At 48.3% G+C, this 70,850-nt stretch overlaps 4 protein-coding genes across 7 annotated transcripts; 3 read left to right on the top strand and 1 right to left on the bottom strand.

Moving 5' to 3' along the window:
- Positions 1 to 12,281: 12,281 nt before the first annotated feature.
- Positions 12,282 to 13,004, bottom strand: LOC147979925 (uncharacterized). The gene has a single exon (XM_087515399.1). It carries the CDS (start codon positions 13,002 to 13,004, stop codon positions 12,282 to 12,284), a length of 723 nt encoding a protein of 240 aa, XP_087371525.1.
- Positions 13,005 to 14,497: 1,493 nt separating this feature from the next.
- Positions 14,498 to 22,328, top strand: LOC125544161 (S-type anion channel SLAH2). 4 transcript variants are annotated; one of them, XM_048707748.2, is made up of 4 exons: positions 14,498 to 14,753; positions 19,969 to 20,660; positions 20,756 to 21,523; positions 21,647 to 22,328. In XM_048707748.2, exons 2-4 carry the CDS (start codon positions 19,983 to 19,985, stop codon positions 22,058 to 22,060), a joined length of 1,860 nt encoding a protein of 619 aa, XP_048563705.2. In that variant the 5' UTR covers positions 14,498 to 14,753; positions 19,969 to 19,982; the 3' UTR covers positions 22,061 to 22,328. The 4 variants fall into 4 exon arrangements, with proteins under 4 accessions (XP_048563705.2, XP_048563706.2, XP_048563704.2 ...); XM_048707749.2 differs by lacking the exon at positions 14,498 to 14,753 and adding an exon at positions 17,402 to 17,535; XM_048707747.2 differs by lacking the exon at positions 14,498 to 14,753 and adding an exon at positions 19,611 to 19,766.
- A 26,573-nt stretch (positions 22,329 to 48,901) lies between these two features.
- Positions 48,902 to 51,917, top strand: LOC125544160 (putative protein ABIL1). Its single transcript, XM_048707744.2, has 9 exons — positions 48,902 to 49,295; positions 49,436 to 49,518; positions 50,236 to 50,386; positions 50,465 to 50,564; positions 50,651 to 50,734; positions 50,819 to 50,891; positions 50,966 to 51,021; positions 51,173 to 51,261; positions 51,412 to 51,917. The coding sequence occupies exons 1-9, from the start codon at positions 49,170 to 49,172 to the stop codon at positions 51,565 to 51,567; spliced, it is 918 nt and encodes a 305-aa protein (XP_048563701.1). The 5' UTR covers positions 48,902 to 49,169; the 3' UTR covers positions 51,568 to 51,917.
- Positions 51,918 to 53,490: 1,573 nt separating this feature from the next.
- LOC125544159 (uncharacterized) lies at positions 53,491 to 56,789 on the top strand. Its single transcript, XM_048707743.2, has 6 exons — positions 53,491 to 53,806; positions 53,883 to 54,294; positions 54,376 to 55,096; positions 55,254 to 55,338; positions 55,498 to 55,764; positions 55,857 to 56,789. Exons 3-6 carry the CDS (start codon positions 54,416 to 54,418, stop codon positions 56,639 to 56,641), a joined length of 1,818 nt encoding a protein of 605 aa, XP_048563700.2. The 5' UTR covers positions 53,491 to 53,806; positions 53,883 to 54,294; positions 54,376 to 54,415; the 3' UTR covers positions 56,642 to 56,789.
- Positions 56,790 to 70,850: the final 14,061 nt, after the last annotated feature.

Below are 70,850 nucleotides of genomic sequence, written 5' to 3'. Positions count from 1 at the left end.
CTGCAGGGAAGTTAATCTATTCGAATAGCCGTGATCTTCGGTAACAGGACGACTTGGAGTTGTACCTTGACCTTATGACAACTAGAACCGGATACTTAATAAAATACACCCTTCCAAGTGCCAGATACAACCGGTGATCGCTCTCTCACAGGGCGACGAGGGGAGGATCATTGGTTAGGATTATGCTATGCGATGTTACTTGGTGAACTTACCATCTACTCTCTTCTTCTGCTGCAAGATGGAGGTTACCAGAAGCGTAGTCTTCGATAGGACTAGCTATCCCCCTCTTATTCCGGCATTCTGCAGTTCAGTCCACATATGTTACCCCTTTTCCATTTGATACCAATGCATACATATGTAGTGTAGCTCCTTGCTTGTGAGTACTTTGGATGAGTACTCACAGTTGCTTTGCTCCCCCTTTTCCCCCTTTCCTATACCCGATTGCTGCGACCAGACGATGGAGCCCAGGAGCCAGACGCCACCGTTGACGACGACTCCTACTACTCTGGAGGTGCCTACTACTACGTGCAGGCCACTGACGACGACCAGGAGTAGTTTAGGAGGATCCCAGGCAGGAGGCATGCGCCTCTTTCTATTTGTATCCCAGTTTGTGCTAGCCTTCTTAAGGCAAACTTGTTTAACTTATGTCTGTACTCAGATATTGTTGCTTCCGCTGACTTGTCTATGATCGAGCTCTTGTATTCGAGCCCTCGAGGCCCTTGGCTTGTAATATGATGCTTGTATGACTTATTTTATTTGTAGAGTTGTGTTGTGATATCTTCCTGTGAGTCCCTGATCTTGGTCGTACACGTTTGCGTGTATGATTAGTGTACGGTCAAATCGGGGGCGTCACAACGTTACTATTGGTTCCAATCCGCCCCATGACCTCGGAGAAGTGGTCGTGGATGATCGTTTCCTTCTGCCCATGCTCAGTCACCCAACCGTGAGACTGTTTGATGCGGTGAATATGGTTTTTTCTTCTCCTGTCACTGACACGGCGATGGAAAAAAATTTGTGTTCGCATCCCCTTCTTTGAGGTTGGCCACCCTCGCACACTGGCTCTTCCTAGCTCTCTGAAGGACCGCCAGGCTAATGACTCGCCGTTTAAGTCTAGCCCGAAGGTCGGACTCGGCGGGGGAGAGGAGACGCGTCTCTTGAGCAATGTCCAACCGAAGGATGACCAACAGAGCCGCATGGAGTTGGATGTTGGCCTTCGAGAACATTTTTCTACTCCATTCTGAAAGGCGGAGGGCGATTTTTCTGAGCTTATGATGAAGGACTTGATAGGGCTCCGAGTGGGGCACATGCTCGTTTCAGGCCGTTTGGATCACCTGAACGAACCTAGGCAAGGAGACCCAAATGTTTTCAAATTTGAAGGAGCGGGGACGTCTGGGTCCTTTGTCATCTGCCAGGAGCAGCGGGTAGTAGTCCGACAAGGAGGATGAAAGCGCGTGGAGAACGTGGGTGTTGTATGTGGTGTCCCACTCTACATTGCAGAAGAAAGAGTCTAGCTTGCACAGGGTTGGATTGGATCGCTCGTTACTCCAGGTGAAGCGCTTGTTCTGAAGATGGATTTCCTTAAGCTCACAAGACTGCAGCATCGCACGGAAGCGGTTGATCCTACTTGTGTTCACGTTTCTCTTATTTTTGTCCCTAGCACGATAAATTTGATTGAATTCACCTGAGGCCAACCAGGCGACTCCCGGCAGCGGCTTGTGGCTGAGGAGCTCTGCAAAAAAGGCATCCTTGCACGCTGAGTCGGCGGGACCATACACCGAAGTGGTTTTGAATGTAGCTCCAGTATCCCGGATGCGTACTGTGGCCGACAGACAATAAGAAGATGTGGCAATGTCAGAGACCTCCAGGAGGCCTTGATCCCAAAGCAGGAGGATGCCACCACGGGTCCCCTCAGCCGGCCATTGTGCGAAGCCACGAAGCCTATTTCTGCCGATGGAAGCCGCAATGAACATGTTGACGGAGTTGAGCTTTGTTTCTTGGAGGCAGACAAGGTGACATGAGGTGCCCTTGATTATTGCCTTAGCAGTAGCCCTGCGGTCTGGGCAATTTAGTCCTCTCACGTTCCAACTCACAGTGTTGATAGGTTGCTCATGCATGGGAAACATAGAGATTCTCAGGATACAATCTGATAGCAGAATACAACTTGGGGTCGAAGAAACTAAGGCAAGGCATAAAGCCAGTACTGCTAACAAGTAGCAAGTCCCATGCCACACACGGCAAGGACCCCTTACAGGAAATGCAATCTAAAGCACTAACATGGGAAAAGTAGACGACCCTACAGAGGCAGTACAAGCAGTTTTCTTCAAATTGTAGCCTCTTGCTCGCCGTACCAGCAGCGGTAGGTTCCATTGTCGACTCTCCTCCATGCCCAATGAGGGCGTCTTCCACTGCGTTGACAGCGCCATTGTCCAGCTGGAAGAAATCAAGCATGGCCACAATTATCTCTGGGGTCAGTTGCTCTTTGAATTTCAGTGAGAAAGCAGCAAGGGTGGCTTCAGTAAAATCTTCTCCATCTCTGGTGATGCCCAGACTCCGGCATACCAGCCGTTCGGCCATTTTAGCCGCTGGTACAGCCTCGGGACGGATGGACGGGCACCGCACACACTGAAGCGAGATGCCCCAGAGCTGTTGCAAATCTTCAGCCCAGCTATCGTCTTCCGGCGAGTTTGCAGGTTCCTAGGAGGAGATACAGCGGGTGGAGGCTGCGGGCTGCACAGCGAGGAGACCCGCTCCAGCAGCACCAGCTCGCACACAGCAAACAACTATGAAGGCAGCACAACAGCAGCATCCTGGATAGGGGCGACCAAAGCAGCAAGCCCAGTCGGTAGTGTTGGGGAACGTAGTAATTTCAAAAAAATCCTACGCACACGCAAGATCATGGTGATGCACAGCAACGAGAGGGGAGAGTGTTGTCTACGTACCCTCCTAGACCAGAAGGGGAAGCGTTATAACAACGCGGTTGATGTAGTCGTACGTCTTCACGGCCCGACCGATCAAGCACCGAAACTACGACACCTCCGAGTTTTTGCACATGTTCAGCTCGATGACGATCCCCGGACTCCGATCCAGCAAAGTGTCGGGGATGAGTTCCGTCAGCACGACGGCGTGGTGACGATCTTGATGTTCTACTGTTGTAGGGCTTCGCCTAAGCACCGCTACAATATTATCGAGGATTATGGTGGAGGGGGCACCGCACACGGCTAAGAGATCAATAATCAATTGTTGTGTCTCTGGGGTGCCCCCCTACCCCCGTATATAAAGGAGTGGAGGAGGGGGCCGGCCAAGGAGGGTGGCGCGCCCAAGGGGGGGAGTCCAACTCCCACCGGGAGTAGGACTCCCCTTTTTCCTATTAGGAGTAGGAGAGGGAAGGAAGAGGAAGGAGGGAGGAAGGAAAGGGGGGTCGGCCCCCTCCCAATTCGGATTGGGCTTGGGGGGGTGCCCCCTCCCTTGCTCCTTTCCCCTCCTTTCCACTAAGGCCCAATAAGGCCCGTATACCTCCCGGGGGGTTCCGATAACCTCCCGGTGATCCAGTGTTGTCCCAATCTTACCCGGAACCTTTCCGGTGTCCAAATATAGTCGTCCAATATATCGATCTTTATGTCTCGACCATTTCGAGACTCCTCGTCAAGTCCGTGATCACATCCGGGATTCCGAACAACCTTTGGTACATCAAAATATATAAACTCATAATGAAACTGTCATCGTAACATTAAGCGTGCGGACCCTACGGGTTTGAGAACAATGTAGACATGACCGAGACACGTCTCCGGTCAATAACCAATAGCGGAACCTGGATGCTCATATTGGCTCCTACATATTCTACGAAGATCTTTATCGGTCAGAACACATAACAAATACGTTGTTCCCTTTGTCATCGGTATGTTACTTGCCCGAGATTCGATCGTCGGTATCTCAATACCTAGTTCAATCTCGTTACCGGCAAGTCTCTTTACTCGTTCCGTAATACATCATCTTGCAACTAACTTATTAGTTGCATTGCTTGCAAGGCTTAAGTGATGTGTATTACCAAGAGGGCCCAGAGAAACCTCTCCGACAATCGGAGCGACAAATCCTAATCTCGAAATACGCTAACCCAACATGTACCTTTGGAGACACCTGTAGAGCACCTTTATAATCACCCAGTTACATTGTGACGTTTGGTAGCACACAAAGTGTTCCTCCGGTAAACGGGAGTTGCATAATCTCATAGTCATAGCAACATGTATAAGTCATGAAGAAAGCAATAGCAACATACTAAACGATCGGGTGCTAAGCTAATGGAATGGGTCATGTCAATCACATCATTCTCCTAATGATGTGATCCCGTTAATCAAATGACAACTCATGTCTATGGTTAGGAAACATAACCATCTTCGATTAACGAGCTAGTCAAGTAGAGGCATACTAGTGACACTTTGTTTGTCTATGTATTCACACAAGTATTACGTTTCCGGTTAATACAATTCTAGCATGAATAATAAACATTTATCATGATATAAGGAAATAAATAATAACTTTATTATTGCCTCTAGGGCATATTTCCTTCAGTCTCCCACTTGCACTAGAGTCAATAATCTAGATTACACAGTAATGATTCTAACACCCATGGAGCCTTGGTGTTGATCATGTTTTGCTCGTGGAAGAGGCTTAGTCAATGGGTCTGCTACATTCAGATCCGTATGTATCTTGCAAATCTCTATGTCTCCCACCTGGACTAGATCCCGGATGGAATTGAAGCGTATCTTGATGTGCTTGGTTCTCTTGTGAAATCTGGATTCCTTTGCCAAGGCAATTTGCACCAGTATTGTCGCAAAAGATTTTCATTGGACCCGATGCACTAGGTATGACACCTAGATCGGATATGAACTCCTTCATCTAGACTCCTTCCTTTGCTGCTTCCGAAGCAGCTATGTACTCCGCTTCACATGTAGATCCTGCCACGACGCTTTGTTTAGAACTGCATCAACTGACAGCTCCACCGTTTAATGTAAATATGTATCCGGTTTGCGATTTAGAATCGTCCGGATCAGTGTCAAAGCTTGCATCAACGTAACCATTTACGATGAGCTCTTTGTCACCTCCATATACGAGAAACATATCCTTAGTCCTTTTCAGGTATTTCAGGATGTTCTTGACCGCTGTCCAGTGATCCACTCCTGGATTACTTCGGTACCTCCCTGCTAGACTTATAGCAAGGCACACATCAGGTCTGGTACACAGCATTGCATACATGATAGAGCCTATGGCTGAAGCATAGGGAACATCTTTCATTTTCTCTCTATCTTCTGCAGTGGTCGGGCATTGAGTCTTACTCAACTTCACACCTTGTAACACATGCAAGAATCCTTTCTTTGCTTGATCCATTTTGAACTTCTTCAAAACTTTGTCAAGGTATGTGCTTTGTGAAAGTCCAATTAAGCGTCTTGATCTATCTCTATAGATCTTAATGCCCAATATGTAAGCAGCTTCACCGAGGCCTTTCATTGAAGAAGTCTTATTCAAGTATCCCTTTATGCTATCTAGAAATTCTATATCATTTCCGATTAGCAATATGTCATCCACATATAATATCAGAAATGCTACAGAGCTCCCACTCACTTTCTTGTAAATACAGGCTTCTCCAAAAGTCTGTACAAAACCAAATGCTTTGATCACACTATCAAAGTGTTTATTCCAACTCCGAGATGCTTGCACTAGTCCATAAATGGATCGCTAGAGCTTGCACACTTTGTTAGCTCCTTTTGTATCGACAAAACCTTCCGGCTGCATCATATACAACTCTTCTTCTAGAAATCCATTCAGGAATGCAGTTTTGACATCCATCTGCCAAATTTCATAATCATAAAATGCGGCAATTGCTAACATGATTCAGACAGACTTAAGCATCGCTACGGGTGAGAAGGTCTCATCGTAGTCAATTCCTTGAACTTGTCGAAAACCTTTTGCGATAAGTCGAGCTTTGTAGACAGTAACATTACCGTCAGCGTCAGTCTTATTCTTGAAGATCCATTTATTTTCAATTTCTTGTCGATCATTGGGCAAGTCAACCAAAGTCCACACTTTGTTCTCATACATGGATCCCATCTCAGATTTCATGGCTTCAAGCCATTTTGCGGAATCTGGGCTTACCATTGCTTCTTCATAGTTCGTAGGTTTATCATGATCTAGTAGCATGACTTCTAGAACAGGATTACCGTACCACTCTGGTGTGGATCTTACTCTGGTTGATCTACGAGGTTCAGTAGTAACTTGTTCTAAAGTTTCATGACCATCATCATTAGCTTCCTCACTAATTGGTGTAGGTGTCACAGAAACCGGTTTCTGTGATGTACTACTTTCCAATAAGGGAGAAGGTACAGTTACCTCATCAAGTTCTACTTTCCTCCCACTCACTTATTTCGAGAGAAACTCCTTCTCTAGAAAGGATCCATTCTTAGCAACAAATGTCTTGCCTTCGGATCTGTGATAGAAGGTGTACCCAACAGTCTCCTTGGGTATCCTATGAAGACACATTTCTCCGATTTGGATTCGAGCTTATCAGGTTGAAGCTTTTTCACATAATCATCGCAGCCCCAAACTTTCAGAAACAACAACTTTGGTTTCTTGCCAAACCATAGTTCATAAGGCGTCGTCTCAACGGATTTTGATGGTGCCCTATTTAACGTGAATGCGGCTGTCTCTAAAGCATAACGCCAAAACGATAGCGGTAAATCTGTAAGAGACATCATAGATCGCACCATATCAAGTAAAGTACGATTACGACGTTCGGACACACCATTACAATGTGGTGTTCCGGGTGGCATGAGTTGCGAAACTATTCCGCATTGTTTCAAATGTAAACCAAACTCGTAACTCAAATATTCTCCTCTACGATCAGATCGTAGAAACTTTATTTTCTTGTTACGATGATTTTCAACTTCACTCTGAAATTCTTTGAACTTTTCAAATGTTTCAGACTTATGTTTCATTAAGTAGATATACCCATGTCTGCTTAAATCATCTGTGAAGGTGACAAAATAACGATATCCGCCACGAGCTTCAACATTCATTGGACCACATACATCTGTATGTATGATTTCCAACAAATCTGTTGCTCTCTCCATAGTACCGGAGAACGGCGTTTTAGTCATCTTGCCCATGAGGCACGGTTCACAAGTACCAAGTGATTCATAATCAAGTGGTTCCAAAAGTCCATCAGTATGGAGTTTCTTCATGCATTTTACACCGATATGACCTAAACGGCAGTGCCACAAATAAGTTGCACTATCATTATCAACTCTGCATCTTTTGGCTTCAACATTATGAATATGTGTATCACTACTATCGAGATTCATCAAAAATAGACCACTCGTCAAGGGTGCATGACCATAAAAGATATTACTCATATAAATAGAACAACCATTATTCTCTGATTTAAATGAATAACCGTCTCGCATCAAACAAGATCCAGATATAATGTTCATGCTCAACGCTGGCACCAAATAACAATTATTTAGGTCTAATACTAATCCCGATGGTAGATGTAGAGGTAGCGTGCCGACTGCGATCACATCGACTTTGGAACCATTTCCCACGCGCATCGTCACACCTCGTCCTTCGCCAGTGTTCGCTTAATCCGTAGTCCCTGCTTCGAGTTGCAAATATTAGCAACAGAACCAATATCAAATACCCAGGTGCTACTGCGAGCTCTAGTAAGGTACACATCAATAACATGTATATCACATATACCTTTGTTCGCCTTGCCATCCTTCTTATCCGCCAAATACTTGGAGCAGTTCCGCTTCCAGTGACCAGTCTTCTTGTAGTAGAAGCACTCAGTTTCAGGCTTAGGTCCAGACTTGGGTTTCTTCTCCTGAGCAGCAACTTGCTTGCTGTTCTTCTTGAAGTTCCCCTTCTTCTTCCCCTTGCCCTTTTTCTTGAAACTAGTGGTCTTGTTGACCATCAACACTTGATGCTCCTTCTTGATTTCTACCTCCGCAACTTTTAGCATTGCGAAGAGCTCGGGAATTGTCTTATCCATCCCTTGCATATTATAGTTCATCACGAAGCTCTTGTAGCTAGGTGGAAGTGATTGGAGAATTCTGTCAATGACGCAATCATCTGGAAGATTAACTCCCAGTTGAATCAAGTTGCATCAGCAGACATCTTGAGTGTATGCTCACTGACAGAACTGTTCTCCTCCATCTTGCAGCTATAGAACTTATTGGAGACTTCATATCTCTCAATCCGGGCATTTGCTTGAAATATTAGCTTCAACTCCTGGAACATCTCATATGCTCCATGACGTTCAAAACATCGTTGAAGACCCGGTTCTAAGCCGTAAAGCATGGCACATTGAACTATCGAGTAGTCATCAGCTTTGCTCTGCCAGACGTTCTTAACGTTGTCAGTTGCATCAGCAGCAGGCCTGGCACCTAGCGGTGCTTCCAGGACGTAATTCTTCTGTGCAGCAATGAGGATAATCCTCAAGTTACGGACCCAGTCCGTATAATTGCTACCATCATCTTTCAACTTTGCTTTCTCAAGGAACGCATTAAAATTCAACGGAACAACAGCACGGGCCATCTATCTACAATCAAACATAAACAAGCAAGATACTATCAGGTACTAAGTTCATGATAAATTTCAGTTCAATTAATCATATTACTTAAGAACTCTCACTTAGAAAGACATCCCTCTAATCTTCTAAGTGATGACGTGATCCAAATCAACTAAACCATAACCGATCATCACGTGAAATGGAGTAGTTTTCAATGGTGAACATCACTATGTTGATCATATCTACTATATGATTCACGCTCGACCTTTCGGTCTCAGTGTTCCGAGGCCATATCTGCATATGCTAGGCTCGTCAAGTTTAACCTGAGTATTCTGCGTGTGCAAAACTGGCTTGCACCCGTTGTAGATGGACGTAGAGCTTATCACACCCGATCATCACGTGGTGTCTGGGCACGATGAACTTTGGCAATGGTGCATACTCAGGGAGAACACTTTTATCTTGAAATTTAGTGAGAGATCATCTTATAATGCTACCGTCAATCAAAGCAAGATAAGATGCATAAAAGATAAACATCACATGCAATCAATATAAGTGATATGATATGGCCATCATCTTGTGCTTGTGATCTCCATCTCCGAAGCATCGTCATGATCACCATCGTCACCGGCGCGACACCTTGATCTCCATCGTAGCATCATTGTCGTCTCGCCAATCTTATGCTTCTACAACTATCGCTACCGCTTAGTGATAAAGTAAAGCATTACAGGGCGATTGCATTGCATACAATAAAGCGACAACCATATGGCTCCTGCCAGTTGCCGATAACTTGGTTACAAAACATGATCATCTCATACAATAAAATTTAGCATCATGCCTTGACCATATCACATCACAACATGCCCTGCAAAAACAAGTTAGACGTCCTCTACTTTGTTTGTTGTAAGTTTTACGTGGCTGCTACGGGCTTAGCAAGAACCAATCTTACCTACGCATCAAAAACCACAACGATAGTTTATCAAGTTGGTGTTGTTTTAACCTTCGCAAGGACCGGGCGTAGCCACACTCGGTTCAACTAAAGTTGGAGAAACTGACACCCGCCAGCCACCTGTGTGCAAAGCACGTCGGTAGAACCAGTCTCACGTAAGCGTACGCGTAATGTCGGTCCGGGCCGCTTCATCCAACAATACCGCCGAACCAAAGTATGACATGCTGGTAAGCAGTATGACTTATATCGCCCACAACTCACTTGTGTTCTACTCATGCATATAACATCAACACATAAAACCTAGGCTCTGATGCCACTGTTGGGGAACGTAGTAATTTCAAAAAAATTCCTACGCACATGCAAGATCATGGTGATGCACAGCAACGAGAGGGGAGAGTGTTGTCTACATACCCTCGTAGACCGGAAGCGGAAGCGTTATAACAACGCGGTTGATGTAGTCGTACGTCTTCACGGCCCGACCGATCAAGCACCGAAACTACGGACCTCCGAGTTTTTGCACACGTTCAGCTCGATGACGATCCCCGGACTCTGATCCAGCAAAGTGTCGCGGATGATTTCCGTCAGCATGACGGCGTGGTGACGATCTTGATGTTCTACCATTGCAGGGCTTCGCCTAAGCACCGCTACAATATTATCAAGGATTATGGTGGAGGGGGGCACCGCACACGGCTAAGAGATCAATGATCAATTGTTGTGTCTCTGGGGTGCCCCCCTGCCCCCGTATATAAAGGAGTGGAGGAGGGGGCCAGCCAAGGAGGGTGGCGCGCCCAAGGGGGGGAGTCCAAATCCCACCGGGAGTAGGACTCCCCTTTTTCCTATTAGGAGTAGGAGAGGGAAGGAAGAGGAAGGAGGGAGGAAGGAAAGGGGGGCCGGCCCCTCTCCCAATTCGGATTGGGCTTGGGGGCGCGTGCCCCCTCCCTTGCTCCTTTCCCCTCCTTTCCACTAAGGCCCAATAAGGCCCATATACCTCCCGGGGGGTCCGATAACCTCCCGGTGATCCGGTGTTGTCCCAATCTTACCCGGAACCTTTTCGGTGTCCAAACATAGTCGTCCAATATATCAATCTTTATGTCTCGACCATTTCGAGACTCCTCGTCAAGTCTGTGATCACATCCAGGATTCCGAACAACCTTCGGTACATCAAAATATATAAACTCATAATGAAACTGTCATCGTAACGTTAAGCGTGTGGACCCTACGGGTTCAAGAACAATGTAGACATGACCGAGACACGTCTCTGGTCAATAACCAATAGCGGAACCTGGATGCTCATATTGGCTCCTACATATTCTACGAAGATCTTTATCGGTCAGACCGCATAACAAATACGTTGTTCCCTTTGTCATCGGTATGTTACTTGCCCGAGATTCGATCGTCGGTATCTCAATACCTAGTTCAATCTCGTTACCGGCAATTCTCTTTACTCGTTCCGTAATACATCATCTTGCAACTAACTTATTAGTTGCATTGCTTGCAAGGCTTAAGTGATGTGTATTACCGAGAGGGCCCAGAGATACCTCTCCGACAATCGGAGCGACAAATCCTAATCTCGAAATACGCCAACCCAACATGTACCTTTGGAGACACCTATAGAGCACCTTTATAATCACCCAGTTACGTTGTGACATTTGGTAGCACACAAAGTGTTCCTCTGGTAAACGGGAGTTGCATAATCTCATAGTCATATGAACATGTATAAGTCATGAAGAAAGCAATAGCAACATACTAAACGATCGGGTGCTAAGCTAATGGAATGGGTCATGTCAATCACATCATTCTCCTAATGATGTGATCCCATTAATCAAATGACAACTCATGTCTATGGTTAGGAAACATAACCATCTTCGATTAACGAGCTAGTCAAGTAGAGGCATACTAGTGACACTTTGTTTGTCTATGTATTCACACAAGTATTATGTTTCCGGTTAATACAATTCTAGCATGAATAATAAACATTTATCATGATATAAGGAAATAAATAATAACTTTATTATTGCCTCTAGGGCATATTTCCTTCAGGTAGAGTATCATCAGCATGCCCAAAACGGGCTCTTGGCGGAGTAGGCGTGCGCTGGAGCTCTCCAATGCCAGGAAGAGGCGAAGTCGGGGAGCGTTCAAACCCCGGAGGCCGCGTCGGCGAGATGGAGATCAACGGGCACATCATGGTCGTCGGCGAGCACAGCTCGATGAGGGCGGGGCTTCGCTCCTGAAGGGCCATCCTCGCAGCTCGGGCCGAGTCCTGCTTGGAAGTAGGGGAGGGCCAGAGGACCGACGTCGGGGAGCGAGGCGGGGAAGTGGGCGGAGTGCGTGCCTCCTGGGAGAGGCGCCTGGTCGCAGCTGGCCGCCTTTGCCTAGAGGGGCTCCGACCGCGCCCATCATCTTCAGGGGCCAGAGTTGCTTGGACAATTGGCAGCAGCTCCATGGCGATGGCCTCCGGGGCACTAGCAGAGCCAGAACCCAGCAGCAGGGCAGCATCATCGGCCGGATCGGCGAGGGCAGCATGACGGTGCCCGTCCCGGCCAGACCTGCCACGGCGATCCTCTCAGACATCTCTGCCAGACCCGCGCTGCCCATCACGAGGAGCACGAGAGAGGCTACGTCTAAGTCGAGCACCCAAGCTTTGGCCGCTCCTGGGAGCGTCCCGCCCGCTTCGTCCGCGGCGATCATCGCGGTCGTCATCACGGTCCCGACCATCACCATCATCTCTGTCCCTGCTGTCATGCTGCACGGCGCGAGAAATTCTCTCGCGCCTGTCCCTCATGTGCTTCTCGCCATTGACGATGTTGTACAGCCAAGGGTTTGGCTTGGAGACGATGTTGCCAGAGGAGGGTCCTCGTGGATGTCGAGATGCACCAGAATGCGGTGCTCCAAGCCTTTGCGGCCATACACCGGCGCACCTCCGTTGCGGGCGGGAAGAGTGATCCAGCTCACCCTCAGCACCTTGCTTGGGCACGGCGTCCATGCCCAGAGCCCCAGGACCTTCGTTTGGGTCTTCAACTGGGAAGCAGGCTCGATGTAGTCAATGGAGCACCCGGAGCCGATGGCCTTGGCGACGGCTTGCTCCTCCCAAGCGTAGAGGGGAAGGCCTTCGAGGCAGAGCCGGACATGGTGCCGCATGTCCACATGCTCGGCGTGCGCCTCGAGCCGCCAGGCGCGGAGCTGGAGCTTGGTGTCGTCGAACGCCAGCTCGCGGCGGGAGACGGCAAGCTCGGCGTGGTGCCGGTGGATGAAACGCACGGGAAACTTCTCAGGGTGATGCAGCACCACGACGACGTCCAGCTGGAGAGCTCCAATCTTGTCGGCGATGAAGGCCGCCATCTCGGTGGTGGACGCATGGCAGTCGCGGTCGAACCAGGCGACAACGGCGTTGGATTCCAGCAGGGCGATTTCCAACAGCATGGACGGCGTGTTGTGCACCACAACGAAGACCTCCGGGCGGGTGGAGTGGTCACCCGACCAAGAGCCAGCAGAGGAGCCCATCGCAGCTTGGGGACGGGACGACTGGGCCGTCGGCAGCGACACACGCGGCGGTGGGGGGAGCGCAGCTTGGGGAGGACGAGGCGAGGTCGCCGGCAGCGGCGAGGACGACGTCGGGGGAGGCGCCTTGTGCAGCTTGGCAGCACCCGGACGCAGATGAGGCCGAGGAGTGTGGGTGTAGAAGCGCGCTTTGTGGCCCGAGCGAAATCACCGTTTGCAGACCACAGGGTTTCGACAGTCAATGGCGCGATGTCGAGGGCAAAGGCAGTTGAAGCAGAGGCCTCTTAACCACTCGGGCGGAGGGGGGCGTGCAGTGAATGCGGCGTGCTTGGCCGGCGGGCGTGGCCGACGGGATGTGACCTCCACCCAGGGCATGGCCGTCGCCTTGGCCTCGAGCCCTGCAGCCGCCGCGCCGTGCGGGAATGAATGCCCGTCGCACGCCCTAACGCCGAGCCTTGGAAGCAAGTCTTATGTTTAGTTACGGAAAGTGATCTGTGACCGCGTGCCTGTTGAAGAATGAGTCGGCGACTCATAGGCAGTGGCTTGGTTAAGGGAATGGAACCCATCAGAGTCGTAGCGAAAGCGAGTCTTAATAGTGTCATTGCTTGTGGATCCGAACCTAGTTGATCTATCCATGACCAGGATGAAGCTTGAAAGAAACTGAGCAGAGGTCCGAGTCAATTGATGTTGAAGAATTAGCGGGTGAGTTGTGGTTAGGAATGAAATGTCAGTCTAACCTAGAGCTAGATGGTTCTCGCCGAAATGCGTTGAGGCGCAGCAGCTGTCTGGATATAATTTTGGCGTGGGCTGCACGAGCCGCAGGTAGTAGTATGAAATAAAGCTAAGCCATGATCAAAACGCATTTGTCCGGCAGGGGAGTTCAGGGGCATCTCTGTTTTGTTTGTAGGTGCATGACAGATCGGATCCTCGTCGCGTGAACGGGTTCCATCAGACGAATAATCTTGCTGGGAGGCATCCGTTGGTCCATCTCATGGTTGATACCCCTGGCGACGAACCCAATGCCCCCACTCGCGACAGTGCAAGTGCAAGTGAACAAACTTTTAGTGCCACGACCCGCAACGTCGGACTTATACGACGCAGAATCGACCATCAAATCTGGATGCAGTGACTTTTCAGCCCTCTGCTGGGAAATTCTGCTGTGGTGTAACCAACCTGCCCGAGTAGAACCCACCCACGGATGGATCCTAGTTGGCAATTGGCACCCACGAAGTCGCCCACTGGGCTGTGTGACGGCGGGACGGGAGGGATGAGTGGTGGCCACTGACGTCGTACTACAACATGTGCCATGTCGCACAGCACAAACCATGGTATCGTGCACGACCTAAAAAATCCTCGGCTGATTAGGCCCCTCCCGGCTGCAGGTTATGTTTTCACAATCATGCGCATTAATTCCCTTCCCTCATCGTCGCTGCTAGTATAATCTTTATCGCCTCCCTATAAAAGCACGGCTTCTCTTGTCTGGGGGCGAAGAGTGCGAGAACCACTAGTGCCACCAGCTCTCTCCATAGCCGAGCAGAGAAAGCCTGCGGCACATTGTTCCTCGGTCACATCAAAACCTTATCGTCGTCGCTGCTTTCGCATCTCGCGGCTTCATCGGACGCGATAGCATTCCGCACGCGTTGGGCTCGGAAGATCGCCGCCGCCGTCGGCACCGCAGGCGCAGGCGCAGCAGTCAAACAAGTTGCACGGCAGGGAGCTTTGGAGAGTAGCGGCCCGGCACTACTTAGCCAGGTACGTAGTGGTACCACGGTACGACCTGCCCGGGTAATTTCATGGTGATGCCGGCCGCCGCTTTTTTTATGGGGTTACGGGATGTGAACGATGGACGGGGACGTGAACGACCCACGGTGAAAGGATCGGGTGCTTTGCTTGTCGCTTACGCGCTCATCTTGGCCTCTGCTGCCTGCCTGCTGCGATCCGGAGGATTTGTTCCATCTACTTACTACCTGCGCCGCCGTCCTCTCTCTTGTCCGCTTGCTCCATCAACATCGTCGAGGCTAGTACTCCCTCCGTCCAAAAATACTTGTCATCAAAATAAATAAAAGGGAATGTATTTGGACGTATTTTAGTTTTAGATACATCCCTTTTTATCTATTTTGATGACAAGTATTTTCAAACAAAGGGAGGGAGTAGTAGTTAAGTGCTACCGTACGGCATGCATGTACTCTTCACCCACTAGACTACTGTGTAATTAGCTGTCCGCAACTAGCGCTCACGGTCTGTATCGGCTTGTGCGTAATACTGTACACGGAGTATATAATTAGCTAGGGAATAGTACTAGTTTTACTTACACTGCCCCTCCGTTCCATGATAATGTTGTGTGTAGATTTTCTGAAAGTCAAACCTCATGAAATTTGATCAACTTTACGGACAAAATATTTATGTCTAGAATGTCAAACATATTTATTAGATTCATCAGAAGACGTAATTTCATATTTTATATGTTTGATATTGTAAATATAAATAGTTTTCCCTATAAACTGTCTCATGTTTTATTAACTTACCAAAATGAAAACATAACTTATTTGATAAGTCATTAAATTCTCATCAAATAAGTGCTTATCTCTATATATATATATACTCCTTCTGTTCGGAATTACTTGTCTTGAATATAAATGTATCTAAAACTAAAATGCATCTAGATACATCCATTTCTGCGACAAGTAATTCCGAACGGAGGGAGTACTACTTAAAAAGAACGCAAGTTCCCATTTCACCTCTCTTTCGTCCAACCTTCCCTTATATACGTCTCACTCTTTTCTTTTCCTCTTTGATTTTTACCTCCCATCTCTAATTATTCCTCCCATCCATTCTTTCTAAAATGGAATCAATTGTCTCATGTTTTATCAACTTACCCAAATAAAAACATACTTTTTTGGCAAGTCATTAAATTCTTATCAAATAAGTGCTTAACAATAAAATGACAGGTAAATCATGGCGGTCGCGTACGAAAACTTGCTAAGATATTAACGCATCAATATAGTGATAGACGTGCAGTCACGGGCTAATCAAATACAATGTTTATACTCCCGTTACAACGCATGGGCAATTGTCTAGTACAAATAAAATTTTAGAGGACCTGCTAGCTGAGTGACGGTAATTTGACTAGAAAATTATGGAAATGGGATAGGGAGAAGAATTTGGAGTTTTGGGATAGGGTATCAGGTATCTGTTAGAGACGCCCTAATTAAGACTGCCTCTAAGGTATAGATGCCGCCTCCGTACGTTGTGCAAAACTGCCACCAAAGATAGAAGAAGAAAAAATGCTTAGTCACCTCTAAGCTTAGAGCTTGCCTTCTATGAATAGAATATCGATATCTTAACATATGAGCACATACAAGTGGAAAGTTTTGCAGGCAAAATGGTCAGATTAAAGCGGCCCCGTTTGATAACTCAGTATTTTTTATGTATTTTAACAATACTACAGTTTTTGAGAATACCATGGTTTTAATTACAGCGAGCTGTTTGACAGCCACAAAAAACTGCAATATTAATACTACAGTTTGCCCAAAACCTTGGTATTTTCTCTGTAAATAAAAAAGAACCTCCAACCTCTTTTTTTAAAACTGAGAACACGAAAAGAACGAGCGTGACTCGCTCCCAACCAGCCTCCGCCGATTTGAAGTCATCTCCCTAATCTCCTACATTACCAGATCCTCATCTAGTGAATGTGTGTTGGGATTTTATTTCGTTTTGCTATGTACGCTAGAGTTGCCAGGTTGTGATGGACTGGTCAGGTCCTTATTGCACGTGTTGGCATGTACTTCGGCGACCTACTCCATTTTATCAGTGTAACATTGAGCTAATGTATAGTGCATTCAGATTGGTTGTTCAGCTAGTGCATGGTTGTACTAGTTTGTGCATGGTCGTTCATCAGCTCGCAAGGTCTAGCTAGCTAGCAATGAGCGTGTTTGCAAGCTTTAACCAAACAGATCCGTAGTTTTCCCAATACTTCAAAATTCTTTGTAATGTTAAAACCGTGGTATCTTGTACCTACAAGTTAAATTATTGCAGTTTTCTAATAATTAAAACCATGGTATTATCAAAAACTGTAGTATTGTTAATATACATAGAAAATACTGAGTTATCGAACGGGGGTATAAATAAAACGACAATTTTCCTGGTAAAGGGGAGGGCCTGGATCTGGGCCCGAGGAGCAGGCAGACACGGCTACCGGGCAACCGCGCGCCTTGAGCGCCTTTGACTCACCACCTTTCTGCTTCCACTCTGTCTTCCAACAATAGGTAGTACGAGCACCTTTTTTTTTCCTTCCACCAATTCATATCCCGCTTTCGACTATACAATACACTCACCATCTACCTAGGCCTACCTCTATATATACAGCCAGTGCGCCCCTTGTAGCCACCACACCTCCATCGACCCTCCATTGTTTGGTTGCTATCTACTCCTATCGCCACTAGTCTCACCCTTCACAAAACACATCTCCTTTTTTGGCTTTTGCTGGGGTTTTCACAGCACGTCTCATCCCTGAACAAATTCTCAAGACCAACAGGTAAATCCATAAACGATGGTGAACTAGCAATTGCATGCATGCATGGACATGGATGCATCCAGCAATCCATGGATGGTGCCCATGCTACTTTGCTGCCATCTGTTTGCTGGTTCTTTTAGCTGGAGTTCGTGGTTTCTGGAGAAAGTGATGAGGTTTTTTCGCGTACCTTTAGCCGTGTCACTCTGTCGGTTTCGCTTGCTCGGTGTTGCATGGCGCTCATGCTATGCGGCCAAGAAAGAGTACGTGTACGCTAACGCTATGAATCGCTAGCCTAGGCTGCCTCTCATCCAGGCAAGTATAGATGCAGCTAGCAAGGTGTTGTCAGTCAGCTGGGAAGGGATTCCCGGTGACATCTAGGGAGGGTACGCCCGATCCGGTAATGCACGGAAGCACCGGTTTACTATAGTCGACCGACTGTGACTGCCGACTAGCGTGCCTCTCTACTTACCTAAAATCTTAAAAGTGCACGCGCGCTCGTTGAAGAGAGCAAACGGCCGTTCTGTCACTCGCATGCATATATGCATGTATTGTCTGCTAGTGCATGTGACTATTAGCATTAAATGCGGTCAGACTTGTCACATATGACGAAAAACAGATCCACGTCTATTTATTTCGGGTTTTTTTAATTTTTAAAAAATCTTATCTTTCAAACCATGCGTCGGAATTTAGATCTATCTTCACTGTTGGATTTCTTGTGACAAGATCTTTCAAACTAGATCCCACGTGGGTATGTTTCGACGAAATTTGTTCGATGCCAACTTTCGTGCTATATGGTGCAACTAGTCTACTGTCCCGACCAACTACCTAGTAGTTGTTGTGCAACCCTCCTCCCTACTCGTGGATGCATAGTTTTTCACTGTTGGCACACCCTACTCCCACCTCCCCTGCAAGGGATATGTGCAACTTAGTCTATTGTTCAAGCCAACTGCTTATTAGTCAATGTGCAACTCCCTACGCTCTCTATTTGTGGACTTGTATTTTTAATTGGCGGGACCAACAAACAGAGTTGCACATAGTCTGCTAGGTAGTTGGCCACGGGCAATATACAAAGTTGCACATCAGTTGAATGATAAAAAGTTGCATATAAACAGAGTGCTAAAGTTGCAAAACTCACTAGGGGGTGGTTTGGGCCGTGTGCTAGCAGGAAAACTACACATCCATGGGGTACAAGAGAAAGTTGCAAATCACAGTTAGACAGTTGGCTGTGGTAGTATACGAAGTTGCACATCCATTGTTAGGTTGTTGGCCGATGCAGCAAATAGTGAAGCACATCCACGGACAGGAAAAAAGTTGCAGATCAACTACTATGCAGTTGGCCTGGGTAACAGATGAAGTTGCACATCTCATTGGAAGGAGTTAGTTTTGCACCATCATTGAAATCCGCATGTTTACAGTATAGGAGAAAAGTTGCACATCCCTGTCAGGTAGTTGCACACCAACAATTAGGCAGTTGCACAAAATAGGAAGAAAATTATCGTCGCAAGTCAAAAACCTTATCGTATCCATGTGATACATGTTGCATCGTGTCCGACTGGACGGCCCGACCGTAGCTGGCCATGAGTAAACGTTCAGTTTCCACACGGGTCTCATGGCCACGACCAGACCACTTCTCCGGATTCTAAGGGCCACCTTTTTGAAGCAGCACTCCTGGCTTGGACTCTGGTGCGTATCATATTCATACGTAGTACACATGCGTACCTTCCTCTCGCTGTCGCCGGCAAGCAAAAAGGTACGCATTCCACTGTCTTGATGCATGCCGTCGTGCTGTAGTACTACCATAGAACAAGATCGCAAAGATCTTCTCGATCGGGCCGCATGGATTGCGGAGGAGGAGGCAGTGTCAAAGTTTGACAAGGAGAAACAGGCAAGTTTCTCCTCGGCTGACGGCGACGGGCGTTGGCGGTACACCGTACCGAACCTTCGCGATGTCTGGCAACCGCGGCCAGCGCCGAGCCGTCGCGGTCGGCGGCCGGCGGCGTGCTCTGCCGCTCCACTGGCAGGCACCACCAGCTCCAGCTCCCGCGCGCGTGCAGAAAGGGAGTCGCTAGCTTTGGAGCTTTCCCACCCGGGCCAAGCTAAGCTAGCTCTATAAATCCAGCACCTCTCGCACCGAGCCGAGCTGCAACACTTCGAGGGCGCACGGAAATATCAAACGATCCGCTTATCCTGTTGATTAGGGAGACCAGAACCGTTCACGACTCGCACCAACACATAGTACTAGCCCAGTCCAGGTAAGAACATACTAGCACTAGGATTTAGGATCGATATGGCAAGCGTGGCCATACGGGAATGCCCAGCCGTGCTCCGGCCGAATTGGTGTATCTGGTATTGCGATACTTGATTATGTCCTTCTGCTTCACTATTACTCCTATGTTCCAGCAGCGCTGCATGTTTTGCTAACTGGAGTGCTACTGTGTGTGTATGATTCTGCAGGTTTCTCGATCGGTATGGAGTTGAGCAACAAAGACGTCCAAATCCAAATGGCCAGCCAGCTGAGCGAGCAGTCGTCCAGAGAAGACCTCCCGTCGCTGCTCATCCAGGTTCCGTCTAGGACTATCGCCGGCTTCGACTGCGTCGGCCGGGACGCCGTCACCCCCGCCGCCCTGAACGAGCAGAACAGCAAGGACGCTGTCATTAGCATCCAGGCGCCGGCGACCCCACCAGCAGTTGCCCCTGTGCGCGCGTACGACGACACGCAGATACCCTACTCCCTTTCCCTCAGCATGCCGGCGTCGCCGTCGGGGCTCCACTTCTCGCAGTTCAGGGCGGCGTCCGTGAGCCGCAACGAGGCGCGCGCGGCGGCGGCGCCCTCCGACACCAAGCAGGGGGAGGTGCAGTCACCGCGGCTGCTGCAGCAGACGCGGTTCCACTCGCAGCCGATCCTCCATGCGTCCCAGATCAACGACGGGGCGCGCAGGGCCGAAGGCATGCGCGACAAGAGGTTCGATCCGTTCAAGACCTTCTCCGGCCGGCTTGAGCGGCAGCTCTCCAACCTGCGCGGCCGGCCGCTGGACCCCATGGACCTCGGCTCCCACCATTCCAAGATCTCCGAGGAGACCGACCAGGTTCCGGGCACCGACCGCTACTTCGACGCCCTGGAAGGCCCCGAGCTCGACACCCTCAGGGTAAGTAGTTAGCAACGGTCTGACATGACCATGAACTGTCAGTGACTAGTCGACCTTCACCTAAGGCTAACGGTTGGGTCTTCCTTTTTCTTCAGGCCACGGAGGTGGCGGTGCTGCCGAACGACGAGCAGTGGCCGTTCCTGCTGCGGTTCCCGATCAGCGCCTTCGGGATGGTCCTGGGCGTGAGCAGCCAGGCGATCCTGTGGAAGACGCTGGCGACGGCGCCGCCGACGGTGTTCCTGCACGTGAGCCTCGCGGTGGCCCACGCGCTGTGGTACATCTCGCTGGCGCTGATGGGCCTGGTGTCCTGCATCTACCTGCTCAAGATCGTCTTCTACTTCGAGGCGGTCCGGCGCGAGTTCCACCACCCTATACGCGCCAACTTCTTCTTCGCGCCATGGATCGCCTGCCTCTTCCTGGTGCAGGGCGCCCCGCGGGAGCTGGCCCAGGTGCACCACGGCGTCTGGTACATGCTCATGGCGCCCATCTTCTGCCTGGAGCTCAAGATCTATGGCCAGTGGATGTCCGGGGGCCAGCGCCGGCTCTCCAAGGTGGCCAACCCGTCCAACCACCTCTCCATCGTCGGCAACTTTGTCGGCGCGCTGCTGGGGGCCAAAATGGGCATCCGCGAGGGCCCCATCTTCTTCTTCGCCGTCGGGCTCGCGCACTACATTGTCCTGTTCGTCACGCTCTACCAGCGGCTCCCCACCAACGTCACGCTCCCCAAGGAGCTCCACCCGGTCTTCTTCCTCTTCGTCGCCGCCCCCAGCGTCGCCTCCATGGCCTGGGCCAAGATCAACGGCGAGTTCGACAACGGCGCCCGGATTGCCTACTTCATTGCGCTCTTCCTCTACATGTCACTGGTACGTAACCAACAGACTCCACTTGTTCCCACATGTGCCCACGTAATAAACCTCATGGCGTCGTTCCTCTGTATTTAGTATATGGTATCTGTAGCGATTCTGATTTGTGTCTGTGATGAGCAGGCGGTGCGGATCAACTTCTTCAGAGGGTTCCGGTTCTCGCTGGCGTGGTGGGCGTACACGTTCCCGATGACCGGCGCGTCGATCGCGACCATAACGTACGCGACGGAGGTGACCAACGTGCTTACGCGGACGCTGTCCATCGGCCTCTCGGGCATTGCCACCGTCACGGTCGCCGGCCTGCTGGTGACCACCATGTTCCACGCCTTCGTGCTCAGGGACCTCTTCCCCAACGACGTCTCCATCGCCATCACCCGGAGGAAGCCCAAGTTCAGCAAGATCCTCGCGCACTTCCGCTCCTCCAGCTCCGACATGAAGGAGCTCGTGCTCTCCGTCTCCAAGTCGCCCAACGCCGACTCCGATTCCTCGGTCACGGAGACCGATCCGTCCGTCTCCAAAGGCAAAGCCGAGCCGTAGAGCGACACCCCGCTCGTGCTCTCGCGCATACCTAGCTGTACATAATTCTTTTCAGTCTCTTTGACAAGACGAGCTTAAGAGCAGAATGGAAGCATGCAGCTGGTCGGCGTGAGTGCACATACTGCCGTGGAAAGCATGGATATATCCTTGGAGCAATTTTTGTGGTGATGAGGGTATAATGTGAGGCACGGAGGTCGATCCATCTGTGTATACGTCTACGGATATGTAACAGAAATAAACCAACAAACATTGTGTGGACCTTGCAGAATTGGTTGAACGACTCAGAGGGTGTTTGTTTCCGGGGACTTATTGATTTAGGGACTTAAAATAGTCTCTGTAAGTCTCTCTTTTTTTTGCGGGGAAAAGTCTCTGTAAGTCTCGTCTAAACCAAACAGGAGGGATTTATAGAGACTTAAAGTGGGCATTTGAGACTTATGAAATAAGACTCTCACGGAAGGATTTATAGGGACGTATAGTTGTAATATGATCTTTTAATTATATTAAGTCTTAGAAACCAAATAGATAGGGACTTTTTAGATACTTGAGATTTATAAGTTGGGATTAAAAAAAGTCCTAAGACTTATAAACCAAACAGGCCTCAGTATACAATATTATCTTTTTTTTTTGCTGGAGCAGGACTAATCTATAGGTCGCTAGGTAGCGAAACAAAGTATCCAACCGCGCATATTGTTCATGTAATATAAGCCTGAGCCTTGGATCAGTAACAACACCCTGCTTCTCGGTTTCTGGTTCAGAAATTAGAGAAGGTGAAGCAGTCGTCAGCGGGACAGGATGCCATTTTTGACATCAGTATGTATTCTCTGGGGAATCGTTGCCGATATCAATGGTCTTTTTTTTCTGATCTGTAAATGACAATGCTATGAAGAGCACGCATTCTTTCTTTCTTGTTGAAATGAAGGCACAAGCTTTGTCTTACCCATTAATTAAGAAGGAGAATAGAGCTTGTCACAGAACGCTCATATTGCTGCACACATTCTTCTTTTACCTCAAGACCACATGCTCTAAAAGAAACGTTTTGTGATCTTGGGCCTGGAAAAACTAGGTGGCTTACTTGAGATGCGGCAATTCGGCTCCCGGGCTCAGATGAGTCTGGGCATGAATAGTAAAATCACTAAAACTAGTACATTTTAAAAAAAAATTAAGCGAGATGCTCAATTGCATGATCTCCATACAAGAATTTGATGAAGTTTGGATATTCGAGGAGCTCGTGGAAAAGAAGACAAAATTCGGGTGCCTGGGAAACTTTTGAAAATCAAACTGTTCACGCATGGTTTTTTTTTTTGCCACGAGCTCCTCGGATGTTTAAACTTTACAAAATTTTGCATGAAGTTCATGCACACGAGCATCTCACACAAAAAAAACATGGATTTTTTTTCTTTCTATTTTTTTGATTTTACTGTTTATTGGGTGCATCTTAATGGAAGATACTTTATATAATGCACTGCATGCACCAGTCGGTTCAATCAAAGTCCTAACTGACAGAGAAATATATGTTTGCTTGTGATACCATATGAAATACTACGTACGAATCATTAAAAAATATATAGACTATGTACTAGTTTTTTTCTTCCGAAAAGTCTAAGAACATGTATTAAGTATTACATCTCCTTACAAATACATTCCTATGGAAAAAATACATTGAAATCCTTAGAATGTTGAAGCCTTCTTCCTCCTCCATCCATCGGCTACGCGCTGTGAACAAAGCTCGTTGCCGCCTTTGAGTCTTTGTCTTGACAGAGCAAACTTGTTTAAACACAAGAGCTTGTAAAAATAGTGCTCGGAACTTAATTTGTTGATGTAGACCACAAGTTGACGACGACCATGCAAAAGAAAATGCTGGAAAAGGGCCCGCAAATACACAAAAGACCATGAGCGCCGTCCAAATCTAGATAGATCCACCAAAGATCAAAATCAACCAAATCTAGTATGATCAATCGAAGCCAAATCTCCACACGCACACCGTCAACACTAAGCACACTGATGAAGTGGGGATAGGACGAAAAGGACATTATCCTACATAGGGACAACACTGCCCAAAGCAAAAAATCTATCCTCCCGTGCCTGCATCGGCCACTCGTTGATGCATCATGATCCGAGCGCTAATGACGTTTTTTTTTTGCATTGTTTATTGAATACTACACTGGAAAATGTCAATACAGTACAATACAAAGCGTGTGATATGTCAGATTGTCCTGTAGCAGTTGTCCTTGCATGCGACTTGTGTCAGCCTTTTACATAATGGTGAGAGAGAGTGGATAGATAGTACTGCCTCTGTTTCGAAATATAAGTTTTTTTAGACATTTTAAATGAATTACAACATACGGATGTACGTAGATATATTTTAGAGTGTAGATTCACTCATTTTGCTCCTTATGTAGTCACCTATTGGAATATCTAGAAAGACTTATATTTTGGAACGGAGGGAGTATGTTGCATGCATGGCTGTTTGTTCTATCTCTCTCCCACTAAAAACTTGCATTTTATTTTTCATGCGAAATGTTAAATGGCTCATAACTTTTGAATCAAGTATTTGTTTTTGAATTTTTTTAATATATTTGAACTCCTGGCGCCAAAATCTTTAAAAGAAGCCCAATCTTTGATACATTTCAAACACGTTTAAATTTGAACATTTTATATTTCATATGTGAAACAAACTTATTTCACTAGAAAAATGCATAAAAATTTATTTTAAAAGAGTGAAATATGTCTGGAAACATTAATTGAAATGGATGCGGTACTGAAACTCGTCTGGAAACTAAAATGGATGCGGTCTGGAAATTGCAATTTCAATTTCATATTTCACTCTCCCACTATTATATATTGTTGCATTTCAATTTCATATTTCATTCTCACATTTATTGAAATGGATGCGGTACCGAAACTGATATGCAAATAGAAATGGACGTGGTGTGGAAATTTCATATTTCATATTTCAGTGTCACATTATATATACTAGTTGCATTCCAATTTCATATTTCAGTATCACATTAATTGTTATGGATGTGGTACTGAATCTGCTCTGGAAATTGAAAGGGATGATGTCTGGAAATTTCATAACTCGGTCTCACATTATGTATACCAGTTGCATTTCAATATATAACTATAGCCAATACATAACTGCATGGTCATGAATCTCCAACAAATCAAGGGCTCCTACATGCACGGGACCTCCCGCACGGGAGAATCCCTTTTCTCCAACACCGCCACTTCATCATCCCAATCAGAGCATGCATTTGGTTGAAGGGGTCGTCCAGGATGGGTTGGGACCGTACCAAAAAAGAAGTTGTTTGGTTAAAAAGCACATGAATGGTTCCATCCACTGAATCATTCCACCCCAGAAAATCGATCGAATCGTGCGATTCAATCCCTTTTTGACTACTCACATAATTGTTTTATATGTATAATATCTTTATGTCTTTGATTATTTTATGCGAGGATCACATTCAAACCACCTTTATCTATTCAACCAAAAAGAAAATGGGTTCATCCCACTCATCTTAACCAAACATCAAAATTAAACGAGTAAAGTGCATTATAGGTCCTTGGACTATTTCAGGGGTGTTATGTAGGTCCTCAAACTATGAAAATAGAATTCAGATCCTCAAAGTGCAGTAAGTGTATCATTCAGGTCTAAAATCAGGCTGACCCCTCCTGACCTGCCAGCTGGCGCCGTTGACACGTGACATGTCGGACCAGGGCCCCGCAAGGTAACATCGGTGTCAGAACTATGCAAATATATTCAAATTCATGAACTTTTAAAAAATGTTTTTGCAGTTTGTGAATATGAAAAAATTCTTTGAATTTACACACTTTCACGACTTCCAAAAAATGTTCACGAATATGGAAAAAATGTTCACGTCGTTCGCGAATATGGAAAAAATGGTCACAAACATTCATATATTATCATGACTTCAAAATAATGTTTGCGAATATGGAAAACGTGTTCACGACTTTAAGAAAATGTTCATGTTGTTCGCGAATATGGAAAGAATGTTCACGAACATTCTTATACTTACATGATTATAAAAAATATTTGCAAATATGGAAAAAAATTCACGCCATTTAATAAATGTTCGCGTCGTTCGCGAATATGGAAACAAAATTCGCGAACATCATATACTCTCACGACTTTGAAATAATTTCCATGAATATGCAAAAAAAATGTTCACAACTTTAAAAAATATGTTCGCGCTGTTCGCAAATATGGAAAATGTTCGCGAACAATCATATACTTTCACGAATTTATAAAAATGTTTATGAATTTTTTTAAAGTCGTGAACATTTTATGAAACCATGAACATTTAGGTTAATGAAAATTTGGTAAATTCGTAAGTATATTTTCAAATAATGAACATTTTTCAAATTTGTGAACATTTTTTAATTTACAAACTTTTTAAAAGCACTAACATTTTTTAAAATTCGTGAACATTTATTAAATGTGTGCAAACTTTTTTGAAATTCATTATTTTTTTGTGTTCGTGAAAAAAATGGCCGACAAAAAAATACTGAAAAGCTACCGATTTTTCTTGAGCGGTACAATAGTGCGCTACAGGAGTTTTTGAGTTCATGATTTTTTAAAAAGTTTGTGAACTTGACAATAGTTGATGACTTTAAATTTATTTGCATATTTCCATCACCGGCCGTTACCTTGCAGGCCCCCTGTCCGACGTGTCACGGTTTAACGGCTCCAGCTAGCCGGTCAGGCAGATTTTGAAACTAAAAGACATACTTACTGCACTTTGAAGACCTAGATGCTGATTTTTATAGTTTTAGGACCTACAAGACACCTCTGAAATAGTTCAATATCCTACAATGCACTTCGCTCAAATTAAACCATCTCATTCATAAAATCTGGAGGGTTCCACTCATATCTACGCCTTCAACCAAACACATAAGCAAAGCTAAAACAATCCATCCCCGATGTTGCACGTGAAATACGGGCCAGAGGACCTCCGTGCAGCCGCCACCGCACTCTGGCAGCGGCAAACCAAAGTGGTCGCTTCAACTTATCGATCGTCACTATGTACTGTACTAGTTAGTTCAACCAAAAGTCCAATTAATTGAATAAGAAGACACTATATTTTAACATTATGTTAATTCAACAATCTCCTAATTCATGCTTAATCAGTTATCAACTCATATGTTCAGAGTGAAGGAGTTTAGGACATAGTAAACAATCTCTTTCCTCCTTCACAAGAAAAACTCTTCTCCCCCCGTCGGCGTCGGCGTCGGTCTGCCCCATCTCCAATGGCCTCTAAGCCATGGAGGTGCAGAGGATCTCGAGCCCCCGCTGGCGGGAGGCACTCCGTTCTGTTTCTTGTTAGATTCAGCGTCTTGATTCGGGCTGTGTGGCGATGGCGATGTCCCTTAGTAGGAATAATGTCTCCCACGCTCTATCCTCGTCACGGTGGTGCGTTAGCATCGTCGAAGGGCACGTGGAGTCCCATTGGTGGATCTGTTTGGATCCGGTCTTCGTTTGTCTTTGTTCGGGTGTTTACAGGTTTGATTCTTCTGATTTACGACTTTCTTCATCGTCGACAGTTACTACTTGATGCGCTGGTCCTATGGGGTGTTAGCACGACGATTTTCCGACTGTCTACTACTACAAGGTTTGCCTGACTCCGGTGGGGAAGGGGCAATGACGATAGCGTGCCTTCGGTTCGCTCCAGTGCTTGTGGTCGTCGCTAGGTGGTCCACGGACATGGTTGTAATTTTTATTACCTCTACTAGGAAACATGCATGTGTGTTGCTATGGGTTAATTTAATTCATTTATATCAACCATGGAGAATTTAGTCAAAGTCCAATCTTCATTTTGGTTCAGTTAGCCCATTTAGAATTTCCGTTGTCCAAACCATGGGGCAAAGATGTGAAGAACGATACTCATTTCTTCTGGCGGTGCCTCCTTCAACTCCTCAGTACCCTAGGGTCGAAGATGAGTTATGCATGTGAGATGCAAATGATGGAAGGGGTTGTAGTTGGAGAGGAAGGGGCACATGGAGGACTTCGGTTGGATGCCTATTTTTTGACTTTGAAGCATATTCTTCGAAAGTTTAATTACTAATTCAAAGGATTTTCATATATTATTTAAAGTAAGAGCATTGCCGTATACATGTTGTTTTTTGTCTGACTTAAGTACGACGGTGTAGATTGGATCGTCGATGCCTATTGACAAATCATATCATACCGGGACATTAACCATCACTCACAATAAAAATGTTGTACACCTAGGACTTGTATTGAATTACTTACATCAGACAATAAAAATGTTGTATACTTTGTTGGGTGTCCATGCATATATGCTCATGTTGTGTGCTCTTCTGTTGCGATATAAGTAGGCCACGCCGTGTCCCGTTTAGTATAGCCCACATCATATATGTTGGGGAACGTAATAATTTCAAAAAAAATCGTACGCACACGCAAGATCATGGTGATGCATAGCAACGAGAGGGAGAGTGTCGTCCACGTACCTTCGTAGACCGTTAAGTGGAAGCTTTATAACAACGCGGTTGATGTAGTCGTACGTCTTCACGATCGACCGATCCTCAACACCGAACGTACGGCACCTCCGCGTTTAGCACACATTCAGCTCGGTGACGTCCCGCGAACTCACGATCCAGTAGAGCTCGAGGAAGAGTATCGTCAGCACGACGACGTGGTGACGATGTTGATGAAGCTACCGTCGTAGGGCTTCGCCTAAGCACTGCTACGATATAACCGAGGTGGATTATGGTGGAGGGGGGTAACGCACACGGCTAAGAGATCAACAGATCAATTGTTGTATCTATGGGGTGCCCCCTGCCCCCGTATATAAAGGAGCTAGGGGGAGGCGGCCGGCCAAGGAGGAAGGCGCGCCAAGGGGGGAGTCCTACTTCCATCGAGAGTAGGACTCCCTCTTTTCCTAGTTGGAGTAGGAGAGGAGAAGGAAGGGAGAGAGGAAGAGAAGGAAAGGAGGGCGCTGCCCCCCTCCTTATCCAATTCGTACTAGAGAGGGAGGGGGCGCGGCTGCCCTTGGCCGCCCCTCCTCTTCTCCCACTAAGGCCCATTAGGCCCAATATACTCCCCGGGGGGTTCCGGTAACCCCCCGGTACTCCGGTAAATGTCTGAAACCTCCTGAAACACTTCCGATGTCTGAACATAGTCATCCAATATATCAATCTTTATGTCTCGATCATTTCGAGACTCCTCGTCATGTCTGTGATCATATATGGGACTCTGAACTACCTTCGGTACATCAAAACACAAAAAACTCATAATACCGATCATCACAGAACTTTAAGCGTGCGGACTCTACGGGTTCGAGAACTATGTAGACATGACCGAGACATGTCTCCGGTCAATAACCAGTAGCGGAACCCGGATGCTCATATTGGTTCCTACATATTCTACGAAGATCTTTATTGGTCAAACCGCATAACAACATACGTTATTCCCTTTGTCATCGGTATATTACTTGCCCGAGATTCGATCGTCGGTATCTCAATACCTAGTTCAATCTTGTTACCGACAAGTCTATTTACTCGTTCCATAATGCAACATCCCGCAACTAACTCATTAGTCACATTGCTTGCAAGGCTTATAGTGATGTGCATTACCGAGAGGGCCCAGAGATACCTCTCCGACAATCGGAGTGAAAATCCTAATCTTGATCTATGCCAACTCAACAAGTACCATCGGACACACCTATAGAGCACCTTTATAATCACCCACTTACGTTGTGACGTTTGGTAGCACACAAAGTGTTCCTCCAGTAATTGGGAGTTTCATAATCTCATAGTCATAGGAACGTGTATAAGTCATGAAGAAAGCAATGGCAGTAAACTAAAACGATCAAGTGCTAAGCTAATGGAATGGGTCAAGTCAATCACATCATTCTTCTAATGATGTGATCCCGTTTATCAAATGACAACTCATGTCTATGGTTAGGAAACATAACCATCTTTGATCAACGAGCTAGTCAAGTAGAGGCATACTAGTGACAGTATGTTTGTCTATGTATTCACACATGTATTATGTTTCCGGTTAATACAATTCTAGCATGAATAATAAACATTTATCATGATATGAGGAAATAAATAATAACTTTATTATTGCCTCTAGGGCATATTTCCTTTAGTCTCCCACTTGCACTAGAGTCAATAATCTAGATTACACAGTAATGATTCTAACACCCATGGAGCCTTGGTGCTGATCATGTTTTGCTCGTGAGAGAGGCTTAGTCAACGTGTCTGCAACATTCAGATCCGTATGTATCGTGCAAATCTCTATGTCTCCCACCTGGACTTGATCCCGAATGGAATTGAAGCGTCTCTTGATGTGCTTGGTTCTCTTGTGAAATCTGGATTCCTTTGCCAAGGCAATTGCACCAGTGTTGTCACAAAAGGTTTTCATTGGACCCGATGCACTAGGTATGACACCTAGATCGGATATGAACTCCTTCATCCATACTCCTTCATTTGCTGCTTCCGAAGAAGTTATGTACTCCGCTTCACACGTATATCCCGCCGTGACGCTTTGTTTAGAACTGCTCCAACTGACAGCGCCACCGTTCAATATAAACACGTATCCGGTTTGCGATTTAGAATCGTCCGGATCAGTGTCAAAGCTTGCATCGACGTAACCATTTACGATGAGCTCTTTGTCACCTCCATAAACGAGAAACATATCCCTAGTCCTTTTCAGGTTTCTCGGGATGTTCTTGACCGCTGTCCAGTGATCCACTCCTGGATTACTTTGGTACCTCCCTGCTAAACTAATAGCAAGGCACACATCAGGTCTAGTACACATCATTGCATACATGATAGAGCCTATGGCTGAAGCATAGGGAATACTTTTCATTTTCTCTCTATCTTCTGTAGTGGTCGGGCATTGAGTCTTACTCAACTTCACACCTTTTAACACATGCAAGAACCCTTTATTTGCTTGATCTATTTTGAACTTCTTCAAAACTTTGTCAAGGTATGTGCTTTGTGAAAGTCCAATTAAGCGTCTTTATCTATCTCTATAGATCTTGATGCCCAATATATAAGCAGCTTCACCGAGGTCTTTCATTGAAAAAGTCTTATTCAAGTATCCCTTTATGCTATCCAGAAATTCTATATCATTTCCAATCAGCAATATGTCATCCACATATAATATCAGAAATTCCACAGAGCTCCCACTCACTTTCTTGTAAATACAGGCTTCCCCAAAAGTCTGTACAAAACCAAATGCTTTGATCACACTATCAAAGCATTTATTCCAACTCTGAGAGGCTTGCACCAGTCCATAAATGATTGCTGGAGCTTGCACACTTTGTTAGCTCCCTTTGGATCGACAAAACCTTCCGGTTGCATCATATACAACTCTTCTTCTAGAAATCCATTCAGGAATGCAGTTTTTACAACCATTTGCCAAATTTCATAATCATAAAATGCGGCAATTGCTAACATGATTCGGACAGACTTAAGCATCGCTACGGGTGAGAAGGTCTCATCGTAGTCAATCCCTTGAACTTGTCGAAAACCTTTCGCAACAAGTCGAGCTTTATAGACAGTAATATTACCGTCATCGTCAGTCTTCTTCTTGAAGATCCATTTATTCTCGATGGCTTGCCGATCATCGGGCAAGTCAACCAAAGTCCACACTTTGTTCTCATACATGGATCCCATCTCAGATTTCATGGCTTCAAGCCATTTTGTAGAATCTGGGCTCATCATCGCATCCTCATAGTTCGTAGGCTCATCATGGTCAAGTAACATGACCTCCAGAACAGGATTACCGTACCACTCTGGTGCGGATCTTACTCTGGTTGACCTACGAGGTCCGGTAGTAACTTGATCTGAAGTTTCATGATCAACATCATTATCTTCCTCACTAATTGGTGTAGGTGTCACAGGAACCAGTTTCTGTGATGAACTACTTTTCAATAAGGGAGTAGGTACAGTTACCTCATCAAGTTCTACTTTCCTCCCACTCACTTTTTTCGAGAGAAACTCCTTCTCTAGAAAGGATCCATTCTTAGCAACGAATGTCTTGCCTTCGGATCTGTGATAGAAGGTGTACCCAACATTTTGTTTGGGTATCCTATGGAGACACATTTCTCCGATTTGGGTTCGAGCTTATCAGGTTGAAACTTTTTCACATAACCATCGCAGCCCCAAACTTTAAGAAACAACAACTTTGGTTTCTTGCCAAACCACAGTTCATAAGGCGTCGTCTCAACGGATTTCGATGGTGCCCTATTTAACGTGATTGCAGTTGTCTCTAAAGCATAACCCCAAAATGATAGCGGTAATCAGTAAGAGACATCATAGATCGCACCATATCTAGTAAAGTACGATTACGATGTTCGGACACACCATTACGCTGTGGTGTTCCGGGTGGCGTGAGTTGTGAAATTATTCCACACTTTTTCAAATGTAGACCAAACTCGTAACTCAAATATTCTCCTCCACGATCAAATGGCAGAAACTTTATTTTCCTGTTACGATGATTTTCCACTTCACTCTGAAATTCTTTGAACTTTTCAAATGTTTCAGACTGATGTTTCATTAAGTAGATATATCCATATCTACTCAAATCATCTGTGAAGGTGAGAAAATAATGATACCCGCCGCGAGCCTTAATACTCATTGGACCACATACATCAGTATGTATGATTTCCAACAAATCCGTTGCTCGCTCCATTGTTCCGGAGAACGGCGTTTTAGTCATCTTGCCCATGAGGCATGGTTCGCAAGTACCAAATGATTCATAATCAAGTGATTCCATAAGTCCATCAGTATGGAGTTTCTTCATGCGCTTTACACCAATATGACCCAAACGACAGTGCCACAAATAAGTTGCACTATCATTATCAACTCTACATCTTTTGGCTTCAATATTATGAATATGTGTATCACTACTATCGAGATTCAATACAAATAGACCACTCTTCAAGGGTGCATGATCATAAAAGATATTACTCATATAAATAGAACAATCATTATTCTCATATTCAAATGAATAACCATCTCGCATCAAACAAGATCCAGATATAATGTTCATGCTTAATGCTGGCATCAAATAACAATTATTTAGGTCTAAAACTAATCCCAAAGATAGATGTAGCGGCAGCGTGCCGACGGCGATCACATCGACTTTGGAACCATTTCCCACGCGCATCGTCACCTCGTCCTTAGCCCGTCTTCGCTTAATCCGTAGTCCCTGTTTCGAGTTGCAAATATTAGCAACAGAACCAGTATCAAATACCCAGGTGCTACTGCGAGGTCTAGTAAGGTACACACCAATGACATGTATATCACATATACCATTTGTTCACCTTGTCATCCATCTTATCCACCAAATACTTGGGGCAGTTCCGCTTCCAGTGACCAGTCCCTTTGCAGTAGAAGCACTCGGTCTCAGGCTTAGGTCCAGACTTGGGTTTCTTCTCTTGAGCAGCAACTTGTTTGCCATTCTTCTTGAAGTACCCTTTCTTCTTCCCTTTACCCTTTTTCTTAAAACTGGTGGTCTTGTTGACCATCAACAGTTGATGCTCCTTCTTGATTTCTATCTCCGCAGCCTTTAGCATTGCGAAGAGCTCGGGAATCGTCTTATCCATCCCTTGCATATTATAGTTCATCACGAAGCTCTTGTAGCTTGGTGGCAGTGATTGAAGAACTCTGTCAATGACACTATCAACCGGAAGATTAACTCCCAGCCGAGTCAAGTGGTTATGGTACCCAGACATTCTGAGTATATGTTCACTGACAGAACTATTCTCCTCCATTTGGCAGCTGTAGAACTTATTGGAGACTTCATATCTCTCAATCCGGGCATTTGCTTGAAATATTAACTTCAACTCCTAGAACATCGCATATGCTCCATGACGTTCAAAACGTCGTTGAAGTCCCGGTTCTAAGCCGTAAAGCATGGCACACTGAACTATTGAGTACTCATCAGCTTTGCTCTGCCAAACGTTCATAACATCTGGCGTTGCTCCTGCAGCGGGTTTGGCACCTAGCGATGCTTTCAGGACATAATTCTTCTATGCAGCAATGAGGATAATCCTCAAGATATGGACCCGGTCCGTGTAATTGCTACCATCATCTTTCAACTTTGCTTTCTCAAGGAATGCATTAAAATTTAACGGAACAACAACACGGGACATCTATCTACAATGACATAGACAAGCAAAATACTATCAGGTACTAAGTTAATGATAAATTTAAGTTCAATTAATCATATTACTTAAGAACTCCCACTTAGATAAACATCCCTCTAATCATCTAAGTGATCACGTGATCCATATCAACTAAACCATAACCGATCATCACGTGAAATGGAGTAGTTTTCAATGGTGAACATCACTATGTTGATCATATCTACTATATGATTCACGCTCGACCTTTCAGTCTCAGTGTTCCGAGGCCATATGTGCATATGCTAGGCTCGTCAAGTTTAATCCGAGTATTCTGCGTGTGTAAAACTGTCTTACACCCGTTGTAGATGAACGCTGAGCTTATCACACCCGATCATCACGTGGTGTCTCGGCACGATGAACTTTGGCAACGGTGCATACTCAGGGAGAACACTTTTACCTTGAAATTTAGTGAGAGATCATCTTATAATGCTACCGTCAAACAAAGCAGAATAAGATGCATAAAGGATAAACATCACATGCAATCAATATAAGTGATATGATATGGCCATCATCATCTTGTGCCTATGATCTCCATCTCCAAAGCACCGTCATGATCACCATCGTCACCGGCGCGGCACCTTGATCTCCATCGTAGTATCGTTGTCGTCTCGCCAACTATTGCTTCTACGACTATTGCTACCGCTTAGTGATAAAGTAAAGCAATTGCAGGGCGATTGCATTGCATACAATAAAGCGACAACCATATAGTTCCTGGCAGTTGCCAATAACTCCGTTACAAAACATGATCATCTCATATAATAAATATAGCATCATGTCTTGACCATATCACATCACAACATGCCCTGCAAAAACAAGTTAGACGTCCTCTACTTTGTTGTTGCAAGTTTTACGTGGCTGCTACGGGCTGAGCAAGAACCGTTCTTACCTACGCATCAAAACCACAATGATAGTTCATCAAGTTAGTGCTGTTTTAACCTTCTCAAGGACCGGGCATAGCCACACTCGGTTTAACTAAAGTTGGAGAAACTGACACCCGCCAGCCACCTGTGTGCAAAGCACGTCAGTAGAACCAGTCTCGCGTAAGCGTACGCGTAATGTCGGTCCAGGCCGCTTCATCCAACAATATCACCGAACCAAAGTATGACATGCTGGTAAGCAGTATGACTTGTATCGCCCACAACTCACTTGTGTTCTACTCGTGCATATAACATCTACGCATACGCACACGCAAGATCATGGTGATGTATAGCAACGAGAGGGGAGAGTGTTGTCCACATACCCTCGTAGACCATTAAGCGGAAGCGTTATAACAACGCGGTTGATGTAGCCATACGTCCTCACGATCGACCGATCCTCAACACCGAACGTACGGCACCTCCGCGTTCAGCACACATTCAGCTCCGTGACGTCCCGCGAACTCACGATCCAGTAGAGCTCAACGAAGAGTTTCGTCAGCACGATGGCGTGGTGACGATGTTGATGAAGCTATTGTCGCAGGGCTTTGCCTAAGCACTGCTACAATATAACCGAGATGGATTATGGTGGAGGGGGCACCGCACACGGCTAAGAGATCAACAGATCAATTGTTGTGTCTATGGGGTGCCTCCTGCCCCCGTATAGAAAGGAGCTAGGGGGAGGCGGCCGACCAAGGAGGAGGGCGCGCCAAAGGGGGGAGTCCTACTCCCACCGGGAGTAGGACTCCCTCTTTTCCTAGTTGGAGTAGGAGAGGAGAAGAAAGGGATGTTGGAAATATGCCCTAGAGGCAATAATAAAAGCATTATTATTATATTTCCTTGTTCATGATAATTGTCTTTATTCATGCTATAATTGTGTTATCCGGAAATCGTAATACATGTGTGAATAACAGACACCAACATGTCCCTAGTAAGCCTCTAGTTGACTAGCTCGTTGATCAACAGATAGTCATGGTTTCCTGACTATGGACATTGGATGTCATTGATAACGAGATCACATCATTAGGAGAATGATGTGATGGACAAGACCCAATCCTAAACATAGCATAAGATCGTATAGTTCGTTTGCTAGAGTTTTCCAATGTCAAGTATCCTTTCCTTAGACCATGAGATCGTGTAACTCCCGGATACCGTAGGAATGCTTTGGGTGTACCAAACGTCACAACGTAACTGGGTGACTATAAAGGTAGACTACGGGTATCTCCGAAAGTGTCTGTTGGGTTGACACGGATCAAGATTGGGATTTGTCACTCCGTATGACGGAGAGGTATCACTGGGCCCACTCGGTAATGCATCATCATTATGAGCTCAAAGTGACCAAGTGTTTGGTCATGGGATCATGCATTACGGTACGAGTAAAGTGACTTGCCGGTAACGAGATTGAACGAGGTATGGGGATACCGACGATCGAATCTCGGGCAAGTAACATATCGATTGACAAAGGGAATTGCATACAGGGTTGCTTGAATCCTCGACATCGTGGTTCATCCGATGAGATCATCGTGGAGCATGTGGGAGCCAACATGGGTATCCAGATCCCGCTGTTGGTTATTGACCGGAGAGTCGTCTCGGTCATGTCTGCATGTCTCCCGAACCCGTAGGGTCTACACACTTAAGGTTCGGTGACGCTAGGGTTGTAGGGATATGTATATGCAGTAACCCGAATGTTGTTCGGAGTCCCGTATGAGATCCCGGACGTCACGAGGAGTTCCGGAATGGTCCGGAGGTAAAGAATTATATATAGGAAGTGCTATTTCGGCCATCGGGACAAGTTTCGGGGTTATCGGTATTGTACCGGGACCACTGGAAGGGTCCCGGGGGGTCCACCGGGTGGGGCCACCTGCCCCGGGGGCCACATGGGCTGTAGGGGGTGTGCCTTGGCCTACATGGGCCAAGGGCACCAGCCCCAAGAGGCCCATGCGCCTAGGGTTCACAAAAGGGAAGAGTCCCACTAGTGGAAGGCACCTCCTAGGTGCCTTGGGGGGGAGGGAAACCTCCCTTGGCCGCACCCCCCTAGGAGATTAGATCTCCTAGGGCCGGCGCCCCCCCCCTTGGCCCTCCTATATATAGTGGGGAGATGGAGGACTTCTGACCTGGGCCTTTGGTTGCCTCCTTCTCCCTCTCCAACACCTCCTCCTCCTCCTCCATAGTGCTTGGCGAAGCCCTGACGGAGTACTGTAGCTCCATCACCACCACGCCGTCGTGCTGCTGCTGGAGCCATCTTCCTCAACCTCTCCTTCCCTCTTGCTGGATCAAGAAGAAGGAGACGTTACGCTGACTGTATGTGTGTTGAACGCGGAGGTGCCGTCCGTTCGGTGCTAGGATCTCCGGTGATTTGGATCACGTCGTGTTCGACTACCTCATCCCCGTTCTTTGAACGCTTCCGCTCGCGATCTACAAAGGTATGTAGATGCATCCGATCACTCGTTGCTAGATGAACTCATAGATGGATCTTGGTGAAACCGTAGGAAATTTTTTGTTTTCTGCAACGTTCCCCAACAGTGGTATCAGAGCTAGGTCTATGCGTAGTTCTCTTGCCCGAGTAGAACACAATTTATTGTCGGCGTAGATGTTGTCAACTTTCTTGCCGTTACTAGTCTTATCTTGCTTCAACGGTATTGTGGGATGAAGCGGCCCGGACCAACCTTACACGTACGCTTACGTGAGACCGGTTCCACCGACTAACATGCACTAGTTGCATAAGGTGGCTGGCGGGTGTCTGTCTCTCCTACTTTAGTTGGAGCGGATTCAATGAAAAGGGTCCTTATGAAGGGTAAATAGAAGTTGACAAATCACGTTGTGGCTTTCACGTAGTTAAGAAAACGTTCTTGCTAGAACCCTACTTCAGCCACGTAAAACTTGCAACAACAATTAGAGGACGTCTAACTTGTTTTTGCAGCAAGTGCTTTGTGATATGATATGGCCAAAGTTCTGATGAATGATGAATGATATATATGTGATGTATGAGTTGTTCATGCTATTGTAATAGGAATCACGACTTGCATGTCGATGAGTATGACAACCGGCATGAGCCATAGGAGTTGTCTTTAATTTTTGTATGACCTGCGTGTCATTGAGAAACGCCATGTAAATTACTTTACTTTATTGCCAAACGCGTTAGCCATAGTAGTATAAGTAATAGTTGGCGAGCAACTTCATGGAGACACAATGATGGAGATCATGATGATGGAGATCATGGTGTCATGCCGGTGACAAGATGATCATGGAGCCCCAAGATGGAGATCAAAGGAGCTATGTGATATTGGCCATATCATGTCATTATTATTATTTGATTGCATGTGATGTTTATCATGTTTTGCATCTTGTTTACTTAGAACGACGGTAGTAAATAAGATGATCCCTCATAATAATTTCAAGAAAGTGTTCCCCCTAACTGTGCACCGCTGTGACAGTTCGTTGTTTCAATGCACCACGTGATGATCGGGTGTTTGATTCAAACGTTCACATACAACGGGTGTAAGACAGATTTACACATGCAAACACTTAGGTTGACTTGACGAGCCTAGCATGTGTATAGACATGGCCTCGGAACACAGAATACCGAAAGGTCGAGCATGAGTCGTATAGAAGATACGATCAACATGGAGATGTTCACCGACGTTGACTAGTCCGTCTCACGTGATGATCGGACACGGCCTAGTTGACTCGGATCATGTTATACTTAGATTACTAGCAGAGGGATGTCTATCTAAGTGGGAGTTCATTAGATGAACTTTATTATCATGAACTTAGTCTAAAAATCTTTGCAATATGTCTTGTAGATCAAATGGCCAACGTAGTCCTCAACTTCAACACGTTCCTAGAGAAAACCAAGCTGAAAGACGATGGCAGCAACTATACGGACTGGGTCCGGAACCTTAGGATCATCCTCATAGCTGCCAAGAAATGTTATGTCCTACAAGCACCGCTAGGTGATCCACCCGTCCCACAGAACCAAGACGTTATGAACGCTTGGCAGACACGTGCTGATGACTACTCCCTCGTTCAGTGCGGCATGCTTTACAGCTTAGAGCCGGGGCTCCAAAAGCGTTTTGAGAGACATGGAGCATATGAGATGTTCGAAGAGCTGAAAATGGTTTTTCAAGCTCATGCCCGAATCGAGAGATATGAGGTCTCCGACAAGTTCTTCAGCTGTAAGATGGAGGAAAATAGTTCTGTCAGTGAGCACATACTCACTATGTCTGGGTTACATAACCGCTTGACTCAGCTGGGAGCTAATCTCCTGGATGACGCGGTCATTGATAGAATCCTCCAGTTGCTTCCACCAAGCTACAAGAGCTTTGTGATGAACTTCAATATGCAGGGGATGGAAAAGACCATTCCTGAGGTATTTGCAATGCTGAAATCAGCAGAGGTAGAAGTCAAAAAGGAACATCAAGTGTTGATGGTGAATAAAACCACTAAGTTCAAGAAGGGCAAGGGTAAGAAAGCCTTCAAGAAGGACGGATAGGGAGTTGCCGCGCCCGGCAAGCAAGCTGCCGGGAAGAAGCCAAAGAATGGACCCAAGCCCGAGACTGAGTGCTTTTATTGCAACGGAAGTGGCCACTGGAAGCGGAACTGCCCCAAATACTTAGCGGACAAGAAGGCCAGCAAAACAAAAGGTATATATGATATACATGTAATTGATGTGTACCTTACTAGTACCCGTAGTAGCTCCTGGGTATTTGATACCGGTGTAGTTGCTCACATTTGTAACTCAAAGCAGGGGTTGCGGAATAAGCGGAGACTGGCAAAGGATGAGGTGACGATGCGCGTCGGGAATGGTTCCAAGGTCAATGTGATCGCCGTCGGCACGCTACCTCTACATTTACCTTCGGGATTAGTTTTAAACCTTAATAATTGTTATTTATTGCCAGCTTTGAGCATGAACATTGTATCGGGATCTCGTTTAATTCGAGATGGCTACTCATTTAAATCCGAGAATAATGGTTGTTCTATTTATATGAGAGATATGTTTTATGGTCATGCTCCTATGGTGAATGGTTTATTCTTAATGAATCTCGAGCGTAATGCTACACATATTCATAGTGTGAGTATCAAAAGATGTAAGGTTGATAATGTTAGTCCCACATACTTGTGGCACTGCCGCCTTGGTCACATAGGTGTCAGACGCATGAAGAAGCTCCATGCAGATGGACTTTTAGAGTCTCTTGATTACGAATCATTTGACACGTGTGAACCATGCCTCATGGGTAAGATGACCAAGACTCCGTTCTCAGGAACAATGGAGCGAGCAACCAACTTATTGGAAATCATACATACTGATGTGTGCGGTCCAATGAGTGTTGAGGCTCGCGGTGGCTATCGTTATGTTCTCACCCTCACTGATGATTTGAGTAGATATGGGTATATCTACTTAATGAAACACAAGTCTGAAACCTTTGAAAAGTTCAAGGAATTTTAGAGTGAGGTTGAGAATCAACGTGACAGGAAAATCAAGTTTCTACGATCAGATCGTGGAGGAGAATACTTGAGTCACGAATTTGGCACACACTTAAGAAAATGTGGAATAGTTTCACAACTCACGCCGCCTGGAACACCTCAGCGTAATGGTGTGTCCGAACGTCGTAATCGCACTCTATTAGATATGGTACGATCTATGATGTCTCTTACCGATTTACCGCTATCTTTTTGGGGCTATGCTTTAGAGACTGCCGCATTTACTTTAAATAGGGCTCCATCGAAATCCGTTGAGACGACACCGTTTGAATTATGGTTTGGGAAGAAACCTAAGCTGTCGTTTCTAAAAGTTTGGGGATGCGATGCTTATGTCAAGAAACTTCAACCTGAAAAGCTCGAACCCAAGTCGGAAAAATGCGTCTTCATAGGATACCCTAAAGAAACTGTTGGGTATACCTTCTACCTCAGATCCGAAGGCAAGATCTTTGTTGCCAAGAATGGATTCTTTCTAGAGAAAGAGTTTCTCTCGAAAGAAGTAAGTGGGAGGAAAGTAGAACTTGATGAAGTGTTACCTCTTGAACCGGAAAATGGCACAACTCAAGAAAATGTTCCTGAGGTGCCTGCACCAACTAGAGAGGAAGTTATTGATGATGATCAAGATGCTTCTGATCAAGCTCCTACTAAAATTCGAAGGTCCACAAGGACACGTTCCGCACCAGAGTGGTACGGCAACCCTGTCTTGGAAATCATGTTGTTAGACAACGGTGAACCTTCGAACTATGAAGAAGCGATGGCGGGCCCGGATTTCGACAAATGTCTAGAAGCCATGAAATCCGAGATAGGATCCATGTATGAAAACGAAGTATGGACTTTGACTGACTTGCCCGTTGAACGGCGAGCCATAGAAAATAAATGGATCTTTAAGAAGAAGACAGACGCGGATGGTAATGTGACCATCTATAAAGCTAGGCTTGTCGCTAAGGGTTACCGACAAGTTCAAGGGGTTGACTACGATGAGATTTTCTCACCGGTAGCGAAGCTAAAGTCCGTCCGAATCATGTTAGCAATTGCCGCATTCTACGATTATGAAATATGGCAAATGGACGTCAAAACGGCATTCCTTAATGGTTTCCTTAAGGAAGAATTGTATATGATGCAGTCGGAAGGTTTTGTCGATCCTAAGAATGCTAACAAGGTGTGCAAGCTCCAACGCTCGATTTATGGGCTGGTGCAAGCATCTCGGAGTTGGAACATTCGCTTTGATGAGATGATCAAAGCGTTTGGGTTTACGCAGACTTATGGAGAAGCATGCGTTTACAAGAAAGTGAGTGGGAGCTCTGTAGCATTTCTCATACTATATGTAGATGACATACTTTTGATGGGAAATGATATAGAACTCTTGGACAGCATCAAGGCCTACTTGAATAAGAGTTTTTCAATGAAGGACCTTGGAGAAGCTGCTCATATATTAGGCATCAAGATCTATAGAGATAGATCAAGACGCCTCATAGGTCTTTCACAAAGCACATACCTTGATAAGATATTGAAGAAGTGCAATATGGATCAGTCTAAGAAGGGGTTCTTGCCTGTGTTGCAAGGTGTGAAATTGAGCTCAGCTCAATGTCCGAACACGGCAGAAGATATAGAAGAGATGAGCGTCATCCCCTATGCCTCAGCCATAGGTTCTATTATGTATGCCATGCTGTGTACCAGACCTGATGTAAACCTTGCCGTAAGTTTGGTAGGAAGGTACCAAAGTAATCCCGGCAAGGAACACTGGACAGCGGTCAAGAATATCCTGAAGTACCTGAAAAGGACTAAGGAAATATTTCTCGTTTATGGAGGTGACGAAGAGCTCGTCGTAAAGGGTTATGTCGACGCTAGCTTCGACACAGATCTGGATGACTCAAAGTCACAAACCGGATACGTGTATATTTTGAATGGTGGGGCAGTAAGCTAGTGCAGTTGCAAGCAGAGCGTCGTGGCGGGATCTACATGTGAAGCGGAGTACATGGCAGCCTCGGAGGCAGCGCATGAAGCAATTTGGGTGAAGGAGTTCATCACCGACCTAGGAGTCATACACAATGCGTCGGGACCGATCAAGCTCTTCTGTGACAACACTGGAGCTATTGCTCTTGCCAAGGAGCCCAGGTTTCACAAGAAGACAATGCACATCAAGCGTCGCTTCAACTCCATTCGTGAAAATGTTCAAGATGGAGACATAGATATTTGTAAAGTGCATACGGACCTGAATATAGCAGATCCGTTGACTAAACCTCTCCCTAGGGCAAAACATGATCAACACCAGAATTCCATGGGTGTTCGATTCATCACAATGTAACTAGATTATTGACTCTAGTGCAAGTGGGAGACTGTTGGAAATATGCCCTAGAGGCAATAATAAAAGCATCATTATTATATTTCCTTGTTCATGATAATTGTCTTTATTCATGCTATAATTGTGTTATCCGGAAATCGTAATACATGTGTGAATAACAGACACCAACATGTCCCTAGTAAGCCTCTAGTTGACTAGCTCGTTGATCAACAGATAGTCATGGTTTCCTGACTATGGACATTGGATGTCATTGATAACGAGATCACATCATTAGGAGAATGATGTGATGGACAAGACCCAATCCTAAACATAGCATAAGATCGTATAGTTCGTTTGCTAGAGTTTTCCAATGTCAAGTATCCTTTCCTTAGACCATGAGATCGTGTAACTCCCGGATACCGTAGGAATGCTTTGGGTGTACCAAACGTCACAACGTAACTGGGTGACTATAAAGGTAGACTACGGGTATCTCCGAAAGTGTCTGTTGGGTTGACACGGATCAAGATTGGGATTTGTCACTCCGTATGACGGAGAGGTATCACTGGGCCCACTCGGTAATGCATCATCATTATGAGCTCAAAGTGACCAAGTGTTTGGTCACGGGATCATGCATTACGGTACGAGTAAAGTGACTTGCCGGTAACGAGATTGAACGAGGTATGGGGATACCGACGATCGAATCTCGGGCAAGTAACATATCGATTGACAAAGGGAATTGCATACAGGGTTGCTTGAATCCTCGACATCGTGGTTCATCCGATGAGATCATCGTGGAGCATGTGGGAGCCAACATGGGTATCCAGATCCCGCTGTTGGTTATTGACCGGAGAGTCGTCTCGGTCATGTCTGCATGTCTCCCGAACCCGTAGGGTCTACACACTTAAGGTTCGGTGACGCTAGGGTTGTAGGGATATGTATATGCAGTAACCCGAATGTTGTTCGGAGTCCCGGATGAGATCCCGGACGTCACGAGGAGTTCCGGAATGGTCCGGAGGTAAAGAATTATATATAGGAAGTGCTATTTCGGCCATCGGGACAAGTTTCGGGGTTATCGGTATTGTACCGGGACCACGGGAAGGGTCCCGGGGGGTCCACCGGGTGGGGCCACCTGCCCCGGGGGCCACATGGGCTGTAGGGGGTGCGCCTTGGCCTACATGGGCCAAGGGCACCAGCCCCAAGAGGCCCATGCGCCTTGGGTTCACAATAGGGAAGAGTCCCACTAGTGGAAGGCACCTCCTAGGTGCCTTGGGGGGGAGGGAAACCTCCCTTGGCCGCACCCCCCTAGGAGATTAGATCTCCTAGGGCCGGCGCCCCCCCCTTGTCCCTCCTATATATAGTGGGGAGATGGAGGACTTCTGACCTGGGCCTTTGGTTGCCTCCTTCTCCCTCTCCAACACCTCCTCCTCCTCCATAGTGCTTGGCGAAGCCCTGACGGAGTACTGCAGCTCCATCACCACCACGCCGTCGTGCTGCTGCTGGAGCCATCTTCCTCAACCTCTCCTTCCCTCTTGCTGGATCAAGAAGAAGGAGACGTTACGCTGACCGTACGTGTGTTGAACGCGGAGGTGCCGTCCGTTCGGTGCTAGGATCTCCGGTGATTTGGATCACGTCGTGTTCGACTACCTCATCCCCGTTCTTTGAACGCTTTCGCTCGCGATCTACAAAGGTATGTAGATGCATCCGATCACTCGTTGCTACATGAACTCATAGATGGATCTTGGTGAAACCGTAGAAAATTTTTTGTTTTCTGCTACGTTCCCCAACAAGGGAGAGAGAAAGAGAAGGAAAGGGGGCCGCCACCCCCTCCTTGTCCAATTCGGACTAGAGGGGGAGGGGCGCGCGGCTGCCCTTGGCCGCCCCTCCTCTTCTCCCACTAAGGCCCATTAGGCCCAATATACTCCCCGGGGGGTTCCGGTAACCCCCCGGTACTCTGGTAAATGTCTGAAACCTCCCGAAACACTTCCGGTGTCTGAACATAGTCATCCAATATATCTATCTTTATGTCTAGACCATTTCGAGACTCCTCGTCATGTCCGTGATCATATCCGGGACTCCGAACTACCTTCGGTACATCAAAACACAAAAACCCATAATACCGATCGTCACAGAACTTTAAGCGTGCGGACCCTACGGCTTCGACAACTATGTAGACATGACCGAGACATGTGTCCGGTCAATAACCAATAGCGGAACCTGGATGCTCATATTGGTTCCTACATATTCTACGAAGATCTTTATCGGTCAAACCGCATAACAACATGTGTTGTTCCCTTTGTCATCAGTATGTTACTTGCCCGAGATTCGATCGTCGGTATCTCAATACCTAGTTCAATCTTGTTACCGGCAAGTCTCTTTACTCGTTCCGTAATGCAACATCCCGCAACTAACTCATTAGTCACATTGCTTGCAAGGCTTATAGTGTTGTGCATTACCGAGAGGGCCCAGAGATACCTCTTCGAGAGTCGAAGTGACAAATCCTAATCTTGATCTATGCCAACTCAACAAGTACCATCGGAGATACCTGTAGAGCACCTTTATAATCACCCAGTTACGTTGTGACGTTTGGTAGCACACAAAATGTTCCTCCAATAATTGAGAGTTGCATAATCTCATAGTCATAGAAACATGTATAAGTCATGAAGAAAGCAATAGCAGTATACTAAAACGATCAAGTGCTAAGCTAACGGAATGGGTCAAGTCAATCACATCATTCTTCTAATGATGTGATCCCGTTTATCAAATGACAACTCATGTCTATGGTTAGGAAACATAACCATCTTTGATCAACGAGCTAGTCAAGTAGAGGCATACTAGTGACAGTATGTTTGTCTATGTATTTACACATGTATTATGTTTCCGGTTAATACAATTCTAGCATGAATAATAAACATTTATCATGATATGAGGAAATAAATAATAACTTTATTATTGCCTCTGGGGCATATTTCCTTCAATATATAGAAAAAAATGCCTTGCTTTCCAGTTAATTCGCCTCCTTTTCCTCCATTTTCTGTAATGATCTCCTAGATGCCTTCCTGACACCCAAGAAACACGTATATAAATTGAGTAGATTGGATGTGAAAGAGCGAGGTGGGAAAGGACGCAGGCCGGCTTGGTTGGCCACTCTGTTATGTTATGTGCTAGTACAAGTTTTGGGTTCGAGTCTGCTTGCCAGCGAATAGTTTTTGCCGCTGGCTTGCTGGCCCACTCGGACTTCTGGCCCAGGAGACTAATTCTTTTTTGTTGCGGACAAAAATATCGGATCCGTACGTTATTTTAGTGCCACCTCGTTAGCGGTCTGTCGGACTAAAATTAATCATGTACAGACGAAATTACGGTGGTAAAAAGCAATAGCCCCTTTATTAGTAAAAAAGAAGAAAGAAGAAAGAAGAGAATATTGTTCTTTGTACCATCATACTAAAAAATTAATAGATTGGAAGTTTCTTGCAAGAAAAAAGAACTCATATGTTCAGAGTGTCGCACTCGCTGAACCTTTGGTGGGCTCATATTCAATAATGCAAGATGCACCCTCGTTTGACTGGCATCTTATTACACGTGAAGATGATATAAATATAGAAGGATGCTGGTGGTAGGATCATGGGATCAAATCTCGTCCAGCCAATACATAAATAGCATTATTAATTCACCTACATGATGTGAGTAGAACGATATGGAAGACTTCACTAGGTTTTGTTGCAAGCTATTATAGCTCAAAGCGCAACATTATCCATTGCAAAAGTACTATAAACAGATTTTGCTATATTACTATTCAATTATATATGGTTTATAGGTTGTTTTGTGTCCTCTTGTCCTTTAATTGTATGTGTTTCCTTGATAAATATATGAGACACCCTTTGGATGTCTTTTCTGAAAAAAGGAAATAAAAAAGCTTTGATGGTTGTTAAGCCCCACAAGACCTTAACAACTACTCGTATTATTATTTTTGCACGCAAAAAAACTATTATTATTTTCATGGGTGTGTCTAGGCCTAATCTATATGTGATATAAACATGTCACATCTGTTAAAATATGCAACATCAAATACGACATCGACATCACCTCATCCCAGAACAAAGCCATTCCCCTCATGCGTTTGTTTCTTTTTCTTATTTTGTTTAAACAAGTCAATTGTCCTTGCTCATCTATTTAAAATTGTTTGCAAAAAAATATTGGTGAAATGAAAAATTCTTTGTATGTTTTTTTAAAATTTTATGAAATAAAAAATGTTTGTAATTTTTAAAAAGTGTGTGAATTAGAAAGGAATTAGCAACTTTGAAAAATGTTCACAAATTCAAAAAACGAATGTGGAAAAGTTCATGATTTTTTATAAAAAATAAAACATGAATTCTATTTTTTCATAATTTTAACAAAATGTTCATGACTTTTTATAAAATAGCTGGAAATGCAAAAAACATGAATTTTGTCTTAGTTTTGGGCATGCAACTGGCCAATAACCTTGCACCCGCCCTTAGTTGAAGTTTCATTACAGGCATGGAGTTGCATGTTATCGGTGGACTTGAAACTGAGACAAAAATAGGTTGGACCGAGTTACATGTTGAAGGTGAAGTTGCAACTGGGACAAAAATGAGTCAGTCCCCAGTTGTGTATCGTGGGTGGAGTTGCATCTTGAACAAAAAGCTTGCCTAGGACAGACGTACAACCACGACAAAAACTGGTCGGATTCTTAGTTATGTTTCAAGGGTGAACTTTCAACCGTGACAAAATAGACGGCTATGAAAAAAGAAGGGTAAAAAAACAGCTCTTTTATTTTTAAATATGTGCCACCCTTTCTTTTTTAGTACATACACTTACCATTCTCTTTTCAATCACTTCTCTCCTAAACAAATACTACCTCTGTAACTTAATATAAGAACTTTCCTATGACATTGTCAAGACAAAGTCTTATATTTAATACGAAGGGAGTAAGAATGAACAGTGCAGCCCACAAGCGTGACAAAGAACAACCTAAAAATGATCAAGAGACGACCCAGAACACATGGAACAAACTACGGAGATAGCGGCCAGCACCGCAACAACTTTACCAATGTGAGCATTTGCAACAAAAAATACAAATCTTAAAGTTTTGATTGGACGGTGCCTCCGCTCTGCTAGTATTTTAGGTAGATTTTTTTAGTCCTCGTAGGTGTATCGCTCAGGCGAATGGTGACCCTTTCTCTTTGAGTTTTTGTTCTGGACTCCTATAAGAAGTTCGCCTATCTAGATGTAGCCAAACGAAGATTCGGTGTAGATTTCAATCATTTTCTTGGGGTGATGAGGTTAGAGTTTTTCGTCATGTGACAAGATCTGGTGTCAGGCACTTTAGATCTATTCAATGGTTCATCGACGACGACTGTGGCTTCAGGGCATCGGGGCATGTGCACGAAGACATCTCCGCTGTCATTGACAAGGCCAAGTAGACCCTGGTAGGGGGAGCGGCATAGCAGCGCGTCGGCGTCTTATTCTGGGGTAGTAGTGGTCGTTCAGGGGTAGCGGAATCTCGTATTTTTTTTATTATGTTTCAGATGTACTTTTTTTTACTTTCAGTGAACTTTTATAATAGATCTGATGCTTTTCGAATAAAAGAGATAACTAATTCTCCTTTTAGTACATGTCAAGGCCATAACTTGTTACGCAGAAATTGCAATGTACAGCAACCGAACCCAAAGGTACCAACGCACCAAACATGTTGCAACCAAACAGCAACAGCCAAGTGCAGAGGACGAGCCACAGGACGGAGGAGACAAACTCACTTTTTCATCAAATCATCAGTGATTTTTTTTAGAAAGTACTAGCTCCCACAAAACACAGCCGAGAGAGATTCCCCGCGAAGGAAAAAGAGGCTGACAAAGCTTGCACTCGATTCCCCTAATCTGCTGCCGTCATTTGCCAAGTGCAACAGGGCCTGCGTGGGTGGGTGCTGCGCCCGCCGCACATTGACTAGAAGTTAAAGCGACTGGCAACCAACACGACCCCGTCCGCCGTCGCCATCCGCGCCCACCCTCACCACCTCGCTCGCTGCCCCGCCCCCACTCCACCACCTGCCTCCACTCCCGCACGCAGCCGGAGCCGGAGCGCAGCTACCTCCAATACGCGAGCCGCTGCTGCTGCAGCACCCGGCAGGCGGGACAACAGCAGAGGCGAATCGCATTCGCTACCTTGCTTCCTCCTGACGTGCCTTGGCCTCCCCGCTTCCCGTTCCCACCGACGACAGGAGCGAGCAGAGGACCGCGATGCAGCAGCCGCAGCTGCAGGCGTCGCCCTCGTGGGCGTCCGGGCCCGACCCCGCCCGCCCTGCTCCCACCACCTTCGACGAGGCGTCCATGGAGCGGAGCAAGAGCTTCGTCAAGGCGCTCCAGGTACGCCGCCGGCCAGGATCCGGGAGATCCCGCCGCTACCCGGCCTGGCCATCGCCTCTATCGGCGCGCCGACAGATCCGCGTTTTGCGCTCCCGTTTGTTAGGTTGGCGGTAAGTGACCTGCGTCTGTCGCGCGTGCAGGAGCTCAAGAACCTGCGCCCACAGCTTTACTCCGCCGCGGAGTACTGCGAGAAGTCGTACCTCCACAGCGAGCAGAAGCATATGTGAGCTATTCTTGTCTCCACTGCGATTCCCAGTTCTAGCACTCAATTCTATTCTGTAGCAACTCGGTCGCAATTTCTTGGTAGTAATAACAACTTTGCATGTGTAGCAATCATTGTTTACTTGATGTTGCTAGCCGATGTTTTAACCAAACTTTATGCCCAGCTTCTATTTTGGTGTTGATTGGTTCAGTAGTATGCTAGTAGCATACTTGCACCCATCTACAGACGAACTAGGATCAGACAAATCAAGGACAATTGATTGACAAAAACTCTCCAGGTGTGGAGGCTTAAATGCGGAGACACCACTAGAGAATTAATCATGGGCAGTGAAGGTTGTAGGAATTTTGGATTTCTTTGCACAACTTTTCATAATTGTTTAATTCAGATCTGATATTTTAAGCCGTCGCCTGAGAAATAGTTACTCCAAATTGTGCAACTACTCGATTCCCATTGGATAAAGAAGAATCAACGATCAGAAACGTCCACCTAGAAATAAGAATTTCTTGGTCGACTTAGAAATAAAGGTTACCTTGTTAATTTTAGTTGAATGGACGCGTCCATCTTCTGCATCTGGCTGCACTGCAAAAGGAACCAAGGATTCTGTAAATATGGAAGAACAAAAGGCAGCATCAAGTTTCTGCTAGGTGATCACTGCACAGAAGTAGAACATGCAGCGAGAGGTTGTCTGATCATTTTTCGCATGTTTCTTGTTATCAGTGTGCTGGACAACTTGAAGGATTATGCTGTCAGGGCTCTGGTCAACGCGGTCGACCACCTTGGCACCGTTGCCTACAAATTGACAGACCTGTATGAACAACAGGTTTCAGAGGTCTCAACTGTCGAGCTGAAAGTAGCATCCTTGAACCAGGTACTGACTATTTTAGCAAGAGAATTTGTGCTGATAGAGCTGCAGGATTTACAAGTGACACTTACTTTCCATGTTCAGCAAGTCCTGACTTGCCAAACTTACACCGATAAAGAAGGCCTTAGGCAGCAGCAGATGATCGGAAACGCCACAAGACACCACAAACATTACATCGTACCAAGTAAGGACGTGTGATACAAACATTTATTTCTCAGCCCAAGAAACGATTATCACCTAATTTAACTTGTGAAATTTTCTCTGAACTAGCTGCGGGAAACAAAAGAATGCAGGCCTTTTCTGAGATGCAAACAGACGCCGAGTTTGACTTAAAGCCTAAACCTTATCCCTCAGGTGCCTTTTCTTGCTTCTGTGCGCACATTTGGAAGTTTGATGCCATATACTTAGTGTACTAATGCAAAATGTTTTCCTTATTAGAGAAGACTCTTTTCTGGCACTTGGCTTCAGAGAAGAACACCAAAACCAATGGAGAACACCAATCTGAATTAGGGTAAGTATGTCACGCCCATTTTTATACACTCTTCCGAAATGGGGTATTTGATTTGTTGTCATCTGCTTTTGCAGCCACGGGGAAACGAAAACTACTAAGCCTACATCCAGTGGTGGGTTCAACCTTACAGGTATTTAATTTATTTGGTTGCTTATAGCCCCAGTTGTGTGTTTTGCTTTTATGATTGGTACAAAGTGTATCTATTTAGGCAGATTTTTTGCATAGTTTATATCTGTGTGTACAGACAACAAGCATTTTATCTGAAACAACTTACATTTCAGGTAAGGAATTGTCCGTGTCTCCCTTGCCCAAGCGTCTGCAGTCGACTGTGAGCAGTTCGGACATTGTTACGCGTAACATTGGCATGAAGGTAAACCATGATATGATGAAATATGTGCTTAGTATTAAGACCTGTAATTCATTTGATGGTGTAAAACTTGTCTATTTCCCTCCACAGACAACCTATCTTGTGTACAGAACTCTTGATTATATATTGGGGTTGCCTGATTTGCATTTTCAGGATCAGCCTGGTGCAAGGCATTTGGCATCATTCAGTTCTCTCGACAACCCAAGAGGGCGTCAAATCCAAAAGGCTCCCGTCCGCACCAAAAGTATGCTAGCTGCTTTCTTTGTCAGGCACAGGTCCGGAAAGATGAAAAACGTCTCTGTTCGTTGATCAACTGCAAACCTGCAGTTTGCTCCTGCCCGCCCCACCATGAAGTACATGCAACAAACTCAGTCCACATCTCTTATATGACTATTTGCATCTTGTATGTTAGCGGTCTAGAGATAGACCTTATTTTGATGCCCTTTTCATCTATAAATTGATGAAAAAAATTATACAGATATAGTCAATCTTAAACCATCGTGTCTAGTCACTAGGCAGAAGTTCCAGAAGTTTTCAGTATAAATGAATGAGATGGAATGCATATGGGTATGTCAATGGTAAGTTCCTTTCATTTATATATAGATCATAAAGCGTGTCTGTAAAGAAAACAATTGAAGATTTGTATCTCCTTGAATCAATGTTCACAGGTCTTTTTGCGTGGAAAACTATTGCCACTGGTTTTTCAGGCATACTCACAGAGATTATTATTCAGTTGAGAGCGACGACGGGACCCTCCCGACCCACCCACCCCTCCTGTGTCGCCCCTGCAGGAGACGGGGAGGGAACCCTAACCGTCGCCGGCCATCCTCCCACTTACCGCCCCCGCCGCCACCACAGGGCGCGCTTAGGCAAAGTCTAGCCGCCGGCGGCCGTGGGCCTCTTCGTCCCCTGGCGTGTGGCGCGGGTGCAGGTCGCCGCCACGGGCCAGGGCTCCGCGATTGGTGGGTTGCGGCGGTGCTCCGAGTGCCCTCCCGGCGACGACATTAGGTGGCATCCGTGGTGCATCGGGCTGCTTGCTGGAGGGGCATGCTTGCCGCCACTTGCGACCAAATCTGGCGCGGGGTGTATTTGGCGGCGCGTGGCCGGCGGCCACTGCGGGTCTTGGACGGTGGTGGCGGTTGGTCGTTGTCGGGGGTTGGGTGTGACATATGCCAATGGATGGCTTATCATGGTGGGAGCGAGTAGAACATTGCCGGTGCCTGGAAGCGGGATGAGGCGTAGACACGAACGCCGGCGTACTTTACCCAGGTTCGGGGCTCTCCTAGGAGATAACACCCCTAGTCCTGCTCTGCGGGGTCTTCGCATGATCACTAAGGCGCAAGTGGTACAATGGTGCTCCTTGAGCTGTTTGCTAGAGGTGGAAGAAGGCAGGCACGCTCTCTCCTCCTTTAGGTATGAGTCTAGTCCTAACAGATCCGAACCCTTTGCATGGGTTCCCTGGGGGGGGGGGGTTATATAGGCCTACCCCCAGGGGTACAATGGTAATCCGGCCGGGCGTAGGGCCCGGCTGTCAGTCTCTCTGGTCGTTGGCTTCTCCGCCGGCTGCTGGGGCCCGCCGGCTGGTCTGGTATGGAGCCGACAGGCCGCCTCCGCCGCTCGCGGGTCTTGCTAGCTACGGATTACTGTAGCCGTGTTGCTAATGATGCGTGTTTGGTCAAGGAGGCGTGGCTACAGTGCTGCCTCCTGGTGGGAGATCACTGTAGCCACTCTGCATCTGGTCTGGTTAATGGCGCGTAGGTCCCCGAGGAAGGGTCAGGCCGGCTGCTGGGAGCCGACCTCCCTCGGATCCGACTGGTGTGTCCCCAGCCGTCTTCCGGGCTCTCGCTGACCGGCAGGGCCCACCATCCTCGGGCCGTACCGACAGGAGGTAGTGGGGACAGTACTTCTCCTGACAGGAGTGACGTCAAGGGCAGAGTGGCAACAGTGCCGCGCCGGGCGGAGATCTCCGCTTGTACGAGGCACTGTGGCCACGCTCGGCCCTGGATTCGGGGGGGGGGGGGGCACCGTCGTCGCGGGGGTGCCGGCTCAGTGCGGCGCCTTCATCGCGGTGCGGAGGCCGGGGGGCGACAATCCATTTCCTCCGATCACGCTAATCCAGTCGGTGAATATGTGGCAGCAGTCGTACTTCTACGTGAAGAGCATCTTCGCGGAGGGTGACTGGGTCAACCTGCCGGCTTATGTTGCCGGCCCGCCGGCCGGGAGATGGCCTAACTGGTCGTACCGGGCCAAGACACTATCGCCTTCTGGAGCCGCCGCCATCGCGCGGCTTCGGGTGCTGGTACAGTCGGAGGGTCTGACCGGGCCCGACTTGCTGTCCGCCTTTGTGGCGCGCCGGGTGCTCCCGCTCCAGGGCCGCCCTCACATGATCTGTCAGATGAGCGGGCATCGGGACCCAAGCCGGCTGTGCACCAAAGAGATGCCTCACACAGAGGTAGCTCATATGGTGAACTACCCCGCGAACTGCAAGCTCACGGAAGAGTGGCGGTTCGGCAAGGAGCCGTATTCTCACGCCAACCCCCCGCCTATGGTAATTTTCCTTTCCCTCTCTCTTCCTTTTTGCCGAGTTCCGTTTGTCTAACCCGACCAACCGGCTCTCCGAACAGAGCGCCCTCCTCCAGCCGGCGCCGCGGGGCCGGAGCGTCAATTTATCCCCGACCGAGCGGAGAGCGACGTGGATGACCCCGACCTGGGGGCAGCAGCCTTGGAGGACGACGCCGAGGGAGGGGGCGGCGCAGTGGGCGGCTCGGGGCTCGGAGCCAGCTTCGAGGACTGGCCAGACGATGACGTGGGGGAAGTCGTCCCGCGCCGCCAACCGGGGTCCGACCAGCAGGGCGCGAGCTTGTCTGCCGCGCCGGCAGCTCGAGGTGGTGCGCATAAGCGCAGGGCCGCACCGAGCCTGTTCGGCAGCCTGCCCAAGAAGCCCAGGGGCTCGGCCACGACGACCAAGCGGGATGAAGCAGCCGCGAAAGCCAATCGCTTCCGCAAGTCTGTGAAGGAGCCGCAGCTGGTTTCCGCGTAAGTACTGCCTTCCTCTCGTACTTTCTCCTTTCTTGCTGATCTTGTCTGAGTTTCTTCGCCTTGTTTCCCTTGATCTAGAGCCCCGCTCTCTCTTGAGAAGTCGGCCGCCGCCTCCATCATGGGGTCGGCAGAGACTTCCACCACCACCCGGCGGATCGATCCGGCCACCGACCTCTGGGAGACGACGGAGCGGAACGCCACCTGCCTGGAGAAGGCGGAAGCAGACAGGGCGGAAGCCGCCGCCGTGAAGAAGCTGGCGGAGGCCGAAGCCACCACTGTGCTGAAGAAGCAGGCTGAGGAAGCCGCGCGCCGTCAGTCAGCAGTGTTTGTTTTCCCCCGGAACTCTGCGCCGCCGCCGCCGGAGTTCGTGGCGCAGACTGGGGAAGCCGGCGGCGAGCACCCTATGATGGAAAGGGACAACGACGACGTCGCCATGCCGGATGTGATCGTGCCCCCGCCACCTCCTTTTGAGGAGGCACGAGACAAGCAGCCGGCCGACCCGCCGGCGCCACCAGCCGGAAACTTGATGGTGACGGGCCCGACTCTCGGGGTCCGCACACCCTTACGCCGCCGGCTCGCGAAGGCAGCCTCGGCGCCGCGCCCACTGGAGGCCGGCACCGCAAGCTCCTCGATCCCGGACACCGAGGCGACTAGCGCCGCGCCCACTGGATGGGTGCGGGGAGGCAGGATGGGCCCTCTGAACAAGGCGATTCTGGACGTTCAAGCCAAACTCCGCGCCGAGGCTGACGCTCTCAAGCTCTGCAACAAGGCGTTCCTGGAGTCGCGAGAGGCCGTCCGGGTATACCTCTTGCTTCTTTATTTTTAGTTCTTGTATTGCTTCATGGGGGTGCACCAGCGCATCCACTGGGTGTAGTCCTTGAGTTGCGGGCCGGCTGCTGAGCAAGCGGCCCGGAACTCTAATTAGTGAGCTCCAAGCACTAATATGTTTGCTGCAGGATTATCATAACCTCCTTGCGGCCGCCTTCAACTCCAGAGTTCAGGAGTTGGATCAACGTGCCACCGACTTGTCGGAGAGCCGGAGTAAGTCTTTTTCTTTCTCTGCGGGGGCGCACTGGCGCACTAGCGGGCTGTAGTCCCCGAGATTCGGACCGACTGCTGAGTAGTCGGGCCAGATCTTCCTGGCAACTTCATCTTTCTTTGCTGATTGTTGTCGTCTCTTTCTTTTTCTACTTCTTGTAGAGGTCAATGCCACCCTTCAACGGCAACTGGGCGAAGCCAACGCCGCGCTTCATGCCAAGGAGGTGGACTGCGGCAAGCTGGCCGAAGAGCGCGATCGGCTGGTCACGCGACTGGCGGAGCAGGCGGAGCTTCTCCAAAGGGCCCAGAAGGAGGCAGAGGACAAGGAGGCGGGTCTTCTTGCTGAGTTCGAGATCGAACGCTCCGCCTGGACCGACAAGGAGGCGATGCTGTCGGCCGGCTTTGGCGAGATCGAGGACATGGCCGACGGTAAGCAGCCTTCTTTACTCTTCTTTGAAACTGCCGGCCTCTGATTAAGCCGGCTTCTCTTTTTGTTCTGACTTTGCTTTTGGTCCTGGCAGACTTCTTCCCAGGTCATTTTGGTGCCGCCAACCAGGCTATCGGGGCCGACCGCGATGGACGAAGGGTAGAAGGCGAGGAGATCGCCGCCAATGCCCCTCGCACTCTTCGCGAGCAACTTCTCAGCATCCAGTCTCGTCTTCGGTCGATTCATCGGATGCTGCACCGCCTTCAGCGTGTCAGCGCCCAGGCGATCGCCGCCCTGTGGCCTGACATGCCGGCCCCGCGCACCCCCAGCCGGACTGCCGACTGGCTGGAGGTGGCGGCTGGCCGTCTTGAGGCGTGGAAGGGCTCCTTGGCCCGGGCCGGAGCACGCCCGACCTTAGAGTTCGTCAAGGCGTGGTACCCCGGGCTAAATCTAGCCCAGTTGACCACGTTCCGACAGGAAGCCCAGGAGGAGCTGGTGGCAGTGGAGGGTGAACTCGTCAAGCGGGCGACAGCCATCGCCGAGTACACCGACACCGCCATCTTCATCCCGGAGCTGGTCGAGAACGGCGTCGAGGCGCTGCCAGAGTGGTTTGGGCTGAACCTAGAGGAGGACGAGGACTCGGCCGAGGTGATCGACTCCAGCGACGAGGGAGAGGACGACGAGGAGGAGGGCGAAGAGGAGGTGCCAGAGGTCGGAGCGGACGGCCAACCTCAACTCGACCGCGCCTCCAGCAACGAGCCATGTCCAAGCGAGCCGGCTGCTGCTGAAGGAGACCAAGTGGAGACCGACCAGCTGGCCGCTCGACCAGCTGGCGCTACCAACTCCACCATTCCGCTGAACCCGCCTGCTGCTTCCTAGGCTGCCACTTTACTTTTGTTTCTTCCTGCTTATTAGTCTCAACAAACTTTGTTAACTTCGCACAGTTCCACCCGTGGGGTGTATTTCAAACTTATGTTGGATGTCGGCTAAGGGCCTTTTGATGTGTAAATATCTTATCCAAGTCCTATCTTTCCTTGCTTTCTGCTCTTTTGGCTTTTTCCTTTGCCGCCTTCCCTTGGTTGCCGTCTTGCCAGCTGATCAGTCGCTCTGCGGACTGTGGCTGGGTCAAGTACTTAGCCACTTTCGGGAAGGCAAGTACTTAGCTGGCTAGAGTTTTCTTGGCAAGTTAAGTAGAAACCGGCCGGCCGGCTGCTTTGACAGCCGGTCGGCGAGGCGGGAAGCCGGCTTGGACTATGTTTATGCTTTGGGTCCTTAGCCATTTTTCATGTGTTCACCCTTTCCGCCTTAACTCCTACCAACCGAACAGTCGCTCTACGAGCTGCGGCTTCTGACAAGAGAAGGCTTGGGTTCCAACACATTACTTGTCCGGCTGCAGGAAGCATTTCATAGTACAAGGCGGCAAGTCCCCGGGTCGACTGGTCGAGCCCGGCGCCAGATGGATTAATGAAACATCACAAACGATAGGCGTAATACTTGTCTTATAGATAAAGGAGGGTAGTCCTCGAGCTCTTCTCGGGGGACCCGGCATCTTCGTATTTAATACAAAAGTCGGCGTGATACATACTGCTTTTTAACTGTAAAACCTTCGAAGGAGATTCACATTCCATGGACGCTTCGTCTCCCTGCCGGAGTCGTCTCTTTTGCGTGCTCGAGGCTTCTAAGCGTCGATGAGGTAGTAGGAGTTGTTGCCTAACACCTTGCTGATGATGAGACCCCTTCCCAAGGTGCCGAGAGCTTGTGCTGGCCGGCTGTTCGCTGTATCAGCCGGAGCACAAGGTCTCCTTCTTGAAAAGATCTTGGCTTGACCTTTCGGTTGTAGCATCGACGCAGACTCTGCTGGTAGATGGTGGACCGGCTGAGTGCCAACAGCCGATCCTCTTCCAGCAGATCGATGCGGTCTTGTCGTGCTTCTTCTGCCTCCTCTTCGGTGTACGTGGTGACTCAAGGGGAGTCGAATTCTATGTCCGTCGGGATGACGGATTCGGCACCATAGACAAGGAAGAAAGGGGTGAAGCCGGTTGATTTGTTCAGGGTTGTGCGCAGACTCCAGAGGACGGCTGGCAGCTCATCGAGCCAGCAGCCGGCCGAACGCTCCAGAGGCTCAACCAATCGGGGCTTGATGCCGGATAAAATAAGGCCGTTTGCTCGCTCCACCTGGCCGTTTGACTGCGGATGAGCAACGGACGCTAGGTCCAGTCAGATGCCCTGCGTCGCGCATAAACGGGCCAAGGCGCCTTTGGCAAAGTTTGTGCCATTGTCGGTGATGATGCTGTGTGGTATGCCATACCGGATGGTGATGTAGGAGATGAAAGTCACAACAGTCGGACCATTCAATTTCTTGATTGGTTTTGCTTCTATCCACTTGGTGAACTTATCCACCGCGACAAGCAGATGAGTCATGCCACCTCGTGCTGTTTTGAATGGTCCTACCATGTCCAGGCCCCAGACAGCAAAGGGCCAGGCAATGGGGATAGTCTTGAGTGCAGAAGCCGGCTGATGAGGCTTGGAGCAGAACTTTTGGCACCCTTTGCATTTCTGGACCAAGTCTTTGGCGTCTTCTAGAGCAGTCGGCCAGAAAAACCATGGCGAAAAGCTTTGGCAACAAGTGCCCTTGAAGCCGCGTGGTGACCACACTCGCCTTGATGGATATCTTTGAGGATTGCTTGGCCTTGCTCCGGCTCCACACAGCGCTGGTAAACACTAGTGACGCTGCGCCTCACAAGTTCTCTGTTGACGATTGTGTATGTTGCTGCCCGACGTTGCACCTGCCGGGCCGAGATCTCATAGTCGGCAGTTTTTTGTTTACCAGGAAGTTGAGGATGGGGTGGGCCCACGAAGGTGCTGCAATTTCTTTGATTGCTAGGACTGCCACTTGCACGAGGGTGGTCGGGCTGGGAGGCGGTGGGTTGGAGTCATCCGCCGCTTCGTGAATTGATGAAGTCCCCGGGCCGACTGCCGCAGTCCCCGGGCCGGGCTCTGAGGTCCCAGGACCAGGTGCGACTGCAGTCCCCGGGCCGTCTGCCGAAGTTCCCGTGCCGGCTGCTGGGGCTCTTAAGTCGGATCCGAGTGCTTCGGGAGGAGCCGGCACAAAGATGGAATCTGACTCAGGTGATGGCTGGATGGACGGTTTGAGGAGTCGTTGCAAGGCGACGCCGGCTGGTATTGCTTGCCGGGTGGAGCCAATTCGTGCCAAGGCGTCGGCTTGCTCATTGTCATTTCTTGGCATGTGGAGGAACTCGCACCCTTCGAAGTATCCACTGAGTTGCTGTACGAGGAAGCGGTAGCTGGCCATATTTGCATCCTTGGCGTCCCAGTCGCCCGATGACTGCTGGACCACCAAGTCGGAGTCTTCATAACACAGGATCCAGCGAATGCCGAGTTCCTTGGCAAGCTGGAGCCCGTGAATGAGTGCTTTGTATTCAACAACATTTTTGGAGGCAGCAAAGTGAATTTGCAGTGCATATCTGAGCTTGTCGCCCTTGGGAGAAGTGAGGACGACGCCGGCTCCCAAACCGGTGCGCATTTTTGAACCATCAAAATGCATCCGCCAATGGGTGGAATCTGGCGCTGGCGGCAAGTACTGGGTCTCGGCCCAGTCGACGAGGAAGTCGGCCAGTGCTTGTGACTTGATGGCGGTGCGAGGCTGGTAGTAGATGGTGTAGGGGGCCAAATCTATGGCCCACTTGGCCACTCAGCCCGAGGCATCTCGACTTCCAATAATCTCGGCAAGCGGAGCTGTGCAAACCACAGTGATTGGGTGCTCTTGGAAGTATGGCTTCAGCCTCTTGGCAGCAAAGTGCACGCCATAACACATCTTCTGATAGTGGGGATAGCTCTGCTTGGAGGCGGACAGTACTCCGCTCAGGTAATATACTGGCCTCTGGATTGGTAGGGCTTTGCCTTCTTCTTTCCGTTCCACCACTATGACTATGCTAACCACCCGGCTGGTAGCGGCAATGTAGAGGAACATTGGCTCCTTAGGAGTCGGGGCCGCCAACACAGGAGGGGTGGTCAACATTTTCTTGAGCTGGAGAAAAGCTTCATCCGCCTTGTCGTTCCACTCGAAAAAAGCGGTCTTCTTCATGAGCTGCTACAGGGGAAGAGCCTTCTCGCCCAGCCGACTGATGAAACGGCTGATGGATGCCAAGCAGCCGGTAAGTTTTTGCACGTCCAGCAGTCGGGTGGGCACTTCCATCCTTTCGATGGCCCTGATGTTCACAGGGTTGCACTCTATGTCGCGCTCTGAGACCAGAAAACCAAGAAGCTGGCCGGATGGCACCCCAAAGACGCATTTCTTCGGGTTGAGCTTGATCTGAAATCGGCGCAAGTTTTCGAAAGTCTCCTTGAGATCTTCCAGTAGCGTTCCATGATTCTTAGTCTTAACCACCACATCATCCACATAGACATCAGCGTTTCTGCCAAGTTGCTTGAGGAGACATTTGTGCATGCAACGCTGAAAGGTGGCACCGGCATTTCTTAAGCCGAACGTCATGGTCAGGTAGCAGAAGGCTCCGAATGGCGTGATGAAGGCGGTCTTCATCCTGTCGACCGGGTCCAACTTGATCTGGTGATACCCGGAGTATGCATCCAAAAAACTCAACAGCTCGCATCCGGTTGTAGAGTCAATCACTTGGTCGATTCTTGGCAGAGCAAATGGGTCTTTGGGGGCATGCTTTGTTGAGACTGGTATAATTGATGCACATGCGGCACTGCTTGTTCTTCTTCAACACTAGGACTGGGTTGGCCAACCATTCTGAAAAGAATACTTTCATGATGAAGCCGGCTGCTAGAAGCTGGGCTATCTCTTCTCCAACAACTCTTCTCTTTTCCTCCAACATGCGACGCAACGGCTGCCGGACTGGCTTGGCATCAGATCAGACGTGTAGCTTGTGCTCGGCGAAATCCGTCAGAACACCTGGCATGTCTTTAGGGGACCATGCGAAGATGTCCCGATTCTCACGAAGGAAATCGACGAGCTCGCCTTCCTATTTACTGTTGAGGTTCGCACCTACGACAGCGTAGCTCTCCGGGTGCTCTGGGTCCAAGGGTATTGTCGGTGTCAAAACCGGCGGATCTCGGGTAGGGGGTCCCGAACTGTGCGTCTAAGGCGGATGGTAACAGGAGGCAGGGGACACGATGTTTTACCCAGGTTCGGGCCCTCTTGATGGAGGTAAAACCCTACGTCCTGCTTGATTATTCTTGATAATATGAGTAGTACAAGAGTTGATCTACCACGAGATCGGAGAGGCTAAACCCTAGAAGCTAGCCTATGGTATGATTTTATGTTGTCCTACGGACTAAAACCCTCCGGTTTATATAAACACCGGATGAGGCTAGGGTTATACAAGGTCGGTTACAAAGGAGGAGATATGCATATCCGTATTGCCTAGCTTGCCTTCCATGTCAAGTAGAGTCCCATCCGGACACGGGACGAAGTCTTCAATCTCATATCTTCATAGTCCAACAGTCCGGCCAGAGAATATAGTCCGGCTGTCCGGAGACCCCCTAATCCAGGACTCCCTCAGTAGCCCCTGAACCAGGCTTCAATGACGATGAGTCCGACGCGCAGTGTTGTCTTCGGCATTGCAAGGCGGGTTCCTCCTCTGAATACACCACGAAAGAGTTTGAATACAAGGATAGTGTCCGACCCTGCAAAATAAGTTCCACATACCATCATAGAGAGAATAATATTTCCACCAATCCAATCAGCTGACACATTTTTGCAGCATGACATCACGCCACGGCCCGGTAATTATTTGAACCGTTTTTCTTTAACCAGCCCCGCACATAACGCGAGGCAGTTTCTTGACACGTCTTGTCAAAGCAGAGATCGTGTTCCCTTTATCACGGGATTCTCATCAATACAAATGTGGGTAACCCAACCGTGCCTATTGGTATGACTCCTAGATCTTAGGTAAGTCTCGAACGGCCACGAGGAGGACACCTGATATTCATCCCCTTTATAAAGGGACAAGGCTTTTTATTTTTTATCTCCCGTGCTCAATCGAATCCTTCCCCTGACTTGAGTTCTAACACCCAAAGCCCAGGTCAGGTGCCTCGGACCTTCAATCATGTCCGGATCCAGCCTTCAAGGCCGGTGGATGCCTTCCTCCGTCACGGAGGAGCACATCAAGAAGTTGAGGGAGGCCAGATATCTGACCGCTGAAATTTCGCATAGGCTGCCCGCCCGAGGGCAGGTCGTCCCTACTCCCGAACCCAACGAGAGCGTTGTGTTCGTCTCCCACTTCCTCCGAGGACTAGGCCTCGTTCTGGATCCCTTTGTTAGGGGTCTCATATTCTATTACGGGCTGGATTTTCACGATCTGGCCCCGGATTCCCTTCTTCACATCTCGTCATTTATTGTCGTTTGCGAGGCCTTCCTCCACATTACCCCTCACTTCGGCCTGTGGCTCAAGACCTTCGATGTGAAGCCGAAGATGGTCGAGGGGCAGTACGCAGCGTGCGGAGGTGTTCTAATAAGCAAAATTGCTGACGCTCCATGGCCAAAGGGTTCCTTTCCAGAGGTGTCCGGATTATGGCAACGGGAGTGGTTTTACGTCACAGCTCCCCGAAGTGCCAAGTGGGTAGCTGCCCCCACCTTTCGCTCGGGCCCTCCACCACAACTGATGTCATGGATCAGTAGGGGGCTGAGCTGGGGTCCAGCCAAGGACGTGCCAATACTGCAGAGCCGTATCCGAGATCTCTTCGAGGGAGATTTCAGTCTAGTTATGGTAATGCAAGTTATGCTGGTTCGTCGAGTCCAGCCTTGCAAACGCCGGCCCCTCCGCATGTGGGAATTCAACCCGGAAGGACCGCGCACTATTCAGAATTTCCTCGGCATGACGCACGAGGAGATGTACAAATCGTTCTTCGGACCCCAAATAAAGTGTCCGGACACTACCGAGGACGTGGGCCTGAGCTGCAACCACCCCGCTCCCCAAGTAAGTAATCCCATGGCCGAACACACTGTCCTTTTATTTATCATGACATCATTCTGAAGAATCGCTCTTTGACCAGTATTGGATAACAAAGGCGAAGATGATCCGGTGTTCGGCCCCCCTTCCTGAAGGCTTGGATAATCCGATGCTGGAAAAGATGCTCGAGCCAGCACCTTGTCTAGTGCCCTCAAAGGAAGATGAAGGGGGAATAAAGAGGGCGAAAGCGGGCCTCCATCGCTACCTATTCCAATCGAGGGAATGAGCGCCTCCGCGAGGGAGGATAACCAAATGGAAGAATCTGACATTCTCTCTCCCCGGGGAAGGAAGAGGTCTACCTCTGAAGATCCGGAAACTAAGGTTTCCAAACGGGAGAAGAAATCTCCACCAGAGGGACCTGCCTCGGAGGGTACTCTTGCCGCACAATGTCCGCGCAGGGATCAGCCCTCTACCGGGCTGTAAGTAAAAGGGTATTCAATAACGAAAATATCTTGCTCTATTTCTGAGGCAAATAATCGAAGCATTTATCTTGCAGTTCGGATCTTAGCCCTTCTCAGCAGAGCTCGTCTTCGGGGAATCTTCTTCCGGAGATGATGGAGAGCGAAACGCCCCCCTGCCACACCGCCTTACGAAGCGGGCGACCCCGAGGTGTCGTCGCGGAGGGCTTCTCCTGATCCGGCAAGGCCAGAAGGTAATCCTATGGCACCCGAAGTCCTCAGTATCCGGCTCTCGAAGAGAGCAATCAAAAGAGTCTGGCACCGTCTGGTGTGCGGTCGGATGTACGGAGGGATGTGCTGGAGAAAGCGGCTATCTCAGAAGAGCACCGCACATTGATGGGTACGGTGATTGAAAGGATTTCATCCGCCGAAAGCGGGCTGCATGAAGCCTTTATGAGTCTACTAACGGGTTTTGAGGTACGTGAAACGATGTACATTTTTTAAAGTACCGCACATTTTTAGATGTGCCCTATGTAGACAGTAGCCCCTGAGACTCTGGTTGTCGTCGAAAACGGCGGCAAACAGAGAATCATAGTCCCAGGCAATAACCAGACTGCCTTTATGTGCAGGTGGTGGAGGCTCCGGTGGCTAGCCGGACTGATGGGTATGCCGAACTAAAGCGGCAGCTGGATGCGGCAGATGCCGACTCGTGCTTGTCAACAAGCAGCTTGACGAGGCGCATGGTCAGTGTTTTTTCTTGCGATTGTCACATAATAAGAGCAGCCTGATGCCAGTATCTTTAATATGTTGTGACTGCAGATGGAGCGGCCACCATGGAGACCCTTCGGGTGGAGCTTACCCGAGCTAAGGAGCAAGCAAGGAGTAGCAATGCGGCCGCTTTACAGGCAGCCAAAGAGTTAAGGGCCGAACAAGCCGCACATTGCGAGAGCAAAGAAAAAATTGCCAAGATGACCGTGGAGTTAAAAGATGCTGCTGACCGTTACCGGCTTCTTGAAGAGGAAAACTGGGCGAAAGCGACGGACCTGGAGAAGGCCCGGGTGGCTGCCAAGGAAGCCCACTCCAAAATTAGAGCGACGAAGGAGGAGCTGAATCAAGCTGCAGATATCATGTCTGGGAAGCCTTTCTTGTTGCGGACTAAGTTCGGAGATCCGAAGTATGCTCCTCTGGACCGGCTATGGAGTTCTGCGGACGCGTACATGGATTTGGTTGCCAGCGCTGCTGATGCCGCCGAGTACTTCAAGGATCAGAAAGGTCCCAAGTGGAGAAGCTGTTCTGGTCACAGTTTCATGCTCCAGTCCGTCCGCTGCTGCTGAATGAGCGATTGACCGGTTGGGCTGAGATCCATAGGTTGTCCGGACTTGCCATGAGGTCCGTTGTGGATCACCTGTGGCCGGGAGGGCCAAGGCCGAGTAGCTACTTTAGCTTAGTGCAACAATTCCTTGAAGCTGTGCCACGCATCGATGTTGTAAAGAGATCAGCATGCATAGAAGGTGCACGGATGGCCCTTGCCCGTGTCAAAACATACTGGGCGGATATGGAGGCCACCACTGTTGCAACACAGGGTTCGGCCATAGGCCGAGTGGCTGCCGAGCACTACTTTCAAGAAGTCCTTGAAGGCGCTTGTTCAATAGAAGCGCAGTGCTCGAAGAATATTATTTTCCAGTGACATGTAGTCCCATTGTACAAACAATGTTTTATTGAATTTATCAAGGCTGTATTTATACTTTTACCCGAAAGTGCTATGATGCCTCCTATGCGGTCGTTTATGTATATATGTATACAACCTGAAAGATGGCAGTCGTCGGCTTCAGCCCCCACGCATATAATGCGGGGGTGTTCGCAGAAGACGCATGTTCACACTTGATCCAACGTCTTGGTTCATTAAAGAGGTGATAGCGCAGCGAAGTAGGCAACCGGACTATAATGCTTTAACACTTTCACTTCGCTAGAGGAGTTTGACAGTGGGGCTACTATATAGCCCCTGGTGGCTCGCGCTCATCCGGATTCGGGGCGCGTACATGCCTGGACGGGAGACAACCCTTCGTTAAGGCGGAGGAATCCCGAAGATTCCGCTAGGTCATCGAGTGGTTGACCAGTCTCACGCTATATCATGACAGTCAGTTTTCGGCTTTCTCTACTGAGGCGCTCGTCTGGATGAACCAGGGCACAATCGCAGTAGTTCTCCTGGTGCGGCCTTAGCCGATAGAGCGGAACGTAAGGCAGCAAAACACATGAGCCGGGCAAACCCAACATTTGACCAAAGACATGATTCGGAGCTGATGCATATAAGGCCAAACTCGCGACGCCGAACACTCCCTAAGGTATTCGGTCTTTATGATGTAAACCGGGCCTAAACAGTGCCCTTTGTAATAAGCCCCTGGTGTCCAGGTACGTGCAATATTCTGACGTGGCCACATGCCAATACGTCAGCCTCCTTCTCAATTGTACTGAGAATCCGAGGGATGTGTATCAACAAGAGACAGTAAAAAAGGTTTACGCAGGGTCTTAGTCTAAAAAGAATCCTTGGAACGGGTCCCTGCTGCACATCTGCGCATGTGTCTCCATTGTGCCGTATTCTGGATGGGTGTAGCACGATGGTCATTTGAAAAAGAGAGGAACTTAATTGAAAAGTTGCTGTGCAAAAGGTAAGTTATACTAAATAAACAATATATAGTTCGAAATGAGTAAAGTGAGCCTAATTGCCACTTGTGCGCGTGCGTTGAGCCCCTTGTATTGTAATAGGGGTATAGCCATCAAACCTGTATCAATTACATATAGCTGCACTGGACTCGTCCAACTGTGTCCGTGGTCTTAACGACCTGTCAGATGCTTTAGTTGGTGAGGCCGTTTAGTGTGCGGCTGCCAAGGCAGCCGTGCGGTCTTCCGCGCGCAAGGAGCGCTCAATATTTCCATTTACTGTAATGATGCCACGTGGACCGGGCATTTTAAGCATGAGGGAAGCGTAATGCGGTATTGCGTTAAAGCGAGCGAAAGCTTCGCGTCCGAGTAGTGCTTGATAGCCACTTTGGAACGGAGCGATGTGGAAGGTTAAATTTTCACTGCGGAAGTTATCGGGAAAGCCGAATATAACCTCTAGTAGTAGGGAGCCCGTGCAATAGGATTCTGGGCCTGGCGTTACTCCTTTAAAGGTAGTATTGCTATGGCTAATTTTTGTTGGGTCTATCCCTATTTTGCGGACTGTGTCCTGATATATCAGGTTTAAACTACTGTCGCCGTCCATCAGGACTCGTGTGAAGTGGTATCCGTCAATTATCGGGTCTAACACCAAGGCAGCCCATCCTGCACGCCGGATACTTGCCGAGTAATCCCGATGGTCGAAGGTGATCGGTTGAAACGACCAGTGGCAGAACTCAGATGTGATAGGCCCTGGGACATGTGTCTCTAGGAGTGCCGCTTTGTTTCTCCCCTTTGTCACGTGTAACACATTTACTGTTTTAACTTTTGGTGGGAATTTCTTTTGTTCCCCAGTGCTTTGCTTGCGAGGCTCGTCCTCGTCTTCGCTTGGTGTATCCTGCCCCTTGTGTTCGGCGTTGAGCTTGCCAGAGTCCTTGAAGACCCAACATTCTCTATGGGTATGATTTGCAGGTTTATCGGGGGTGCTGTGGATCTGACATATTTTGTCCAGAATCTTGTTTAGGCTGGATAGTTCGTCTCTGTTGCCTTTGGAGGGCAGCTTTTGCTGACCTGGCCGAGAGCTTCTGAATCCGGCGTTTACCGCCGTGCTCTTCGGGCTGTCTTCTTTATTTCGGCGCTTGTTTTTGCTGCGTCGTGGTTTCCCGTTTTCATCCCTGACTTCAGATGTACTTGGGTCGCTGGTGCTGCACCGGGCTAACCAACTGTCCTCGCCCACGCAAAAGCGGGTCATGAGGCTTGTTAATGCTGCCATTGTTCTTGGCTTTTCTTGGCCGAGGTGTCTGGCGAGCCATTCGTCTCGAACGCTGTGCTTGAAAGCTGCTAAGTCTTCAGCGTCCGGGCAGTCGACTATTTGGTTCTTTTTAGTGAGAAACCTGTTCCAAAGCTTTCGGGCTGACTCTTCGGGCTGTTGAGTTATATGACTTAAATCGTCTGCATCCGGTGGTCGGACATAGGTCCCTTGAAAATTTGCCCGAAAAGCGTCTTCGAGCTCTTCCCAGCTTCCATTGGAGTTTTCGGGGAGGCTTTTAAGCCAGTGCCGAGCTGGCCCTTTGAGCTTGAGGGGTAAGTACTTGATGGCGTGGAGATCGTCTCCTCGAGCCATGTGGATATGGAGGATGTAGTCCTCAATCCAAACCCCAGGGTCTGTCGTTCCGTCGTACGCCTCTATGTTTACGGGTTTGAATCCCTCTAAAAATTCATGGTCCAGCACCTCATCCGTGAAACATAGGGGGTGTGCGGCACCCCTGTATTTGGGTGTACCGTGGTGTTGGGATGTTTGTTGTGTTGCGTTGCATACTAGAGCGCGCTTGCGTGGCCCGTAGATGGATCTGGTTGCGCCGTACTTTTAATGCGAGCCCTCATGTGGGTCGCGTACTGGCTTATGTGCGGCGTCGTTTGCCGCTCTATGTTGGCCACGAGGACGTCTATCCGATCGGGTGGCCGTTTTGTTTTTTGATTGCGGGGGATATAAGGCCTCATCGAATTCAGGTAGCAGCTTTCGCTTCGGGTAGCTCTTGGTATGGCAATTACCGCCGTACTTCGCTGCAGTGTTGAGTACTTCACTCCATCTGATTCTAAGTGTGTCTTGTGCAGTCCTGAGCCTTTGCTTCTGCTTTTTGAGACTCCTCGCAGTGGCAACAAGCCTTTTATGGGTATTCTGTTGCTCTGGGTGCCTGTCCGGTGTGATGTTATCCAGACTGTTATCTTCGACGGAGTTGGGTTGTTCGGTTTGATTCTCTGTGTTGCCGTGGTCGGACGACGGTTCAATGCCGTGTTTGTCGCCCGCTAGCTCGCCTTGCTCTATCGCTGGGTTTATATGATCGCTGCTTCTGCTGAGGCAGGATTTGGAGTGGCGTTTACGCCGCCGCTTTGACTGCTTCTTGAGGGAACAACCCTTCGCTGCATCCTTCCGTTCCTCATCGTCGTTTTCTTTGGGTGTGTCCACCATGTATACATCATATGATGAAGTGGGCGTCCAGTGCCCTGTGGGGAGTGGTTCCTGTTCGTCTCCTGCATCGTCGTCCATACCGTCGATGTCTTCGGAGTCGAAGTCGAGCATGTCGGTCAAATCGTCGACAGTGGCTACTAAGTGGGCGGTGGGTGGGCGGCAAATTTCTTCGTCCTCCGCATCCCAATCCTGCCGAATATAGTTCGGCCAGGACTCTCCTAACAGGGAGAGAGACCTTAATGAGTTCAGCATGTCGCCGAAGGGCGAGGGCCAAAAGATATCCGCGGAGGTGAACTCCATGATCGGCGCCCAGTCGGATTCGATAGGCACGGGCGCAGGCGGTTCAGAGTCCATGGCCGGGGGAGAATCTGGCAATTCAGCGTCACGGCTCTCGTGAAGGGTAAGGTCGATACTCGGCTTGATCGCCGATGAGAGTGCGGCCTCCGCGGCGGGGTCTATCCACCCATCACTGGATGGCGCAATTGGCTCCGATTTGAGGGTCGGAGCGATCGCCGGTGCGATCTCCCGAACACTGTCCGATGGTAGAGCTAAGTCGTGCTCATCGTGACCGTGCGGCGCACTCGGCAAGGGCTCGAATCCGTCGAAGATCAAGTCTCCGTGGATGTCGGTTGTGTAGTTCAAGTTTCCAAATCTGACCTGATAGCCAGGGGCGTAGCTCCCGATCTGCTCTAGATGGCCAAGCGAGTTGGCCCGCAGTGCGGAGCCGCCGAATACAAAGATCTATCCGGGGAAAGAAGTCTCACCCTGGACTGCATCGCTATCGATGATCGGAGGAGCCATCAAGCCTAATGACGACGACATAGAGGAACTCTCAATGAAAGCACCAATGTCGGCGTCAAAACCGGCGGATCTCGGGTAGAGGGTCCCGAACTATGCGTCTAAGGCGGATGGTAACAGGAGGCAGGGGACACGATGTTTTACCCAGGTTCGGGCCCTCTTGATGGAGGTAAACCCTACGTCCTGCTTGATTATTCTTGATAATATGAGTAGTACAAGAGTTGATCTACCACGAGATCGGAGAGGCTAAACCCTAGAAGCTAGCCTATGGTATGATTGTATGTTGTCCTACGGACTAAAACCCTCCGGTTTATATAGACACCGGAAGAGGCTAGGGTTATACAAGGTCGGTTACAAAGGAGGAGATATGCATATCCGTATTGCCTAGCTTGCCTTCCACGCCAAGTAGAGTCCCATCCGGACACGGGACGAAGTCTTCAATCTCGTATCTTCATAGTCCAACAGTCCGGCCAAAGGATATAGTCCGGCTGTCCGGAGACCCCCTAATCCAGGACCCCCTCAGGTATCTTCTTTGTTTCTTTGGCCGGCTTGAATGAGCTCTCGGCTTCCGACTCCTTGGGGTCGGGTGACATTTCCGGCTGCTTGCCTGCCATTGCCACAACCCGGTCAAGGAGCCATTTTTTAGTAGTGATCACGAGGGACTCGGCTAGCCGGCTGCTTTCTGCCGCGCAGGCGGACGACTTCTTGTAGTCCCCGGCTATGGTCAGGATTCCCTTGGAGCTCGGCATCTTCATCTTCAGGTAAGCATAATGGGGGACCGCCATGAACTTGGCCAGGGCAGGCCGGCCAAGCAGCGCGTGATAAGGGCTCTCGAGGTCCACCACCTCAAACCAGACTAGCTCTTGACATAAATGAGTTTTGTCCCCGAAGAGGACATCTATCTGAATCTTGCCGATCGGTGAGCAGGAAAGGCCAGGAACTATGCCTTGGAAAACAGTCCGACTGGGCTGAAGGTGTCTCTGCTTGACCGCCAACTTCTCCATGGTATCTTTGTACAGAATGTTGATGCTGCTGCCGCCATATATCAAGACTCGGGAGAAACGAGCAGCTCGCCTCTCTGTGGAAAATGTGGCATCCAACACCAAGGCATAAGAGCCGGGGTTTGGCATCACCTCCGGGTGGTCAGCTCTGCTGCAGCTGATGGGCTTCTCTGACCAATGCATGAATTCCAGGGTCTCGGATGCTACTGCGTTTACTTCTTGTTGCTGCTGCCGCCTGCTGCGCCTGTCGTGGGCCACGCTGGTGAACACGACGTAGGCTCCATGCTCCTCAGGATAATCATCTTGTATGGCCCCGACCGACCGAGCCGCCGGCTGCTGTGGAGGAGGAGGCGGCGGGCCGACAGACGGAGTGGGCTGGAGCCCGTCACCCTTGGCTATCCTGGTGAGCCAATGTCACTTCCGAGTGGTATGATTGGACGGCTTGGCACCGCTGCGGAACTTGCAGGGTGCATCAAGAGTCTGCTCGTACGAGAAGGCGGGCAGCCAGTTGGGCTTGCCGCCCTTCTGGCGTTTGGGAGGAGGCTGCCCTTCTGGCCGTTGGTCTTCGACTGTTGCCACCTGCTGGCTCGTGGGAGCCGGCTGCATGGCCTTGCGCTTGTTGTCATTTGGTTGTTGCCGCCGACTGGCGTCGCCAGCCGGGGTCCGAGGGGCTTGGGGGGCCACCTTGCCCGACACATTGACTTGAATCTCCGCCTTCATGGAGGAGTCGGCCGTGGCGTACTTGTCTGCTATGATCAACAGTTCGTCAAG

This window comes from Triticum urartu, chromosome 3A (assembly GCF_056163025.1).
Source record: "Triticum urartu cultivar PI428250 chromosome 3A, HENAU_Tu73, whole genome shotgun sequence".
NCBI lineage: Eukaryota > Viridiplantae > Streptophyta > Magnoliopsida > Poales > Poaceae > Triticum > Triticum urartu.
The sequence above is the reverse complement of the archived record's forward strand: the minus strand, read 5'-3'. Positions and strand labels throughout refer to the sequence as shown.

What these genes read in the sequence shown, in the direction of transcription:
- LOC147979925 (XM_087515399.1), bottom strand. Translation starts at nt 13,004, where the DNA reads ATGGGCTCCTCTGCTGGCTCTTGGTCGGGTGACCACTCCACCCGCCCG.
- LOC125544160 (XM_048707744.2), top strand. Translation starts at nt 49,170, where the DNA reads ATGCAGCAGCCGCAGCTGCAGGCGTCGCCCTCGTGGGCGTCCGGGCCC. An exon ending in TGGTGGGTTCAACCTTACAG is followed by an intron (nt 51,022 to 51,172) that starts GTATTTAATTTA and finishes CTTACATTTCAG; the next exon opens with GTAAGGAATTGTCCGTGTCT. An exon ending in CGCGTAACATTGGCATGAAG is followed by an intron (nt 51,262 to 51,411) that starts GTAAACCATGAT and finishes TTGCATTTTCAG; the next exon opens with GATCAGCCTGGTGCAAGGCA.
- LOC125544161 (XM_048707748.2), top strand. Translation starts at nt 19,983, where the DNA reads ATGGAGTTGAGCAACAAAGACGTCCAAATCCAAATGGCCAGCCAGCTG. An exon ending in CCGAGCTCGACACCCTCAGG is followed by an intron (nt 20,661 to 20,755) that starts GTAAGTAGTTAG and finishes CTTTTTCTTCAG; the next exon opens with GCCACGGAGGTGGCGGTGCT. An exon ending in TCTTCCTCTACATGTCACTG is followed by an intron (nt 21,524 to 21,646) that starts GTACGTAACCAA and finishes TGTGATGAGCAG; the next exon opens with GCGGTGCGGATCAACTTCTT.
- LOC125544159 (XM_048707743.2), top strand. Translation starts at nt 54,416, where the DNA reads ATGGGGTCGGCAGAGACTTCCACCACCACCCGGCGGATCGATCCGGCC. An exon ending in CGACTTGTCGGAGAGCCGGA is followed by an intron (nt 55,339 to 55,497) that starts GTAAGTCTTTTT and finishes TACTTCTTGTAG; the next exon opens with AGGTCAATGCCACCCTTCAA. An exon ending in GATCGAGGACATGGCCGACG is followed by an intron (nt 55,765 to 55,856) that starts GTAAGCAGCCTT and finishes TGGTCCTGGCAG; the next exon opens with ACTTCTTCCCAGGTCATTTT.